The 71,625-nt window shown below is 35.7% G+C and overlaps 6 protein-coding genes and 1 long non-coding RNA gene across 9 annotated transcripts in view; 3 read left to right on the top strand and 4 right to left on the bottom strand.

The window, feature by feature from the left end:
• Positions 1-9,390, top strand: part of LOC116158746 — a 14,788-nt gene extending 5,398 nt beyond the window's left edge. Inside the window, exons 2-3 of the mRNA XM_031471577.1 lie at positions 1,495-2,075; positions 5,043-9,390. Of these exons, the coding sequence (XP_031327437.1) occupies positions 1,917-2,075; positions 5,043-5,324 (441 nt within the window). The 5' untranslated portion in view covers positions 1,495-1,916 and the 3' untranslated portion in view covers positions 5,325-9,390. The remainder of the gene's footprint in view (positions 1-1,494; positions 2,076-5,042) is intronic.
• A 5,643-nt stretch (positions 9,391-15,033) lies between these two features.
• LOC116158676 (zinc finger protein 3 homolog) lies at positions 15,034-26,467 on the top strand. 2 transcript variants are annotated; one of them, XM_031471500.1, is made up of 3 exons: positions 15,034-15,140; positions 24,861-25,824; positions 25,890-26,467. In XM_031471500.1, the coding sequence occupies exons 2-3, from the start codon at positions 24,868-24,870 to the stop codon at positions 26,295-26,297; spliced, it is 1,365 nt and encodes a 454-aa protein (XP_031327360.1). In that variant the 5' UTR covers positions 15,034-15,140; positions 24,861-24,867; the 3' UTR covers positions 26,298-26,467. The 2 variants fall into 2 exon arrangements, with proteins under 2 accessions (XP_031327360.1, XP_031327359.1); XM_031471499.1 differs by lacking the exon at positions 15,034-15,140 and adding an exon at positions 15,232-15,432.
• On the bottom strand, positions 19,776-20,852 carry LOC116158677. The gene is made up of 4 exons (XR_004142792.1): positions 20,323-20,852; positions 20,203-20,273; positions 20,071-20,160; positions 19,776-20,021 (listed from the first exon to the last, which is right to left on the bottom strand). It is a non-coding gene; the product is annotated as an uncharacterized LOC116158677 (long non-coding RNA).
• A 3,485-nt stretch (positions 26,468-29,952) lies between the features above and the next one.
• LOC116159524 (structural maintenance of chromosomes protein 5) lies at positions 29,953-41,752 on the bottom strand. The gene is made up of 11 exons (XM_031472516.1): positions 41,558-41,752; positions 41,364-41,505; positions 36,949-37,605; positions 36,699-36,900; positions 36,369-36,655; positions 32,426-32,804; positions 32,185-32,378; positions 31,273-31,455; positions 30,610-31,228; positions 30,198-30,484; positions 29,953-30,149 (listed from the first exon to the last, which is right to left on the bottom strand). The coding sequence occupies exons 1-11, from the start codon at positions 41,602-41,604 to the stop codon at positions 30,021-30,023; spliced, it is 3,126 nt and encodes a 1,041-aa protein (XP_031328376.1). The 5' UTR covers positions 41,605-41,752; the 3' UTR covers positions 29,953-30,020.
• Positions 41,753-42,826: 1,074 nt separating this feature from the next.
• Positions 42,827-54,902, bottom strand: LOC116158625 (leucine-rich repeat-containing protein 49). 2 transcript variants are annotated; one of them, XM_031471439.1, is made up of 8 exons: positions 54,439-54,902; positions 47,799-48,295; positions 47,202-47,480; positions 44,610-45,404; positions 44,304-44,563; positions 43,415-43,788; positions 43,138-43,368; positions 42,827-43,091 (listed from the first exon to the last, which is right to left on the bottom strand). In XM_031471439.1, exons 1-8 carry the CDS (start codon positions 54,466-54,468, stop codon positions 42,891-42,893), a joined length of 2,667 nt encoding a protein of 888 aa, XP_031327299.1. In that variant the 5' UTR covers positions 54,469-54,902; the 3' UTR covers positions 42,827-42,890. The 2 variants fall into 2 exon arrangements, 1 of the variants encoding a protein (XP_031327299.1); XR_004142778.1 differs by having other exon boundaries at positions 42,975-43,091; positions 43,138-43,363.
• A 111-nt stretch (positions 54,903-55,013) lies between these two features.
• Positions 55,014-55,738, bottom strand: LOC116158627 (39S ribosomal protein L54, mitochondrial). Its single transcript, XM_031471442.1, has 2 exons — positions 55,500-55,738; positions 55,014-55,449 (listed from the first exon to the last, which is right to left on the bottom strand). The coding sequence occupies exons 1-2, from the start codon at positions 55,582-55,584 to the stop codon at positions 55,139-55,141; spliced, it is 396 nt and encodes a 131-aa protein (XP_031327302.1). The 5' UTR covers positions 55,585-55,738; the 3' UTR covers positions 55,014-55,138.
• A 95-nt stretch (positions 55,739-55,833) lies between these two features.
• Positions 55,834-57,513, top strand: LOC116158626 (protein AATF). The gene is made up of 2 exons (XM_031471441.1): positions 55,834-56,246; positions 56,295-57,513. Exons 1-2 carry the CDS (start codon positions 55,961-55,963, stop codon positions 57,353-57,355), a joined length of 1,347 nt encoding a protein of 448 aa, XP_031327301.1. The 5' UTR covers positions 55,834-55,960; the 3' UTR covers positions 57,356-57,513.
• The last annotated feature ends 14,112 nt before the right edge of the window (positions 57,514-71,625 follow it).

Genomic DNA, 71,625 nt, shown 5'->3' with positions numbered 1-71,625 from the left:
TTTTTAAAAAAAATGAGCTTTTCCGTATTGATTCTGATTTAACACAGGCACTTTACGACTATCGGGATGGTAAGCACTTTAACCACTTCATTCTGATCTAATGTTTTTTTTATTTGTTTAAACCTAGTAACCAACAACCAGACAATTTCTTATTTTATTCTTATTGTAAACTAACCTATTTCAATACTTACGTATTATAACCTAGTGATAGTATGGTGCTTAGCATCTTTAGGCTCAAGTGCTATGGCTGATTCTGCATTTTGAACGATTACCAGGCTTTCGTAAACCAATTTTCATAAATGTCTATAGAAACCTATAACCGTCCAATAGAAAAAAAGGTATGGTTTCGTTGGTTAGCGACGCACAGTAAACCTTTGCTTCTATTGGCTAATTCTTAATTACCTAATGATAGCGAACAACTTAGGGTGGGTTTATACAATAGTTATCATTAGTTCACTATCATTAGATACTTAAGAAAAAGCCAATAGGAACAAAGATTTATTACACGTGGCCAACCAGCGAAACCACACCTTTGTTTTTATTGGATATAGGGAAAATACGGACCGTATGAATCGAATTCTCTCAAAATTGTGTTTGTATGTATTTTGTATTCCTTTCCTACCAAAATTAAGACTAAAGTGATTATTTTGAAATGAAAGTTCTGCATACACATTTACTTAGGAAATTGAGTTACCAGAATGGCGCGACTCTCATTAAAAATATGCGCTTCAAGAGTGCTGAAAAAACTGCTCGTTTAATTCCACTGAAATTGGACCAAACTAATTCCAACGTTCGTGCTGTGATTACTACGATAATAGATGACGTATATAGTTACCCGGAGATTTATTTGTAATTAACTAATTAATCCTTTCATAGTGCGCACAAAAAGATCCTTTGGTTACATACGTACCTACACTAAACAGAAAAAGATCGTATCGAGTTTGAAGTAAATTATAATTAAATATCACTCCCTCAACCCCGAGATATAAGACAAAAGAATTTATTGCTGATCATTTGGAACATTTTTCACAGCTTGCTTGAGGTGGAGTGAAGTACCCATTTTGTTTTCGCCGCCATAGCAACGTAAATGGTCCATCGATCAATATGTATTTGGGTCGCAGCTTTCTAGACTGCAGCAAAAGCGCATTAAAACCAATACAGTTTGTATTAAATTAAAACTTCCTCAATAGCTAATTAGTCAAAATTAAATTGCGTAATCGTAACACTTTGAAATATTAACTAGTAGCGCCAATTTTTCGTAGACATATTAAATAAGTTTGAACGAGATATAATCAATATTCGCTCAGCGTAGGTACGGCTCTTTAGAAACAATAGGAGGTACCTACTCGTAAAACGAAATCAATTTCGGAAATTGTCACGGTCCAAAAGTCAAAAATGTATCTCTAAAGTAATTCTTGTATAAAATTGGGCTGAATAAGAAACTAATTGTATAATTTGTGCCTCAGATCGGTAATTAGCTTTGAATTGTTCCAGGATGGCTTCAACTCCTTCTCCTCATTTTGAACTTCTCAGCTTCTCATTTGAATGCAAAAAGGAAACCAATTAATTCTTACGTCAATTTATCTACAATTACCAAGTCAAAACTACACGAGTTCAAGTTAAAAATTACAAGACTGAAAAATTTACATCCCTCGTTCTAAAAAGAAACAAAGTATTTTGTTACAGAAGCTTTACTACCTATACCCGACTCTGTTGCCACTATAGTAACAGACACAGGATGATTTTGAAATAGTGCCAAATTAAAGTCTATAGCTGCCGTGTGGATAACGATTTTCTTCTTACGAGATAATTATACGATCACCATCGAACTGGCGAAAACAATCGAAAAATACATTAAGCTTAGCCTTCTCAAGAAAATTTTAAAAGTGGCGCCGTTTAAATTGAGATTTACAAAAATGTCGAAGAGCTGTTCAACCACAGAGGAATCACTCGATATACCGGGAGAATGTGACACGGAAATAGGTAGCCCTACGAAAAATTTTACCGAAATGACCGATGCAACGGATGGAATACCTTCCAGCCCACCCCCGTCTTATGAGCACGTATTAGAAGAGGTTAGTAGACAATATAATAATAAATATTTTCAAAATTAGATCCCATTATGTGGGGGCATTTATGATCTGGAAGCGATCAGTAAATAACAATAAACTCGTAACAGTCTTAAAATAATTTATAACAGTAATTACAATTTATAACATCATCAGAACGCGTCGATGTAGGAACTGCCTGGAAACTCAATGCGGTTTGCTTATATAGCAAACAACAATATTGTTATAGAATCTTCTGAGGACGCTTCGGAATATCTATAACAATTACGTTATTTATCGTCGGAACGTTTCAAGTGCTAAAAACAAATTCTTCAGGAAGCAAAAGAATTTTACTTCAAATTGCTTTTATTGCGGTAAAAATGCAGAAAAAAGAAATAATAAAGTTGTTTAATTAACGCAGTTTGGCACTAGGAAACAAAAGAAAATATTTTAGCAACATTAAAGAGGAGAGAGAAGACAGATTTCAAAAACTTTTTATTAGCGTGGATCCAATACGTTAATTTATTTGCAAAAAAAGCTATTTACCTACTGTCAAAAACGGTATATCTTAAAAATGTTCCCCCCGTTTTTGCCGCTTTTCTTAAAATTTTTCTATTGGAATAATATTTTTTGTTTTTGATTATTAAAATGTAAGTCGTTACGAAAATTTTGCTACCCCGCGCACCTCTGTACGATGAAAAAAAATAGATTTTTCATCCCCGTGAAAAAGAGGTGGTTTTTTTCAGTAATCGTGAGATCTTGGAAACGGTTTAACTTTATGAGCCCAAAAATTATCTTCTTTTTTATCATAAAACAAGATATGTTTCCTCCAAATTTCTACAAAGCTCTGGATAGGACACATAGGAAATTATTTTGTAAATTACAGTTGTAACTGAGAATTATACTAATTTACAGTTGTAACTAGTAACTAGTTTATAATTTACAGTTGTAATTGGGAATTACACTAATTTACAGTTGTAACTGAGAATTATCCTTGACAGTTACAACGGTAAATTAGTTTAATTCCCAGTTACAACTGTAAATTAGTGTAATTCCCAATTACAACTGTAAATTATAAACTAATTCCAAGTTACATCTGTAAATTAGTATAGTTCCCAGTTACAACTGTAATTTACAAAATAATTTCCTATGTGTCCTATCCAGAGCTTCGTAAATTTTAAACCCCTACGACATTTTTTCGCAAAAATAGGAATAAAAAACGAAAAAAACAGTTTATCCGGTTTTTCTAGGAAAATTGGAGGTTATGTGAAAATAGTGCAGATACAAAAGTTGCTCATTTTTTTAATCTCTATGACTTTAACATTTTCGTCTAAAATTAATAGTTTTGCCACAATTCGCAAAACACCACTTTCCACCCCTTTCAACCCCCGGGATTTCACGCGCGGAAAAATTCAGCTGTTTTAATTATTTTTTCCCAATTTCTATTCATTTCACCTGCATGAAAAACCCGGTTTCGCCCGGTAACTAATTTTTTTTGAAAATAAATTATTTTAGAGCTATTTAGCCTGGACTAAAAGTATCAGTTACAGTTTCAGTTCATCTGAAAATACCTATTTCTATTTCAGTTTCTGACGTTTCAGTCCGAAATCAGTTTCAGTCCGGGTTGGTGAAGTCCAAGGGCTGCTGGATGGTTCAATTATTCCTTAACTCTAGCCATGTCGCAGTTGCTCCATTTTCTCTGACGTAAATTTGGTCTCTACTAGCCTTCCACTAATTGTCCACTTAAAACACAACCCCACACCTGACACCAATCAAACGTAAATTTAATTACGTGGTTTATTTGTTTAAAATTAATTAACAGCAAATTTGTCTTGAAACGACTAGCAGCTAAAATATTATTTATCACTCACATTTGCACAATTTATAACAGCGCGAATTCTTTATTACTTCGGCGATGAAATTGGAACTGCCCGGAAACGTAATTCGATTTGCTTATGCAATTTTAAAACTTGCAGTCGGCCATATTTTCCAAACTAAAGAAGATATTGAAAATCGCGCAAAACCGTTTCGGGGGTATCGAGGGGGAAACCAGAATGACGTAATGAGTGACAACCCCTTAACCCCCCAGCCACTCCCTCTTCAAAAATCTTAAATGGCAACCGCATACTTGTGACACATCGTTGGAAAGCTACTGAAAAATGCTTTCCAGTGGTACCAATAAAGTCAATATTCATTAAGACAATTTAACAATAATTTTATAATTAACAAAAAAAAAATAAAAATTAAGCCATGCCTATGTTCAAGATTTGGTCGCCAAATTCGAAGAAACGGGATCTGTTGTCAATAAAAAAAGACAGCAATCAAGATTTCTTAAGGAAGCAGCTCAGGTTGAAGTTCTTGGCCAATTTGCAATAAATCCTCAATGCCAGTTTAGTTTTTTTTGGTAATTTAAATTTTTGTTAAATTGTGTTAATGAATATTGACTTTATTGGTACCACTGGAAAGCAATTTTTTCAGTAGTTATCCAACGATGTGTTACAAGTATGGGGTTGCAATTTAGGATTTTTGAAGAGGGGTGGCTGGGGGCTTAAGGGGGCGGGGGTTATCACTCACAACGCCATTCTGGTTCCCCCTCGATCCCCCGAAACGGTTTTGCGCGATTTAACAATATCTTCTTTAGTTTGGAAAATATGGCCGATTGCAAGTTTTAAAATTGACACCCCGTATAGTAAACCCGAGTATTTTCGAGTGTTCGCGAATCTGTTCTACAACAGAGCGTATCATATTTACGGGAAAAATTACGTCACATACCTCTCCGTTCTTTATCGGCGATGACTAATCTTTCATGGCGCCTCGATGTCCAGCGAGATTTCTGAAATGTTCGCTACAGTATAGAGAAACGCTATTCGAAACTTGTTACAGTATAAGAGAATAGAACAGAAATTTGTAACTCAAATGACGACTTGCTCACTTAAAGAAAGGAGCACTAAAATGACCGAATATACAAATTGTAATGCTATATTTCCTTTTCAGACTAGGCTTCAGGCCCAAAAAGAAGACTCCACACCAACAGACCCAACCAAAGGTCCAGAAATATTTCACAAATCTAGCAAAGAACTCTATAAAGCGGTAGCAAAACAGTTTGGTATTACATGTAAAATGTCCGATCAGTGTCGGTGTTTAGACTGTCAAAGTCATTATTTCGAGTGCGAGTACGACCAAAACGAAGACGAAAAAACGGACGGAGGTTTGGGCGCTGGTACTCCAATGTTTATATCGGAAGTAATGCACGGCACTGCTTGTAGTATATTATAAGTGTTTTTAACTATCTTGTTATCTTAGCTAGGAACTTTATGACACATTGAATGTTAAAGTCGTAAAATATCGGAGAGTTATAGTGGCACTGCACTTTTACATCGGGGATGCTTTTTTTTTACAAAAATCTAACCCCTATTGTCAAACTTTCATTTAATCAGTGCGTTGTGATCACTAAATTTGTACATGACACAGGAGATACAGTGTTAAACCTGCATTTTTTCGAATGTGTAACCCTTGATCAATGGAACATTAAAGGCACAACGATCAGTGCCGATTAAGAAACTAAAGATTATAAAATTCAGTTGCTCAAAGAAAGTTTTCTATTAATTTAACATATTAAATTAATAAAAAAATTTCTTTGATCAACTGAATTTTATAATCTTTAGTAGGTATCCGCTCAAAGAAAATAAAAATGAAGTACTTCATCCAAATAATCAAGAAACTCGATTGGACAATTTTTGAATTTTGACGAATGAAACTTAATCAACTGAACTGAGGTGAAACTATCGTGGACAACCTGCAATTTATAAAATAATTAATTGACTTTACTCCCATACTTCGTGCAAAACAACAATTTGAAGGTGACAGATTCCCCATCTTATTTTCTAATATCGTATTGCGGCAACAAAAGATATTTTTTGACGTTTTCCCAAATTTAAAACCTTTATTCTATTACTCAAAAATATTACCTGTGTCACTCAGAGTCTTTTAATCAAAGAATGAATACAAAAAGTCATGTATGAACGTAAGCTTGGTTTTCTAAAATTTAAGGTTTATTAGTGGGTCAAATAGATTTTGAAAAAATGGACTTTTTTTAAAATTAGGTCTAATTTCATTTTGTGCGCTTAGGTATACATCCACATGGCCGATATGGTTACGCTGATTTCTAGAGTTCATACGCACAAATATTTTAAGTAATAATTGCTGAAAACACAAAAGTTATCGACACCATCCTATCGACACCAAACCAGATTTTCAACTTAAAAAAATGCAACTAAAATATTTTTGTATCGTCACGTCAACCAAAAATTGAGAATATATTGGAATAAGTGCAATTATTAAGTTTAGTAACAAAATCGTAGCAATTCTAAATAATTGTATCAATTCTGTTTGCTTTCAGATAATTTTCAAAAATTGACAATGGAGAATTTTATTCAATTTATTTTTAATAACAAAAAAAAATATCTACATGATTTCTACTCACCATTAACCCTTAGTGAAACGTTAAAATAATTTGCTTAACTGACATATCCATAGGAATATTAAACGTAAACGCACACCAAAAAGTTAAAACTGTTAAAAAATTGTATATTTTTGTAAGTATAGGAATTATCTATTGGTCAAAACACGCACATTGTAGGTTTACCTGTAGACCCATGACCTCATTTCGATAATCTAAAAGGTAAAAGTAATTTGTAGATTGACTACGTAACTAAATTTAAATGGGACCCAAAGCAAATTTTAATGGAAAATACAATTATATTTTTGTATAAGTTGAGCTATAATAGATAATAATTCTGCGAAGATGGACTATGTATGCAATAATAAAGGTGATTTTGATTTGGAACCTATTCATGGAACGTTTTTTGTTTTGGCCAAATTTATCCATCCTTCGTAGAAAACTGTGTATAGTCAGAAACGCACATGGTCGTAAGGGTGAGCGGGAGACTTAGGATTAACACAAAAGGGTACAAATTTAATCGTTAATATCAGTCGGACTGAGTCAGAAACGCACATAACTAAAATTTGAAAACGCACAGTGTTGATGGGGTAAATTTAGGGTAATTAGCACAAAATTGCGCACAAACTGTAATTAACGGATAGATATGTTATTGCCAAAAATTCAATTTTATTGAGCGGAATTATTTCATTTATTACGAATTTTGTACTCACAAGCTTGGAGGACGACACTTGTGTATAAAGATCGTATTTCCTTATTATCTTAATCACACTAGCAGCTCACTAAACCAGTTGACCCATTTCATTGTTTAGTAAAATTAAAGTGCTATTGATACGTTCCCTTTTTTCGAGTTACCTTCCACGCATCGGATTGTTCTGGCTGTACTATAACAAAGATGTGCCCAATATCTACGCCTATATTTACATTTATATCAGTAGCATCTCCCATACCTTTTTCGTTCTCTCTCACCAAATCCAATTGCGCACAGTTTCGTAATTTGATAATTAGAAGTGTTAGAGTTGTCTGTTTTAATCAATTAGAAGTTAATATTCGAGATACTAAAGAATGTTTCGATTCGATCCATTGGCAGTAATTAAATATGTATAGCTTAAACTTGTCACAAACGCAACAAAATTGCGCACAAATTTTCGAAACCTTTCAGTTGGTGTTTTTTTATTTCAAAAAAGCAAGGCTCTCTAATAAACCTTAAATTTGCAAAAGATGAAAAAGTACAAATAGAGATAGAGAAAGTAACTTGTAGAATAATGACAATAAGACTGTACCCGTTTGTTATATGTTGACACTAAACGTTCTTGTTTTTGTCATTTACTGAACATTATCTTCTTCAATAACAAGTCCTGCTACCTTTCGATTATGTTTTAGGACTTATTGGTACGAGCATCCACAAAGCATTGGAAAAAACGTGAGATTCAAAATAAAACCTAAGTCCCAGTGCCACAAATAACTCTCGCAACTGATGATCTTTCACCCATTCAGATCTAAAACGAATTTGCATCAGTGGCATGTTACAGAAATTCAACTACACCTAATATTTCTAAGTTAGTGTCTAATAATAAACATTTATATATTGTATATAGTTATGAATGGGGATGAGAAGGTCTAAAACATTTAGCATAACACAACGCCCTAAAGTATACTCGTAAAATTTCCAAATAGTATAAGTTTATTTTCTACTTACTCGGTAATAAAAACATACATCTAGCTAGATCATCATTGCCTTCATATAGCTTTACAATATTGTGGTGTATATTAAGTGTTCCAGCTAACATTCTGAGTGTCAATGTGTGTACAAAGCTTCAACTGTGGGTATAAACTTAGGCCAGTTTTTTAAATACTTATCTATTAGTTCATGTTATAGTATAGTTTTCTAACGAATAAGTTATTTTAGGGTACTTGTAATATATAAAACTCAAAGTATGCTTTCCTTCGGATCTCTAACCAAAATATTCTATATATACTATTTGTCATATTTTTATAATGCTTGTAAAATTAATGTTCAGACTATAGCTACTAATTGTGCAAAAATGGTTACAGCTACTTCATAATCTCTTGGAAAATGTTGAATAAGTTTATAACTGTGCAAGTTACCTATTTATATTAGTTTGATAGACGTACTAAGCAGGTTACAGTTACAGAACCAAATTGCACAAGTTAAAATGCCTTTTTGATATACTGGTGTAAATGAAGGTATAGCAGTGCCGTAAATGATATAGATAGTATAAGGGCAAATGGACGAAACCGTAACAAAAACAACTTTAGCTAATCGTAAGCACTAAGCCGTTAATCCACATTTGCAGTTATGCACATCAAAATTCAATCATTTTGCAATTAATGACCGTTGTCGTAACAATGTATTATATCTGATGTTTGATCATCCTAAATTTAGAAATTCAGTTAAATACGATAAGCGACGTAACTTTAGGCTTTGTTAAAGAATGAGCGATAATTGATAGGTACACTACCTCACACTCCAGCGTTTCAGTTATTGTTCGTTCCATGGAATTTATTTGAACGAATAAGATGATAATATCAGAAATAATAAATTGTCAATTATGATTTACATTTTCAGGATGTTGTTTTATTTGGTTAACAGCTCAGTGGCTGTAATACGTATAACTAAGTACTTAAAAATATAGTTAGATGCATATTTGTAACAAAAAAACGTATATTGTATAGACCCCTACATTTTTTGGACTGAAAATTGTAACACAAACTCACTTTGTTAATTTAACTTAAATATGGAATGTATAGATTGGTCATTGTGTACTTACATTACGTTATTTATTCTGTCTGTATTTCTAAATGACAATGAAATTTATTAAGAAATTTTTTTTGGTACGCATTATTTATAAACTACCTACTTTGTAAACTTTTAGAGGTACATTGTGTCAATTTTCTTTAAATTTGTAATTTTGTACTTTTAGTTAATAAATAGTTATTATTCACTATACTTATTTAAAAAAAATGATGCGGATAGTGGCAGCATGGTAGGTACAAGAAAAGCCATGATAATTGGTAACCAAATTCCCAAATCTTGAAAAATTGTTAGCTTTAGATAAAGTTAAATGAATTGTTTTATATGACTCTGGCAAAACTACTTTCCCTCGAGAAGTCTCCCTTATTCTTCATAACCAAAGACTTAGTTCCAGAACGTGTTAAATAGCATGGGTTATTCAGAATTTGATATGTAGGTACGTGTACGTTTCTGAATTTTTGATTGGCTCTTTCAATTGATCGAGCCTTTTCTTCTGCTTCATCTAGTTCAAAGGACTTGTTCTCTAAAAGATCTCTGTCATATATTAGATGAAAGTAAACCCACAATCCATTATTGTCTGTAATGTAATCTTGTTTATTTTGTTCATCAGAAACGGCCTTAAAATGGTATTCCTTAGCTATCCACTTGTTCTTTTTATTTTATTAAATTGTAAAATTGTATTAAATTAACCGTTGAACTTTCGGCTTTAATCAAATATAAAACTTTGTATTTAGTCCTGTATGCAGATAATTTTGGCCTACACAAGGTGGTGTAAAAGATTTTTTTTGAAGCTACAATCAAAATTGAATAAATTATCGTATGCAATAATGAAGTTTGGCACATAGCCATCTAGATGCGGGTATGTTTCAATTTTAAATGTCATTATTAAGATTAACGCAGCAATTGTTTTTACTTTCCTCACTAGAGAGGAAATTCACATTTTCCTCACCCTTTTTAGAGACGAAAGTAGTCGTTTTCTAAAGTAGTTTCAGAAAAAATAATATGTAAAACTTGAGAAGAAAGTGTTTTTCAACTCTGAAAAACTCCACTTTCTTCTCTAGTTGTAAAAATAACTATTATTGTTTTAAATGGCCCATGTGGGTCCAAACGAGGGTCCAAATAACATCTAATTGAAAAGTGCACACCAATTTTTTCCCGGCACAACTTTTGAAGCCAAAAAATCTCAAAATGTTTGAACTTTTTTCAGTTTTTCGCTTAAATCTAGAAAACGGTCCATATTTTATTAATAACACTTCTTTAGTAAAAAAAGAAAACAAAAACCTACGTCGAAAAGGACGAACAAACACTTCGCACGGGTGTTTATAATTTTCGTATTCGTGGTTACATGTTGGGATGGATGTGTATGATGTTTGTTATAGAAAAAATAATACCTTAAAATTTGCATTGAAACCTTTCCCGAATTGTATTTGCACCAAAAAATGATGTCATTTGGAATACATATCAGTTATAATGTTGAATATTCTGCAAGAAATGCTTCGATAGAGGGTTTTGCCCTGAAAGAAGTAATGAATTCAGTGGTCAGGTGGCGTTGTAAGTGCGGTAATTTGACCTTTCTACTGGCACAATATAATCCTGCTGGTTGTAGTCGAAACGTCAAAAGTGGAAGGAATTCTGTGGAGTATTGGACTCGATCATCAACTTTTTGAAGACACTCGGGTTTACATTAGATCCTAGAACTGCCGTTTTCTTGTTCCCAAAAAATACTTGCCCCTTTTTGAGCACCGTTGGAAGATTTTTAATGCAACGTTTTGTTTCGGAGAAATGATAACAAACTATACTTTTTTATATGGCCCGTGGAAAAAGTACACACTGTATTTAGTAGCACTTTTGATTACGAATACAACTATATACGTCATACAAATAAAAACAAAAGTTGGAAATTGTTGGTTTCAACAGGATGGTGCATCTACTCACAACATCTTAATCGTGCAAGTATACGTATCTAACATTTTTTCTATTTTCCAGGAATTGATCCGATAGGTATGCTCGTAAGTTGTGCGCGGGTGCTGTCTTGTAGAGTTCAAAAACTTTCGCAGTCATTCGTCCTGCAATCGGATGAACAGTTAGGGACGTACGTCTAACCCCCAAAGTTTAGTCGCAATCGGATAAACGGTTTAGGCAGCTGGCAGTGGCATCATAAGAGACAGGACGAATACAAATTTATTTACTTACCTACATAAAAACCTTGAAATATGACCGATCATTACCCAAAGTTTCGTATCAATCGGATGAACGGTTTAGGCAAGCATAAGGGACATTCGTACGTACAGACAGACGGAATTTCTTTTATTATATAGAAACCTTCCCGGGCATACTTCCAACTATTCCCCAAAGTTTCATCGCAATCGGATGAACGGTTTAGGCAAGTATAAGGGACATACAAACATACATTTTTATTTATATAGATTGTATCCGATTTCAGGGATTTCCGTGGAGCTTAAGGGATTTCTTTGATCGCTTGTAAACATTTTTCTATTGGACCGATTTTGTTCGTTCATCTTTTGATCGACGCAGGATTGTGTTTTCATTAATTTAATAAAGAAGTGTTATTCATAAAATAAAAAAACCGTTTTCGAGTTTTAAGAGAAAAACTGAAAACAGTCGGTGTTTTGGCTGCCCAAAGTTGTGCCGAGAAAAAATTGGTGTGCACTCTTCAAATACATGTCATTTGGACCCAAATGGACCATTTAAAACGATAACATCGTTTACACCACCTTTTGCAGGAATCGCCCCTTCTCATCTGCTCCGCATACTGGACTAATACTAAATATTAGCTCATTAAACATTCTCTGTACATTGTGAAGTCCATTGAGAATATCTCTCCAGTAATTAAAAAATTCAATAAACTGTTTGCTGTAGGTACTCAATTACCGGAGTATGCACTCGCTTGTGAGTAAATTTAACCATTGATCTCCCTAATGGTGCGAGAATATCTATCCGACAAATTGCCTGGAAAATGGAACATTTGTCCGATAGGTATTCTCGCACGATTAGGCCCTTGTGCACGGGTGCACCATCCTGCTGAAACCAACTGTTGATTTTTTTGTGTGTCGTATATCGTTGTATTCGTAATAAAAAATCTACTCATTATACAGTGTGTACTTTACTTTATAGAGCTCAAATAGTGACTATGAGAAAGATTTGTTTGTATCTGTTCAAATAACATAAAAAAAATTAAAACGAGAAACTATTCACTACCCCCCCCCCCCCTTATTTGTTCGTTTGTGTTGTTATCTGTTACAGATTGGCAGAAAGCGCCGTTCTTGAATTCGAAAATTCCGCTGCGACCCGTGAACGGTATTTTTTTTAATTTTCGATGACTCCTTGATATGTTTGGTTACATACTGGCTTTCAATACAATCGAATTGTAATAATAAGTAATAACCACCTTTCTTTGATTCATTTAACGATTATACCTCCATTGTTTTTAGTAAAAATTCATTGAAATTTAAATGTTGACATTGCAGATCTACGAGTATATATTACAGTGTCCTATTTGTAATATTTTTGAGATCATTTATTAAATCACCCTCGATTGTGACGTTAATTATTATTTGTCCTATTCCCATCAATTATTTTACTTTATTTTAATTAAGCGGCAGTACAAAGCGATATAGGGAAGTCGATGGTGTCCGTCTGTCTGTCTGTCCGTGAACAAGATAAGTGCCAAACGCTTGGGTCGATTCGGTTCAAATTTTGCACATTTGACCTATATATCACATGTAAGAAGCCTATTAAAAATGTCCAATGACCCCGTAGGGTCACACCGCGGTGCTCTGTCGCTTTTTAAAATCTACTTTAGGGGTTTATTTGGCTTGAGATGAGATAATTTTCAGACTCCAAGGCGACAGCTGCCTTCCTGAAGTTATTAAAGAATCAACACACGCATTGAAAGTCAACACGAAAAAAACCTCTACGTATGTCGTACTACAATAGACCCAGTTATTTCTCAGATTCTAACCATAACCACTATTTATCTGGAAAATTATTTAGAACCTTCTAACTTTTAAATGACGACCAAAACGTCAAATTGGTCGAAATCCCTAGAAAAGTAGGAGAAACTCCATCTAACTTGACAAACATTCAAAAATTTCAATAAAATACAGGGTGTCCTATTTATCTTGAAACAGTCGATTATTGCGGAAACTAGCGGGGATATCAAAATAGTATACTAAGTAACAATGGATTAAAAAGAGTTTTTGTTCCTGAGAGAATGGTTTAAAGCCCGAGGTCCAGTGTTACTTTTTTTACCAATACCGACCGATTTAAATCCATTTTTCCATGAATTAGTTATTTACATGAAAGTCAGGAAAATGACACATTACTGGCGAGGAAATATTGAAATAAGAGGCATCTTTGGGGCCGAGTACTTTAATTTCCAAGTCAGGTAATGTCATTTTACTGACGAGTTTTGTATTAAATTTTACCCGAAATCGTATTTTAATATAAAATTTCAATATTCATATACAACTTTTGATTAATATCAATCTGTCAGTGGTGACAGGAGTCATAGACATTTAGCAATGTCACAGATGCGGCCGGTAAAGTGACAGGTGCGGCCTGTAAAGTGACAAGCGACAAGTAACGTAGTCTGCTCTGCCTCTGTCATGGAAACTCAAATTTCCTGACAGAAAGTAGGCAGGAAAATGAAGGTTTCAGGACGAGTTTCGGTAAAATAATGACCCGGATTTTTGGAAAAAAATTTTGGAGCGACGCATCGGCATCGAACCTTTTTTTTAAATAGCGACCTAAACTTTTTATTAGGTTATTCGAAAGACCTTATTTTTCTGTGTACAACCTACTAAAATTGTGCCAGGTTTCATTTAAAAAAACCTGAGAAAAATGTCAAACTTAAAAAACTAAAAAATCTGTACCAGAGCGCCAACAAAAAAAGTTAATTGATAACTTTATGAGGGTGTGGTACCCTCAAGGGATAAATTGTCCAAAACGAATTTTCTTAGGGTTCAATATTCAGGAGTCTAGGTGTTATGGGACGGTTTCTGGGGACAAACATATATTAAGAAAATATCCACAGGTGCAAAACCGTTGTGTGAAAAATTAGGGGCAAAGCATCTATTATGTACGATGTGTCCGAAGTAGAACTACAAATCGGCACGAAACTATGGCATTGTTTTGAATTCAATATGAATATTTTGATTTTGACAAAGTAAGGGGTGGTTTAAGTACCCACCTAGATTCGATTCGAACTTAAAATAAAATCATTTCTACATAGGTAGGTATTCTTTGTATGTCATAATTCAGAAGACACTTTATTGTCGTAAAATGGGTAGTATTCTGGCTTAACTTAATGGCATGAAATAAATGACACTCTGTATAGTACATGCGTTTTACGCCATCACAATGGCACAAGCAATCTATAAGCTAATATATTCAAGTATGTTTCTCATTTGACCGGCAGCACTTCGGATTCTATGGTTTAAGCCTTCGAAATAATCATCCCTTGTCTTTTGTGCGTCTGGCCACCTGCGTTTTTTTACCGCTCTATTTTGTGGGTCGTCAACACGCCAGCCATTCTTTTTATTACTCAATTTCCTGTAAAATAGAAAGTAAGAAACCGGCGGTGCGTGCTTTTACTACACTCTTTATGCAATAAATTGAGCGGCCTCCATACGTTGCTCCTATTTACAAATAAGGGAAATGCTATTAGATATTGATTTTCTGAGTAAATACTATACCTACTTCGGCTTAAGCAAAAAGTTATGGTTGAACGAAAAGAGAGAGAGAAGACCAGTAGCGTTGGTTTTAAATGTACAGTTCTACAACCCCCATGAATTATAATATAAATGAACGCGCAGATAGGTATTTATTAAACAGGGTGAGCATACATCGTAATAAATGTGTATCTAAAAAAGCAGTTTGATTATTGTGAAACGAGTTATTCCTAAATAAGCATAATTGTCTAAAAATCAATAGTAGCGGTGCGCGGCTGAGAGCGATGTCAGATCGATACGATAAATGGCATTCTATGATTGGTGGATGAAAATCAATAGAGGTAGACCGATTTTATCGATTTTGTACGAGACCCTAAAATACAATTTTATTTTGACTGTGCAACGTATCGATAGTAGTGAACTGTGCGCTGATTTTTATCTTTGCGAAACTTATAGGTAAATATGAATTACGATACTTTCTTCCTAAACATTTGATGTTCATGCTAAGGGTAGAATAGGAAGTTATTTAAAACGCGCCCTCGTTCATAAAAGTCGAACAGCAGCACCAATTCTGTAATTGAACCATATTATTTCGTTGTCGGTAGCTACGCAGTTTTATTAGCACTTATTTATTACTTTGGAATCAACTATCGATTAAGTAATAATAATATACCCTCATCATTACTAAGACGTACTCATTAATATAATCGTTAGAATCGCCGATTGAGATTGATTTGCGCAATAGTCCAGATTATGATCGTTTCAGCGCAGTTCTTCTTTCATACATACCGAATACTCTTCTCTGTAAGTTGCGTTGCACTCCGGAGTCCGTCCCTGTTTATGTGCAACTCCAAAACGTCTTTTCGATGGTTGAAAAGTGAAAAAAACGTTCTCTAGTGCTAGGGCTAACTCTTATCGTTGAAAGGCTTTCGTTCCGCAACAAGTTAGCAACAGATATTTTTTAATGACCAGTAAAAACAAAAATCAGGAGTTACAAATGGGAATTATTGCTAATATTCGTTCTTTTGTTTCATATTTTTGTTTCGCCCATTGATTTTATGTGCAAATGTAACCCCCATTCCTTTTGAAATATTTGCAATATTTAAAAAAATTCCGCCCATTAGTGCATGGATGGAGGATTCTGGGTTTATTAAGGCAACCTAAACACATTTTCAACAAAATCGAAATTGTTATACAGGGTGGTTTATATTAAAGCTGCATTTTTTAACAGAACCCCCTGTATATTATTACATATTTCGATTTCTTGGGCAATTGCGATTTCATGTATTACGCATGATATATAAAATGAGTCGCAATTCGTCACTTTTTTCCAAAAAGTAGATGTCCAGGAAAAATTGAATGCTCCGTACGCCGAATGATCACAACCGAGGTTACAACTAAACTTTTTTCTGTGCGAACATAAATCACTCCGTCAATTTTCAAAATTTACTTTGAGCATATTTTTTGTAATTCAACAATATTTCGAATAATTCACAGTGTTTTTCGATTTTAAAAGCCTCTCAGTAATTAGTAGGCGTTAAAAATTATAAACACCATTTCAAATTATTGTAAAACCATTACACTAAACCAATCAAAATAAAAACTCTTTCATGTTTTTCATCATCATTTTAAAGGATAATTTTACATTTAAACCAGTATTTCCCAAACAGAGAGGCGCGCGCCTCCGGGGGAGGGGCACAAAACGCTGTTAAGGGGGACGCGAAATCTCTGATGTGTTTGAGGCAAATATTTACCTTTAAAATACTTTTATTAGGTATTTTAGGTGCTACAAGAGAAAAGTTCTCAAATGAAGTAAAAACGACTTCAAAGGCCGTTGATGTTATGGCTACAATATTCGACTTGATTGAACAACATAATATTTTATGGGTCGTAACACTCAGAAATTTTAAAATCACCATGGTTTTGTTAAAATTATTTTTTGATATCTTTGAAAATAAATGGACACCAACGCATTCCCGAAAATGACATTTTTCGTTTTTTTGGTAATGACCCCTATTTGTAAAGGAAAAATTAATTTTTTGCCTATTTTAGCGGATATGTATCTCTTACCATTTCCGAGTCCCAATAGTAAAAATGAAAAAAACTCACCCTGTAAATTTTTTAATAAATTCGTTTGTAGTAACAGCATTTTTTATTTTTAAATCGGGATAGGGGGGTGTGAACAATCATAGTTTTATGAAAGGGGGCGCGATGGAAATAAGTTCGAGAACCACTGATTTAAACCAATGAGGCGCGTGAGCTTAAATAAATCAATTTGAATAGTATGCCATGAAAAGCCATATTGAAAAATATTAAAACAAAATAAAATGAAATATAACATCTGTCAGTTTGGTTCATTGCAATTTACAATCTTATTGTTGATTGTTGATTAGTTGATTCAAAAATGGAATTTGCAACAATGATTTAATTAATATTATTTGCTACTGGATGTATGTCAGAAAAATTGTTTAGTAGCCAGTAGTTTATAAAAAAGATTGTCCAATAAACTAAGATACTCAAAAGAAGAGTTTTTAATGTGAGCTATGAAAAACAGGAAAGAGAGAAACCCGTAACACATGAAGAAAATGAATTCATTATTATGACAGCAATTTTACTGATCGATTTTGTATACAGGGTTCCGAAAATAGCTTGTTTGTCATATTTATACAGGGTGATTCGTGTACCCCGTTCGTTTGAAGTCTTTAAACTTGTAATTGAAACAGAAACTTGAAATTTGGTTCACAGCCATAGTCGCCCATTGCGAATTGAAATAAAATAATTTCCAAAAGGGGGTCGCTTCCGTAAATACAGAAAGGTGGTTTTATAGATAGTAACATATCAGTTTCTTTTTTTTGTAATACACCATTTTTATTCTGAATTCAACGCATTTAAGATTTGCGTACCTATCTGTCAAAGTTTTTGACATAATTATGCCAATGTTTCTCTAAAAATTTGGAGCCTACTACACCTACTGGAATTTGACTTGTAATTTGACTTGTGTAAATATCTTGTGATAAACTACACTAATAAAGTATTATTATTATTATTATTAAAATGTGCCAAATTCTTGACAGAATATAATTTTTAATATTTTTAATATTGCCTTGTTATTTGAAAAAAAAGTTGTATGACGTCACGGCACTAAAAACTTAGATATTAAAAAAGTTTTTGACAGTTTTACATCCTTTGTAATGCACGTGTACATTTGCAAATTTTTATCGAAATCATAGTAACCGTTTTGGCGAAAATTTTAGTTTTTCAACTTGGACATTCTTTTTCTCAGTTTTTTTGTAGTAAAATCTGGCACAATTTTTGTAGGTTGTACACAAAAAAATAAGGTCTTTGGAATAACTTCATAAAAATTTTAGTTTGCTGTTTGAAAAAAAAGCTCGATGCCGTTGCGGCACTCCAAAATTTTTTTTGATAAATCCGGCTCGTTATTTTCCGTTTCAATATGTCTAATATCCGAAATTTGAACAAAATCCGTCGAGCCGTTACCTCGGAAAATTGCCAACGTACGCACGTACATACAGAAGGAAAAAAGTTTATTCTTTAAAAGTTGCTAAAAATCATTTAAAACGTCGACATTTGACTGAAGCTAAAAATAAGAATATTTTTTTCAAGAATCCCAATAACTCAAAAACTACCGGATATAGGCAAACATGAAAAAATCTGTATAAAAATGTCAAGGTTCTGAAGTGGTTTCTCAGATAAATCTTGGTCGTGATAATACAAAGAATTTAATCTGGATGATTGGCGTCAGTGTAATGTGTGTCATTTTTACGCAACGGTTTTCAATATTCTCTAATGAGGTCATCCTGAGAAAAGTTTTTTGAATTGCGGGTATTTTGGAAAACAACAGGGATTGGTAGAACTAAAAGCTTTAACCAATAGAAATTAATTAATAACTATCATCATTAACAATCCGCTATTTTTGGACGGGTTTAACTATCAAAAGATCGAGTGGGAATTAATTCTCGAGGGCTAGCAGACATTCGCGGTTTGAGGGCGACCAAATAGATCCTAAAAGAGATTCTCGATTTTGGCGTTGAGCGAACAGTTTCGGTTCCGAATAATAACAAAATATTCGCGGGTTGGTTTACAAAAATGGACAATTGATCTCCATAAAAAGCGATTTACCTATACCAGTGAAATTTGAAATAATTCGTTGTTTTCCGAAAAACGAAAGTTAACGGGAATAAGGTTTAAGTAAATAAAAAGTCACGCGCATAAATTAAGAAAGACCGCTTTCATTAAATGAATAGTAAACCCGCCAATTCAAGTGTACGCTATAAAGGACTGTGTAGCACCATCGTGACGAAATTATCAATATTTTCTTATTCGACTCCTGTAACTAACAACCTAAACTATACATATATAGAGTCTTTGCGCAGCGAAGTTACTAATAGGCCTAATAGGCATTGATTTCTACGTTTAAATAGTGCCTGAATAATGCCAAAGCGAGTTTGTGCTTTCTGGGAACGATAATGGAATAAGCAAGAAAAAACAGATCACGAATACCTAATTAGTTTTCATATATCTGCCCTAATAAAAACCACTTAATTAATTGGACCACACTAACTTATCTACTACTTTGCTGTAGTAAGTAACGGCCCCTCTTGTATTTGGCGGTATACAATATTTTTGTTGTATTCAATTTCCTTTTAATTTTCGTTAGGTCAGTTAGGTGGAAAAACCACGTCTTAATTACAGATTAATTATTCAGGTGTTCTAGGGAGAATGAGCATTGTGTTGCTTGCGGATTCTGCATTTAATTTGTTTCAAAATACCTAGATACAGTCATTTTCAGATAAAGCTATGTCAATCTATAGAACCACAGTACAATATTAACAAATTAAATAATGAGCTCAACATAATTGAATCCGTCATCCGATTTATAAACATCTTCCTTATACTGGGCTCTAGTACTTAGAAGTGTTCGTTAAATAACTCGTATTGGCGCATATTCTTCCAGCTGCCTTTTTAACAGAATCTAGATCAAACTGTAGCAAAATGAAGAGGTAGACAGTTACAGCAGAGCACATCTATAATGAATTACTTCTAAACAATCGAATAAATTGTGTGACACCTTACCGAGTGTAGTAAAGTTGGGTCCAACTTAAACAGTCTGCACACAGTCACTTCTAGGTTACTGTTCATCAAATGTAACACTTTGGAGATTATCTAAAAAATATGTTTAATTGGCGACTTCCGAAGACTTAATACCTGGCTTCTAAATTCTGAGTTTTTAGGATCTACTACTATGCCGTGCAGTAATATATAACGGTGTAATTTGCCTAAAATATACTTATTAATTCGTTGGTTACTTGCACAATTCACTAGCACCTGAAAACACATTTCCGTTGTGCGTTTTACAATGAAAACGAGTTTTAAAGCAAAAAAAGTCCCAAATGGGAGAGTAACAAAGATGAGTACAACAAAACTACCATTGTAATGTGCAACAAATATCACGTACAAAAGAACATATGTTTGACCTACAAGCACTGATAAGGTGTAAAACATCGAAAAGAGTTGAAGTAAAGTAAAACACTTGTAGATCATCGACATGATGGCTAACAGCTTTTTGTGCAATTCTAGCACAGTTTCAATGCAGTTGACTGTTTCACTGTCTTGGTTATAATTCACCATTTTGGATTTCACTAACCCATTAAGCACATGAAATCGGTCGCGAAACACAGTAATCCACGTCAAATATTGGACCATTATAGAGCAGTCAGTAAATTCGTACACGAAAAACCTTAAAAATTGAAATCTGTACGTATCAAACAATGCAGTTAACGATACAGCCATGCCTATATACCATACCGCCCAAACGGTTATTCCCAATCTTAAATTTTTTATTAGAGAATAGTTCCTTTCACAAAGTTCGTTCTGTCGCCCACATTTATATATGGCTTCGTCAACCTCGTTGACTTTGCGAAAGGCGTTCGTAAAGGAATTGACGTATACGTGATTTTGTCCAAGTCCAATGACTGTGATCGAGAAAACTAGAAAAGCAGAGAGCTGGCCGAGGAAAACCAAAATCCCCGACAATGGAATAATGGAAAAAGGAAATGTATGTTGATTCGAAATGCTGAGTGAGAGTTTAATAAAAATAAGAATGTAAATTACTGACTGAACTATTTTCCAATAGCTTCTCTTGCAATTGCCCGACTTCGTGAGGTTGACGCCAATCGTGCCCGAAAAGGTCGACAAATAGTACATTGGTCCGAAGACGTGTACAAATTTCTCTGATCTCTTCATCTTGAGTTTTATTCGACGGTGCAAAGTGAACTGGTGCCTTTTAAGTTTTATATGGAATTGACTCATTACAAAATGAAAATGTAAATTATGCATGTAGTTACACTTCATAAAATCGATTTAATTTCTAGACACACCTGAATTAATTATCTTGCACATTCGTTATCCATTTAATATTGTAGGTATAGGCCCCGGAGTGCGTTGAATTTGGTACTGGAGAACATGTAAGGTTTTTTTTCGGATAGTGCAGAAATGCTTCAATGCAAATCAGCACACGATCTTAAAAATCAAAACTATGCATTTGATCTTTTTCTCAAGGACACTGTTTTATACATAAGTAGGTACCTTTATTTATGTCGTGATTCTCAAAAACTCAAAAATATCCGGTTCAGTCACGATGTAATATATCCCATAATGTTATTTTGTACAAGGAAATGCGTGCGCCAAAAACAATTAAGAAAACCTCTGCACGACCTCCGGCGGCAAAACAAACAACTATTGTAATAAGAAATCTATGGATGGTCTCTAGTGGCATAGAGTATATTATTTACTCTATGCTAGTGGCAAACATAAAGAACTAGGATATTAACAAATTTATTGTAGAATCCTGTGGTAAAAGAAGACGACACAATGCGGTTGCAGTGGAAACTAAAAATTTCGCACGAGTTACAAATACATATTTACTCCAATAAACGAGGCAACCAAAAATCAAGCAATTCTAAAATGACAGTTCCAGAGCATTTAAAAATATAGAAATATATAAATATAGTATATTAAGAAACTAAGTGTATAATCAAGTCTGTAAAACACGAGTTTAAAGGCACGACACGTAGCCAAGTGTCTTTAAACGTTGCAGGTGGCGCCCGTGCTTTACAGAACTGAGTAAGATTCAAAATGCAAAATGCAAAACTTTGTTAACGCACCAATAAATTATTATTATTATTATTATTATTAAGATTCTACTTCATTTGAGCGCACGTCATCGGTGTATTATGACATCATCACTAAGTATGTTTACATAGCAACATGCAATCCATGGAAGGGAGTCGCATGTAAGCAGCCATACAGACAGTGCTGCATTGTAAGTAGTATACCCATTACATTAACTACTTCTATTGACCAAAATCAAAAAAATGTTTCAGTATAGTTATTTGTAACAGATTGTCTATGTCGCGATCTTTTACGAATAAGATGGAAAGTACTCGTTAGTACTGGCAGCGTCAGACAAAGTACTTTCTCTGACTGTGTCATGAAATGAGTCATGTTCTACAAACGTTTGAAGGAAAATATTTTGAAATCAAAATCATTTCAATTGTTTTTTCGTAATATCAACGGCCGCAGTATGTAGAAGTCAAGAAACGGTTGCAATGTTGACTTACCCCGTACTCACGAGCAGAGCGACCATTACTTTCATATCAAAACGACGGACGTTTAGCGGCAAGATGTTGTTCTAAAAATACAAACGTAAACTGCTTGTACCATTCGAGGTGCGTTTTAACTTACTATTGAATCATGGAGGTGGAGTTTCGAATCGCTGCTTGTGTGAAACCATCAACATCACTAACGGGTTTCTTACATCGCCCTGTTTTTTAGGATTTTTTAGAGGTTTTCCAAATGCATTTGTGAACTGTTCGAAGGCTAATATTTAATGCATCCGCAACTCTCTGTGAAAAGAAACTTGTTACGTATACGAATTCTTATTTTAGTAAAGTAACAACTCACCTTCCTCACTTCTGCGATTGGTAAAAGTGGACCATCATTATCTCTTTCTCTTTCAAAAGAACCAATAGGATTAGAAATAAGTTGCTTACTTTTTCTTGGTAAACCCGATGGCATTTTCTATACAATTTTTAGCGGAAAATATCGCAGTACGACTTACGGAAGTTAAGCTCCTATAAATGTTCGTTATGAAACTAACGGATTTTTATCGGCCAATGTAGCAAAACGCGATAAAATAAAGAAAACTGTAGCAAACAGTTGTACAAATTTGACGTGGCGCAATGTAAACGTTAATGACCACTATTTCGATTGACAGAGGTAACCTGACGACAAACAAAACACGCGTTTCTTATAGTAGGTATTTTTATTATACCTCAGGGGCGGACTGGCACGGGGGGGCGGGTGGCGATTGCCACCTGGCCTGTAGATTATAATGGCCCGTTGGAAATTTATAAGTATGTGCTGTATTTAGTTTCTTGCACTATTAATAAATTATTAACACGTTTCTCTAATTGGGGTTGATGTTAGGTTGTTAAAAAATTCTGTTTTAATTGAAGTGTTTTACAATGAATTTATCATTTTTTGTCGTAGGATGAAAGTGCTGAAATACAATGATAGGCGACGCACCCTCGTGTCACGTGTGGATTGTATATTTTGTTACATTTAATTATCAGCTGCAATTTAAAAAAAAACTGTATGGTAATTTATTTTCGAGAAAGGAGTACTTTAAATTGTTTTTGTGGTGCACCTCAGAGCTAACCCCCCCCCCCCCAGGCCACCATCATTACTACACTAATACTTTAATGGCCCGTAACCTATGCAATTCCACCTGGCCCGCAGTTACCCAGTCCGCCCCTGCCTGTAATATAATTTAAAAATAAGGGAAATAAAATAAAATCATATTGTACCTACCTGAATACAGTCGAGCAAACTAACCAATCAAGTTTGTTCAGAAGGCTTGGTTTGGTGTCGCTGTATTTTAAAGATACAGTCAGTGTCAATAGTGTTTGGCAGTAAATTTAAACGTATTATATTTTGCATTTTTCAATTTTATTGATTTTTTTCATGTAGATACGTTCAACATTGGAAAAAAACACATGTTTTTCTCTTTACTTGCCTTACCAGTACAATTGGTGACAACAAGCAGATTTTTATAAACATTTATAAATTTGACTGTACGCGCCCGCGATACTAATCGTAGCATTAGTTTAACGGCGACGAATTTTTAAAATTAGTTCGCATTTTCCATCGGTTGAAAAAGATACTAAACCGTCTATTCAATGACTTATTGCAGAAGCAGAAGAAAAGTTGATACCTGCAAAATCCTAATCCGATAAAACCTATTATAACAAATTTGTTGGTGTGGATGGCAAATAAATTAAAACGCTTTAGGCAGGTATATGAATTCAGTCTTTTAAGAGCTGAAAACGAACGCTTTGCTTAACAATGTGTAAGTGAGTAACATAGAAACACTCAGTGAAATGTCAGCATTCGGAAACTGCCACTTTTGTAGGAATTTGATCATGTTAATCGATATGTGGGTAATAATTACAGTTGATTTAGTCAGAATAAAAATAAATATTTGAGTAAAAGGTGTTTATTTAATTTAAAATATTTAATTTTTATTTTGTTCTCCGACTTTTGCCAGCAGTAAAGTGACTGACTAGCTCTCATTGGTATATTTTATTGGAGTGCATGCATTGATTATACGGCGCACGACTTCCTAATAGGATCTGAAACATATGTGCCCATTTTTTTACCCATTAATATCTAAGGGAATATTTTTATTTGATTCCTTTTAGCAAGGTATAGGGAGGAAAAACAATATACTTATAGGTACTTACTTATATTTGATTTAATTGTTATTTACTTAATCGTTACATACCTAATTTGTTGCGTTCCAGTTCAACAATGACAGACTCGTCCGAAAATTATCAGCTGAAATGGCATTCCTACAGTTCTCATCTTCATTCATGTGTGGCTTCGTCTCTTACAACCGAAACGTTTGCGGATGTCTCGCTTTGTACAATGGACGGTCATTTCATCATGGCTCATCGTTTTGTTCTCTCGGCATGTAGCCAATACCTTCACCAAGTCCTCAAGCATCAGCAAAAAATGACTACAACGTTACCATTAGTTATAATATTACCGCCAGAAATAAGTTACAGAACCATCAAAACTTTGATAAACTACATGTACAGCGGTGAAACGACTGTTTCGAAGGATATTTTGGAAAATGTGTTGAAAGGCGGCGATATTTTGAAAGTAAAAGGTTTATGGAGACCAAAGGAAGATCGTCCAAACGAAAAAAAGTTAGCAAAAGTACAAGAGCAGCTTAATGGTACAAAGAGTGTGTCTGGAAATGTTACGCCAACAAGCACTGCCAGTGAAACGGTTACCGACATAACAAAGCAGACGGAATCCTCAACAGAACAGTCCCCTGCAATTAAGAAATCCGACCTGCCTAACAAAAATGCCGTAACTGAGAACACAGAAACCAGTGCATCCCCAAAGGATCTCAACCGCACAGAAAATCGTGATGAAAAAATTACTACACTAGCAATTAGTGGCTTGGGACAGTCCTCAAACTTACAATATTTAGTTATTAAAGATGAACCAATCGAATGGAGCGAATTAGAGGAGGAAGAAATGGAAATCCTAGAAAATGCGGACATGTTTAATACGGAAGTTGACATCAAGCCCGAAGTAATAATGAATGATAATGAAGAAAAAGAAGAGGAGCTGTACTCTCCATTGACATGTGAGCTGTGTTCCGAAACATTCACATTACCTGCCGAATGGGTTCGTCACATTCAAACACATACCGACATGCTACCGGCCAAACGACAAAGAAGAGGCAGATCGACAGTAAGTGCCCTTAATCATCAGCCAGTAGAAATTATAAAATTATTTAAAGCAACTTTCATTTTTAGGATGAAGATTCCGAGACATTCCCACCATTGCACTGCGACATGTGTCAAAAGTTTTATGCAACTCCAGCTGAATGGGTTCGGCACATACAGAATGCTCACACCGAGTTCGAATTGCGTGTATCGAATAAGACACTGCCCACGAAACCGATCAGAGTTAGCCGGCAAGAGGGCTCCACGCATAAAATATGCACGATGTGTAATAAAAAGTTTCCTTCACACGCATCGATGCTCATACACAAACGCACCCACACAGGCGAGAAGCCGTACATGTGCGAGCATTGCCAAAAGGGATTTAATGTGAAAAGCAACTTGTTGCGGCACTTGCGCACTCTTCACGATAAAATCGTCAGCTCAACAGAAGTCGATTATAAGGACGACGGAAAAAGTTCCAGTAACAGTGATTTTTAAACTCCTATTTTGATAACTCTCACTGTCTTATCAAACAATGAAATTATTATGTGGGTACCTATCTACTTAAAATCACGTATCCAAATTGTTATTATCTAAACTAAATGCTTCCAAATTGTTTACATCTATGTTTGTAAATTATTCTGAGTGAAAAAATTAAATACTTTAAACAAATTTTCTTGTCCCGTGTATATAGGTTGTCTCTCACTTCCTACAGTGTACCTGACTTCTACAGTACGAATTTTTGAAGGAATAAGGAATGCGCCACCTCATCATTATTTATAGTCGCGCGCGGATAACTAATATTTCATGGCGCCTCGATGTATACTGGGATTTCTGGAATATTCGCTACACTACCCCCTTCTTAAAACTGTTGCGTCTCGCCTCCGAGCCTTGTGACATCCTTGGCAACGCAGTGAGCCAAAGCGTATTCCGCTTGTACTTCAACCAAGTCTTTAGAATCCTCACAGACAACTCCAAAGCGTGCCCTTTGCGTTCCGCAGAGTAATGTGCCATAAATTCCGCGAAAGTGGACGGTGCATAGTGGTCTCATTTGCATCACATTTTCCGCTTTTGGACTTCGTTGTCCCCCGTATGGAGCGAACCGATTTATATGCACTACCACTGGTTTTCCTCGTGTTTGTTTCCGTATTCGATACATTTTAAGTCGTTGGATTTTCACTCTATCGCTTGCCAACTGCATAGGTATTACGGCGAACTGTATCATGGATTGCATCCAATTTCTGACGCACTTTTCCCACGTATAGGTACTCATTTCCCAGAATTTGTTTTTGGCCGGGTCTTGCACCAAACTTCAAATCATATGGCAACCGGAGTTCCCGGCCCAACAACACAGTAACTGGCCTTTCTCTTGTAGTTGCCTGCAATACTCCGATATTTACCTTACAAATTAGGAAAACTGCAGGAAAAACTAATTCGGAGTAGCTGGCAGAATGCCCGAAACTGATCTAAGGAAATTCCTATCTCTGTCACAGACGAAAAATTCTAACCTCAGCCCAGGTTCGAATACTCGATCTCCGGCTATGTAGGTAACGCTCTACCACTGAGCCACATAGCAAGAATAAACTTTGAAAAAGGTACCTAGTTCACCGAGTAAAAATAGAAATAGACTGGGAAAAAAGAACTTAACAAGAAAAAAACCAACCAACAAATTAATATTAAATTGTGTAACAAAATTAATTGTTGGTAATGTCTAACATAAAATTATAACAATATTAACAAAGTATGTAGCATGTATTCGCAGTCCCATATTTGCACCAACACAAAACCCCAATATTCAGTAATTAAATGTCAAGAGTTAACTAATAAGAATCGATTAACAACAGAGTATCAGCAAGGTGGCTCTTTTCTAAGACACATAAAAACAGTTGTCCACATAATATATCTCTGGTGTGTGTGTCAGGTGACTTATTTTCACTTTTACCTGCAACGCACACGTCAAAATTTCACCTTCGGACGATACACAGATCCAATCTAGATTTCATTTGATACAGTCCCATGCATAGCCTCCATACAGTTACCTACCAACAATGACAACGTATTTCTTTACCAAAGTAATATTTAATTGATTTAAATAAGCGGTGGCATATGTGTAAAGTTTGTAGATAACGAAACGAGTGCTCATATTTGGTCGGCTCTTACCAAAGATGAAAAATCGGGGATAGATGGCAGACTTAAAGCTTTGCGTGCCGATCTCGAGTCATTTGACTCAGCATACGTAACAGTCCGTTGCGTGTAAATTTCAAATACGCATTTTTCCGGCAGTCAGCCGGTGAATCGAAGTCTATTTTGTCAGTAAAATTAAGAAGAAGTAATACAGGAATAGTTTTCCGATTGCTATCGAAAGTTGCATTTAGTTACAAGTTATAGAAGAACAACAATGTCAATCGTCATAGAACCAGTGATGGAAATTTAAAAAAAAAAGAAGAAAGTTTGTATACACGGTTCTGCATTTATGTTAAAATAATTATGTGAAAGTGTTTTGTCGTTTATCTCATCTGTACAGGCGGTTTCAGACTAAGTTTTGATTATTACAGTAACGAGTACCATTGAGACTTATTTTTTCTGTATTCTCCCGTTGGAAAGGGGTAAAATGTTTCAATAAGGCGCTGTTAGCCTTTAGATTTTGTGTCTTGTTTATTTTTGTGTCATGGTGTTACCTTTTTTATAAACAAAGGTGTAATGAAACCACGCCATTGCACACAGCAATAATTTTTGGCGCCCAACGTGGGGCACATCACTATACACTGTGTTCATTTTTCGAGTGCCACTATGGGGATCTCACTTATCTTAAGAGATAGAAAGTTGGTTAAATGGGGGCAAAGTTGCAAATTTCCGTGCTGAATAAGAATCTGAAAAGAAATTTGAAATATATTCAATACTTTTGAAGATATCACAAAAAAACGAAAATTTCTGATTTTCGTTTTTAATTCTTTTATGATAAACTAGTCGTAGTAGACATTTTTAATTAGCACATTATTCGGACACTTTTTAATGGAGATTTCAAATATGGCGTCCTGTTTTTAATTACGTTCAAGATGACGGAGAAACACGTGGCAACTTTAGTTTTTCTTATGGGCGCCATATTGAATTTTGACATTTTGGGATTACGTCTTTTTTTCTCTGTACAACGATATATCACACATAGTGGTTCAGTATCACATTTTTCCTAAAAATACAATTTTTCATTTTTTGAGAAGAGTGCTTTGGAAAAACAAAACGTTCATTTGTTGTCAACAAAAGTTAGACAGTTTGATCCATGTGTCTGGTTGCAGCGTTGTCAGAGAAGTAGAAATTCGATTTTCATCTCAACCACTTGCAAAATTGCCTGCTCATATTAATTGGGTCTATCACCATATTGCTGTCTACATCTTTTAAAAGAACCATATTCGCCCAAGTTTTTATGCAGCAAAGAAAAATATCTCAAACTAGGTTGTTGCCCCTCTGGATAACGCTGCAAGTATGTTGCAGCAGTCATGTGGGCATTTCGATGAGAAGTGTAGTAAATTTCGATCATATCTCTTTGATCTGCACTTGAAAAAGGCATTTTCGCATTACAACTAGCATAAACCTAAACGACACTACATGAAATAAGTCAACCTTTTGTTCACAACACAAGAACGTTTTGTTTTTCCAAAGCACTCTTCTCAAAAAATTTAAAATTGTATTTTAGAAAAAATGTGATACTGCACCACCATGTGTGATATATCGTTTAAAAGAGAAAAAAAGACGTAATCTCAAAATGAGAAAATTCAAAATGGCGCCCATAAGAAAAACTAAAGTTGCCACGTGTTTCTCCGTCATCTGGAGAGTTATTAAAAACAGGATGCCATATTTGAAATCTCCATTAAAAAGTGTCTGAATAATGTGTTAATTAGAAATGTCTACTACGATTAGTTTATCATAAAAAAAATAAAAACGAAAATCAGAAATTTTTGTTTTTTTGAGATATCTTCAAAACTATTGAAGATATTTGAAATGTCTTTTCAGATTCTTATTCAGCACGAAAATTTTCAACTTGGCCCCCATTTAACCAACTTTTTATCTCTTAAGATAAGTGAGATCCCCATAGTGGCACTCGAAAAATGAACACCGTGTATAAGCAAGGGAATTATGGAAATTGTGAGGGTGTGGGTAATTTCATTTATTCGATATACATTAACGTTTGGTAACCTAATCATTGCAAAAGTATAAAAAAACGAATCACTTATGTAAAGCAGCTTTCTTTACATGATCAAAAGCTTGGTTCCACTCCTTTTGAGACGTGACAAAAGGACCATTGTGAACGATATGGACGGTCATGCCTTTAACAAACTTTAAATTTGGCACCAACTAAAACAAGGTTAATGTACAACACAAAACCTATAATAGGATACCAACCTTTGGAGTAATAAAGAAATACTGTGAGGTGTCAGATTGGGTAGTAGCATCAACAAGAAGCTCAAAGATTCGTCGCTCGTTATTAGAGTCCATACCCTGATTAATTTCGTCAACACAACGAAAAGGAACAGGAGTGAGTTCTTGTAGGGATAGCATGAATGCACCAGTTGCGACCGCTCGTTCTCCACCGCTTTGCACAATATTGTTTAGTTCTTGAAGTGGCTCGGAATCTCTATATTTCACTTTGATGCTTAAACCGTATTCCGAGAAATCTTTCTCATTTGGACCTGAAATAGAGGTAAAGTTAAAACTCTACAAGGGCGTACCTCTAGTGATAGACATTGTAAATCTTTGTATCTTGTGTGTACTTACATTCTCTTCACTGGGCAGTAACAGAATGAAATATACAAACCTTTGTATATAGAAATATCTCCAGCACATCCCATTCGCCTGAACGCAGTGCTAAATTTGTCATTTATCTCTTGCACTAACTGTTCCAGCGGCTCCAACCACTCCTTTTCCAATTTGTCCATATTCAAATTTGTATTGTCCAACTGGGCGTGGCCGTCCCTGATGTCGTTTTCAAATTTGATTATAAGTTCTTGCCTCTTGTGGTAATCGCCCAACTCGTTATCGTCGGCTGTACTAAGACAATCGATTTTCGCGAGCGTGCCCTCCTTTTCCGATTCCAGATCCACTAATTCCTGCGGCAAACGATCGTAAACGTCCCTGAATACATCGAATCCCTCATCGTTAGGGGTATGTCCATTAGAAAGTTGTTTCGCTTTACTTAACGCTGCCTTTCCTTCCGCCATGACGTTTGAGTATGTCGTCTTAATGACGTTTAAAGTTTCTTCGGTTTTAGCAAGTAGTGTTTCTAAATCTTTCGACTTATTCTTTAAAAAAATTATTTGTTTACGATTTGTTTCTAGGTTAATTTTATCCAGATCTGCGTCTAATATTACTTTGGAATAGGATTTAAAAGCTTCCTTGATTTCCTTTTGCACGCCAACCAACCGATTAAGAACGTGCTACAAACCAAACTGTACGGAAACTCGGAACAGAACGAGCTTACCTTTATTTGAGCATGAAATTCTCGTTCGATTTCTTCTTTCGTTGCCGGATTCTGTTCCATCTGATGCAGTTTGTTCTTTAATATCCTTAGTCGAGACTCACAAGCATCTATATCTTGTTTTACCTTCTTTAAACCTTGGATATTTTGTCGAATTAACGTCAGACTTTGATTATTTTGGTTAATCTAGTAAATAGTACCACTCAAGTTAGATGTTCAGGTACCAATTTTTGGGGCATATAAAAATTGTCACCAGGAAAACAAGGGAAGTTTCAACTAAATGTGACTTTCATATTGTATACATACCTGTTAGCTTGGGCCAACGGTCATAAGTAAAGCGAAATTCTTTTTCCAGAATATTTGTTTTGGGGAACAGATAGAAAAACAAAATGGTCGACTGTAGTATCATGAACTCGTGGGTATTTTTGCGCGTTATTTATCAATGTGTCTTTGTTTTTTTTAGTTGCCTCTAATCATCAGTCGCAACCTGGAGGTTTCAGAGCAGTTTACAACCATTTTAATAGGGATATAAGGTTACATTTCTTAGTAAGTGTGATAAACTCGTACCTTTGATTTCGCTTATTTTGTGAGATTCCAATACAAAAAAAATTTAGACATCGCCATTTTGAAATGAAAATAATCAGGACAATAAATAAAATAAAGTAAAAAAAGACGAGCATATGACATCTTTATGGAACAATAACTACCTATCGGGTGTGCGCGAACATTATGTCGCTTTGAAAATCATACTATATTTTTATTAATTAAAATCGGAGATGCTAATGTAAATTATTTTTAAGACAGCCATTTTGTAAAATCTAAAATGGAAGCCGTAGTACTTCACGCGCTATAATCTTTAATCTTTCGAAAGCTACAGGGAGTGTGGTCGATTTAGGAGACTTTAGACAGTATTACCTGATTATTCAAACTGCTGACTTGGTCGTCATATTTACGACAAAACTGTTGTACTTCAGTCAATTGGCCACGAATATTTTCAATACGCTCCGCGTCCATAGAAATTGAGAAACTATTGTCGGATTTTATTTCATTTTGCCTGGTACTTTTTTCTCTTGTATATTTTGAATAACTCGTCGAGAACCGATAGGTATCTAAAAATTGAAACTAAGTAACTTGTAAACTTGCACGCTCATCTTACCGCTGAAGAAGTTTGTAATTTGCGGCGGTACACTTTCGAAACGTTGATTTGTCAGACTATTCCCCACAGGAATGTTATGTATTTGATAGGTTTTGCATAAATACTTCATAATCGGTTCTGGTCCGGTGACGAGAGATTTGATATAGGCAAACATTCCAAACGGTTTTAGTTGTTCAATCGGAATTGTCGGCTGGTACTGGTTTATGCTGGATCGTTCCATTCCAGAATGTACCACGTTAACATTTAATTTCTGTTCGTCCCGCAATTTCACTATGAGCGTATTCATATCTTCTTTCAACACGCATGTAAATGCAACTCTGTCTCTGATCGGAATTGTATTTTCGACGAATATCGCGTGGTTGGGATTTAAAACATTCAACTAAAACAAGGTGTTTTCCATATGAATGAGCTATTCTCTATTAATAGGATAATTAAATTTTTTAAAATCAGTGTTTATAAGTGTTGTTTCCCGCGCACTAAGAAATTAATTATCTGGTCACAACACAATTACCTAAACATTTAATACGTGAAATCTAAATAACCAGTCAATAGTAAGATTTAAAGACACACAACTAGGTGAAAAATTCCAAGCAAACAGTAGTACTTTGATATTTCCACACTATTTCACTTGATAACTAGATTTGACTCAGATAATGAGTACTTGAACGTTGTGTTACGGTAAAGCGTCCAACGTCAATTTGATTATTTAATTCGATGACGAGGGGTAAACTGCAGAAAAAATGTGTGTATTTCCCAGGTTTGTTACTAATTCCTGTAATTCATCACCAATTCCTCATTAATTACTCTAATTACTCACTAATTTCCCTTTCAAAAATATTTAATTTTATCCTTTTTACATACATATACATAAATACATTATATATGTAAGAAAAATATTAATTTGGATTATCCGTGCTCCGGATTCGTGAAGTACGGATAATCGAGGTATTTATAGCGAGCAAAATATTTTTGCCCAAAAGGTGTCAAAATTATTATTTATGCACCAATTTGCTTGGAAAAAGACCAAGCTCTATTGCTCGATGCGCAAGAAGTAATCCATGTACACTTTTGATCACCAACATATTTTTGGTTAAAAACTGTCAAAATAAACGTATCAATTTCAAAGGTAGTCTATCCGTTTGCGCATGAGTGGGTTGTGCTGGCAATACCCACGTAATAGTAGTGGTTTTGGTTTACTTGTTTTTATTATAAAACCGAGTACAAACTAAACACATAATACTGTTGTGTAAACAACGTCATGTAGACGTTATTTCGGTATAATCACCAAAAATAATTACGGGACACCCTGTATATGAGAATATTTTAATTGATTAAACAAATGTGGAGGATTGCATACGAATAAACACAAAGTGAATTAATTTTATTTGAATTTGCTGTCTCAGTGTCAATTTTTTCTTTTAGAATTGTTTTCAGTTGCGTAATTTTTTTTGTGTAAAGTTTATTGGGTCAAATGGCAGAAGGGGGTCCGGACGAACAGACAGACGGACAAACAAAACGCAACAATACCACGTTTTTTTAATTCTACACAATATACTAAAAAATGCGTTTTATTTTCGCAGGGGGGGGGGGGGGGGGGGATCAGTGTTCATTGTGAACGTGTGTTTGTTCTATGATTTAAAAGATCAAAACCAACCCATACTTGCCGATATATACCGGGTGATTCATTAGAAGTGATGACAGTTTGAATTTCCCGCAAATCAAAAGAATTATGAAGTTGGTACTAACTGATGATCATTTATTTAATTGCAGTGGTGTGTCATCATGCTTTCAGTAAACCGTTTACTTATTTATAATCTACAAATACTGCTTCTGCTTTACCACAAATTATAAACTAACACTAGACACAGTCACGTTTCTTACATATTTTAGTGCATCAACTCTAAAAATTGTTCAAAATGGAAAAAGTAATAAACTGCAAATAGCACACAACAATTAACGGCGACACTGGTTTCTTAAATGACAGTCATGACAGAACAATAATACTAACGAAATTCAAACCGTCAATTTAATAATGCAAAAAACACTAAAACCTTACGCGCGAAATTCAAGCGATCATCACTTCTAATGAATCACCCGGTACTTCGCGATTACAAAATTATGACACTTTGATCTTATTTATGAAGGGTGACACAACGAAAACGAAACACACTGAATAACTCGTAAGGAAAGTTTTTGGAAAAAACGCAAAAACCCCCCTAAGCAGGGTTGCCACCTCTTCAATAATTTTAAATTGAACATTGAGTCGAGTGACACATCATTAGAAAGGGCTCTTAATTTCCTACACGCCGATGGTTTACTCGGGATTTCGTAATTGTGCGAACTAAATTTTTAGGAAAAATATTCGCCCTAAACATGATGTGAGGTTTTTTTTGTGACAAAATCACACAGGTCACATTTTAAATACTAGCAGGATCCATGTCTTGACAAATGTTAGATCTTAAGATGTGTTTTAAGAGTGGATTTATGTTTGGTGACGAAATCGCACTGGACACACTTTAAATCCTTGTTGATCTTATATGTTAATAAATCTGTTTTATAGTTAAGAATTATAATTTGTTGCATAGTCACACTGGACACATTTTAAATTCTTGGTAGTCTTGTGTTAAAATGCTATTGGGCATGTATGATGTTGCAGTGCGTTTGTATTATGATCACAAATGTCTTTTTGTACTCGAATAAATTGTAAAACAGCTGTTTTTTTTGGGTTATTTACATTCGTACCAAAATTTGATGGTTTCTGCGCAATCATCTTTTAGTTTTGGAACGATCTCTAGTACGTACGCAAATTTTAGGCAGTACACACGCGAGACTTGATAGTACACTCGCAGGACTTAGCAGTGCCATAAATCACATTGGGACGCTCCTTCTTTACACTACTAGGTCTGGGTTGTATTGGTGTTTAGTATTACTGTGGGAAGGTCAACATTATAAAATATAAAGCACGCATGTTTTAGTTGTACAGATTCTGTGCAGTAGGTTTCTGCTGTGATTGTGTTTGGAGCTCCAATGTTTGAGATAAGAGGGCCAGTGAAGTAAAAAAGTACACATTGTATTGAGTAGCACTTTTTAATACGAATACGATATGTCACAAAAAAATTCCTGCAAGAATACTTCAGAATCGTCGAGTTCCATCTGGTCTGAGTCAGTGGAATAGTCAATGCCCTCGTCAATGCCTGTGTAGCTAGACACATGGGTAGCTTCTGTTTAGACTTTCTCATACATAGTCAAAATTCGCTGGGAATGTTAACCTAAAAAATATATAAATAATATATAAAATAAATATATAAAAAATATACTGCGATCCCTATGGAAGAAATTTATTATTTATTATGAATGTTTGATCTTTAGAAATTTTTAACTTTTCATTTGTTTAAATAAAATTTTTATTCATTAAAAAAAAATATTAACAGTGACAACATTGTACACAGCTTTAATTTGATGCCTTCTTTCAACCTTTTTCTATTTTTGAGATTATAAAATGTATTTACTTACTTTTCTTACTGTATAATGAACACGCACATCAATAAATCACCACACTGGCACTAATCCCTTGTGATATTTATCATACTGAGAGTATGATTTGTTCCTTAATTAATTATACAAATGCATTTGACGAACCAAAATAAAAGCCGGCGCGGCGTAATGGGGATCTGCGATAGCAGTTTTATTCGACGCGACGTTGCGCAATCTATTAATTTGCTTCCTGCTTCTTTTAATTCCCCACCAATTCCTCTACTTCCCTAAAGATTGTACACTAAAATTCCCCTGCGAAATACCCCTCGTTCGATGACTACACTTTCATGTGGGCCAACTGAACATAAAATTTCATTGAATCCTAAAATTCAAAAAATACAAACGAAACAAGAATAAATTTTGGTGTATCAGTGTGGTGTTTAAGTTTATTGTTTAACTGTGCACTAACCTCTAGCAACATTGGCTCATAAACCGGACCCTTGAATAACTCTTTATTTTTTCGCAACCACTGAACTGCGGAATACGCATGCTTATCCATACGTCGTAACCATTCCAAGCGCTGCTGTTTCACATTTTCCAAGTTTTCCAGCTCGTTTTCAAGGCAGCGCATTTCGTACGATTTATTGCGTTTGGAATTTTCGCACTCGCCTTTTTTTTCGGTGTCCCTGTTAATCACGGACATAATTCTCCGAGCTTCCTCATTAAGAGATCTAATGTTGTTTTCTCTTTCGACACCTAAAACACTAAATCATTCGGTACATCAAACCAACTGACCTACCGTTCTGTTGCTGCAGTTGTGATTTTTTTTCGTTAAGTTCGGTAATCTCGTTTTGAATTTTTAAAATTTCCTCATTTCTGGTGTCTATTTCTCGTAATTTAGCATCCAAATCGCCTTGAATTTCTACAAGACTCGATTTTACTTTTGTAGAACCGTCCAATTTGCTTTGTACTTCAGTTTCGTGACTCCTTATCACATTGTTCTGAAATTAATTTACACAAACGGTATATTAATCACATGTAACACTTACCACATTTCTAATCCTTTGCTCAATATTTCGAACCACTTTCTCCGCATTACCGATAGTACTTCGTATGGGTTGAAGTGCGGTCCTATGTTGATTTAACGCCTCAGTCGCTCTTGCTTTATCTTGTTTGATATCGTCAAGTTTTATGCGAAGATTTTCATATTTAACCCACGCAACCTTTCGCTCAATATCTTCGATATATTTCGCATATTTCTTCTTTTTGGTTAAATTTTGAACTTTTCCCTCTATTCGACTATTGGCATCCTGTAACTCTTGCAATTTCTTCGCCCAATTTTCCAAGGAAACTTGAATCTCTTTGTGTCTTTCGCGAAAATTAATCAAATTTTGCTGCTTTTCCATCAAATCATTTCTACAAATGGCGACTTGGGTTTGCTGGAGCAGTTGTTGTTTGTTCAATTTTGCAAAATCTTGCACCCTGTCCTGAGGTAAAAATTGGCATAAGTTATCCACTTGTATGTTAAACTGCTGTATGGTCTGTTCAATTTCTTTAAACGGTACTTTTTTCCCATTTAGTTCCCATGTTGTTTTATCGGAAGTATCAAAATGTCTACTGATACATACAGATTCATCCTCATTATGACTATATAAAATAATTCGTATGGTAGCTCGTTCGCAATCGTGCCGCACATACTCCGAAATCTGGAATAAGAAACAAGTAAAGAAAATAAACAAAAGGTTTTGGAAAAAATCAAATAGTGAACGTGTTTAAGTTTTTACAATAGGAGTTCAGTCATCAGCGGCTGCCGCATTCAGAGAAAACAGATGCCAAAGCGTCAAACGCGAAGCGTCAAGCGCGCCGCGTATGACGCATGCGTCAGACGCAGTACAGGAAACGTACCTTTATGCAGAAAAATAAAAGGTAAAAAGCGCTATGGGTTTTGTAGTTTTAAAATATACCTACCAATTTATTGTAAGCGTTAATATAATAAAATAATTAACAGTTAGAGAAATCCCGCCACAAGTACTCAATTTTTTGGTATTTCTCATAGCTCAAACCTCGGCTCAAACTTTTAATGGCGACACGAGAAAGAGAGACCGCGATTAGAGCTCTAAGAAACTTTTGAGTGACCCAAGTCGACTACCCCTTGAAGAAGCGCGTCTTGCAAAAGGTGGTTAATTTTGCCCCCAGAAACAAAACCAAAACTCCGTCACGCAGGAGTTGTGTGCCTTTACAAAATCTTTCTGACGCGACCAATTTGAAAACAAATGGACCAAAACATATCCCCAAGTTAGTATAACACGCTAGGGGATGGCGCCCAGATGTCGGTGACCCTCCGCATGTAGCCCCGTCCCTAAAATTGTTAATTACACGGCCTCGGTAGGGACATGTACACTCCTCCTTTTTCTACAAGCGTTCGTCTACAGGCCCGCATGTGCTGCCAGCCAGCCAGCCAGTCGACCAAAGTGAGATGGAAGGCTACCTTTTTACAAATATTAATAAATTTGCAAAAATGCGCTAAAATCTTTACAGAGAACCGGAAACTCCAGTGTATTTTAGTATGATTGCAACAGATTTTGGATAGTAAGATTTCTAGTGCATATTTCTGAATTTCTCTCTATCACCCATGGCTATTCGTAGCTTTCCAATGAACCGAGGTGTTTGATTATAGGTTCTAGAGCAAATTCGAAGACGTCGGCGGATTTTCAAAGATCATATCCATGGAAATCCTTGGATCTCCATGGATATCCTCGGACATCTGATACGTCTTTGGTGGCGATCCGCTGATATCCAAAGAAGTCCATGGATTCGCACACCAAATGGATGTATGGTGTACAAAATTTTTTCTGCGATTTCCCCCTCGGGCAACTCCTACTAATAATAGTATTAAGGACCGATATCAAACTAGTCATAGATCAGTGCTTCCGGGAAACAGTGAATTTTCGTCTGGATTTTCGTAGATAATTCAAAAAAATGATCAAAGTCCTCGTGTGAGATCGAAGGGACTTCAGCGCATTTTTGTGTGGCAGATCAGTGTTTTATTAGCCAATATTGACTCCACCATCAATAAGATCTTGCCGAAAGCTACCACGTTCACTTTGTCGGTACCATTTTCTCACTTACCGTGCACTCGCAATTCGCGTTTGAAGTTTTGACTCCACCATCAGTAAGATCTCGTCGGGGGTTACCACATTCCCTTTGTCGATACACAGTTCCGACGTCCCGTTCATTCGTAATTCACATTTTGGTAGATTTCGCTAAAATCCCGGCATAAAATCGTATTCAACTTTTGGGTACTTCACATAGCTCGACCTTCTATTAGTGACACGAGAAAGAGAGACCGCGATTCGCGCTGTAAGAAACTTTTGGGCGCCCAAAGTCGACTACCCCTCGAAGCGCGCCGCGCAAAAGGTGGTTTATTTCGCCCCTAGGAAAAAAAACAAAATTCCGCCACGCAGGAGTTGTGCGCGTTGACAAGATCTTCCCGACGACACCAATTTGAAAACAATCGGAGAAAAACTGTAGAAGAAGATAGATAAAAACTGAAAAATCTCCAGGTTAGTATAATACGCTCGGGGATGGCGTCCAGATGTCGTCGACTCCAAATCTTGTAGCCCCATCCCTAACGTTCTTAATTACACGGCCCCGATAGTTACATGTACACTCCTTGTCTTTTTACAAGCGTTTTTCTACGGGCGCGCATTTACTGCCAGCCAGCCAGCCAGCCAAAGTGAGATTAAAAGCTACTTTTTACAAAAAAAATTTTTGCAAAAATGCGCTAAAAAGTGAAATTCCCCATTTTTAAAAGTTCAAATATTTTAATAACAAAGAGAAGAAAAGGTTCAAATAAAAGTTGCAAGATTCGATGGGATAAATTCAATAAAAAAATTCAACTTTTTTAATGGACGCCATATTGGTTTTTTACTCGATAGAGAAACAAACGAGGAATAAAATTACAAAACCAGTGATACTAAACCCTTAGTCGAGCCCTTAGTATTTCATTTAGGAATCAACCTTACATTTTTGCCTCGAAGTTTACAATGTATTTCTTATGGCACCATGGCCATGTCGATGGTGACTATGCGAGACAAACGAACGAATTTGGTTTCAATCATAATCAGCCATGGAATTATTTCCATAAAAAATACATTGTAAACTTTGAGTCAAAAATGTAAGGTTGATTCCCAAATCAAATGCTAAGGGTTTAGTATCACTGGTTTTGTAATTTTTTTCTCTATCGAGTGACGTAAAAATCCAAAATGGCGTCCATTTAAAATAAGGAAGTTGATGCCAATATCTCGGAAACCGCCATTTTAAATTTGACAACAACAAACAACAAATTGACACGCCATATAAAAGAGATATTGAGGTGCCACTCTTATCTTAAAGGCACTGTATATCAACAAAATAAGGAAACCCTCATTTTAATTTTGGCATCTTTTTCTTTGGAAGGAAATTCACCAACCAGTTCTCCTAGGAAAGTCATGATAACTCGAGTGGTAACTCTATGACTTTCCTAGAAGAACTGGTTAGCGAATTTCTTTCCAAAGAAAAGCTCGAAGAAAAGGTAGCCAAAATTATCGAGGAAACGTACATATGATACAGTTGTATTGAAATCCGAGTTGAAATCATACGATTTCGACGTTTTTTAACTTCTACAAACACATCGGAAACACTTACTATACTGTATTCATTTTAAGATGGTAGCGGTAGAAAGCATAGGGAAGCTTTGACCTTCACTGTGATTGGTTAAAACATGAGTCAGTATTACAATGAAACATAAAACGACTGGTGAATTTTGTGAGGTGGTAGTTTATGTTGCCAACTAAACTGCCGAAATGTCATTAGCTGTTATTGTCAAAGGTTTATTTCTGTTCGCAGTGTGGAATATTTCTAGTTTACAATAATTTGGTGCCGTTTTATATTTTTCCTGTGTGTGTGTTTATCTTCACACACAGCGCCATCTACTACCTTCTTATAATGAATGCAGTATAGTTTATCAAAAATGAATAAATAGAAACTGTTCCATATTACATGTTTCTCCACAACGAAATGTGACATAATCAAACCACATCAAACAACACATTTCCCTCGACATTTCCTACATATTTTTTCGATATGTTAAATGCTACACAACACTATACATTTAAATCTACTGATTAACATTTAAATAATTGCATGATGGTTATCATAGTTCGAGTAGTGAAACACACCCACTTGATGCTCCTAGATTTAGGCATGGCTGTGCCTATCTCCAAGTTTGAGTGCTATACTGAGTAACGCACTGATGTCATAACAAATAAAAATGGTTAACTAACAATAATAAAGATAAATAATTGTAAGATACTGAAATAGGTAAAAGTTTGCAGCCTGCCATCAAAAATGTGTTAAAAGAATGTTTTTAATACATTTGTCAACATTTTGCTTTAAAAAGTGCATACCATCTTAAAATACCTACTTTAGTACCACGACCGACAGTTTTCGGGTTTCCTCCTAATCCCAAGATAATTGCAGCAACAATCGTCGATTTCCCACTGCCATTTGGGCCTATTATCATATTAAGATTTGGTCCAGGATTAAGCTCGGCATAGCTATACGTTCTGCAATGAAATAACAATATGAGAGTAGAACATTTCCCCACCAAAGACTTACACAAAATCCTTCACAATAATTTGTCGAATCGAACCAGGTTTGTTCATTGTTTATCGTATAATAACTGTTCACTCGTCCTTGCTCGTTAAATGTTCTCTGAATCTATTGTCATATATTTTACAAAAGCGGATTTTTCACTGATTTTGGTTCAACATAACCTTCTTTGTTTATAAAATTTAGCGCCATTTATCGTATGATAAGCGGTAGGGAAACTGGAAGTGTTTAGTATCTCGCTTTCGGCATTGTATATTTATATACAAAGCTTTCGGTAAGAAAAAAACAGCCATTCGTTTTGTGTTCAATCCATTGTAACCAAAAACCGTTTAAACCAAAATTGTTTAAAAAAACCATTTTAAGTATATTAGTTAGATCATTTCGTAAGATCTCATGGAACATTTTAATACCAAGACACAGTAAACTTTGTGAAATAATAGAGGCAGAGGCAAAAATCTACAGCATTATTAAGGGGTGATAGCCAAGAAGACAAGAAGAAGAAAGAAAATTAGAGGGGTTAAAGACCAGCCTAAAGTTACTTTCGCTTTTTTTTCAAGGACATTCGCTTTTAGGATAGTACCAACATAAATGGTAAAACAAAAAAACAACTAAAACCGGACGCAAGATTTTCATCCCCTGCCAGTGATTTTTGGAAAACAACTCTAAAACTCGAAAAATTCGCCTCGCAAGTTGGCAAATAGCACGATACGTGTAGGGTGTAAATCAAAATTACATTTTATTCAAATTGAGGGAGGGTTTTCTGCGGAGGACTATTCAAGCGTGATAGCACAAGGGCCCTTTTTTAACCCTCAGGTGCCCCACAGTTCGAAAAGATCACCTTTCTTTGGCCAATTGCGCGGTTAACAAATTATAGAAGTTACAGTTTAAAATTAATTTATTAAAATTAAGGGCGTTTTGCACGCGGAGGATTATTGGCCCAAGGGCTCACCTATAAACCCCTATATGTCGTTTTTCGAAAATGCCCCACAGTTCAAAAAATTCGGCTTTTTTTTGTCACTGGCGCGGCATAGGAATTATGAGTGAAAATTTAAAATTAATTAGGTACCTATATGGAATTTATAAAATTACCTTCTTCAAGCTCAAAAGTTAAATTATTTATACCAAAAATTTATTCTCAACAGGTAAATGAAATAGAACTAAACAGACCTATTTTAAAATTCTCTTGGCTATACTTTGTTATCATACTTATTACCTATTTGAAACGAAGAGGTTGCAATAGAAAAAACATTTTAGCAAAAATTGTTATTCGTCCCAATAAATAATAAGAAATTTAACTTAATTTGTACTTATAATAATACTAATTTGGTGGCAGTGTGAATTACAATCTCTTCAGTTCTTGCAATTTGGTTTTCATGTACATATCAATTTGTGTATAGTCTAATAATATATTTCGTACAGTTTCGTGTAGTATCACTGACCATTCTTCATCCAACCTTCTCAATTTGGCGACTGCATTGCAAGTTTCTTCTAACATCGAACCGATATACCCTTTAGCTTTTTGCCTTAGTAATAGATCATCCTGTTTGAAAACGTTTAAATTATCTGATTTAAACAGAAGCAAGTACCTGCGACAGCACACGTTTCCATTGAAGCGCTTCTTTTATCACAACGCTTCTTAACGCAGGGTCGGCTGATAGTAACCACTTTTTTGCATTTTGTTCGGGAATCTTTTGACTAACATCCAATTGCAGTCGAACCAAGAGAGGTTGCAACAAAGTATTCGGAAGGGTCCATAAGACAATATCGCTTAAACTTTGGTACTCTTCGTTGGCGGCGCGAATGTCCTCTTCGCTAATCTTTGCAAAAATTACACAAGCGCATTCGTTTAAAAGGTGAACTTACTTCCTTCCCATTAATGAACCGCAAGCCCCAGTGGGCAAGCCGGTACACAGCGTACGATTGCCAGTTCTTCTGCACAATTGAATTGCCATCAGTTTCGATAACAAGCGACGAAAGTCCCTGAATTTCGGCTAACGCGTTTAACTGTCCAATGTATTGAATATTAGTATCTTTGAACACAAAGCTATCAGTATTAGGAAATCGATGCTTGAGCTTATTTAAGACGCCCACAATTGAATTAAAGTTTATGTAATTAAAATTGACGACAGTGACATCTTTCACCTTCGACATACTCCAGGATTTATCGATGAATCTTAAAGCGCCTTGGCCGTAAATGTTCAACTGGCGACCACATATTTCAATCAAATAATCTCCACCTGTAATTTAAATTAATTTAATGATGTATTACATACAGTGCTATTTCTTTATTATTGTCCCTCTTGTTCTAGGCCCTCAACAGGTTTACGCTAGAGTGACCCGCATAATGCTTAGTTTATGTGTATTGTTTTTCCCTATGTCTACTTTTAAATGACAAAATCTCTTTTGAAGAGCGCCTAATTTTATGCAACCAAAATAACTTCTTAAAACAAATAAAGTCTGGCTGTCACATTAATTAATTTGAATATTGTTGCTTTGGCTTCCGTGCGAGTGCGATGTATTCAACTGAAGTAAAAGTTGATATTGTCAATTGGTATAGTGCCAGCACCAGTTTAAGGAGCGTAAGAGATTTATTTTCTGTTAAGCCAAAGCAACAATATTCAAATGTTTATTTATTTTGAAAAGTTATTTAGGATGCCTAAAATTAGGCGCCCTTCACAAGGAAAATAGGAAAAACCAATAGGTACATGCAAATCCCTATGTCTACTTCTCACTGTATATCTAATAAGGTTACCTTGTTCTCTGTCTTTTTCAAGCTGTGTGTCTGAAGAAGGGTCTTTTTTGGGTTTTGCGGTAAGAGGCCTGCATCGAAGTTTTGACTGGCAAGGTTTTACGACTGCCGCGCTTTTTACTGATCTAGGTTTCGTTGTGCTATTAATACTTTTGTCGCTTTCAGATGTACTTGGTAGCGTGACGTTTGATCTCAATGTACTTGTGGACATCACGCTAGCGTTATCGACTGCAACAGTTTCTTCATTGGAGTTACCATCAGCACTAAAAGAGGTTGTGTAACTGAATTGTGAGTGTGTATGATACTTACTTAACATCGGGAGGGGTTGTTTCTTCGTGCTTAACTATGTCGGTTGGCGCAATGTTACTATCCTCATCGTCTGAGCTTTCACCTGAACTTGAACTCGTACTACTCAATAATGAACTGACTGGACTGTCGACGTTTGGCCCAATACTCGACAGACTTCCTGACGATTTCACAGTTTCTTTAGAGACCACCTCGCTCTGTTGATCCATTTTGTTAATAATGGGAACCAAAATGGGTGGAAGCCGAAAGAATTCATTGTTGGACGTGTTTGATGAAGACGTATTTTGAGAATCTTGCGAAGACGTGCGCGCTAACGAATTTCTCTTATCAAACAAGAAGGGCGTCTTGGTCGCGGTACCAATCACGCGTGGTTTATTTCGCATATCGTTACTTTTAAATTCCGGTTTCGTTAAAGACGTTAATATAAAATCACAGTCGGGCTTAAGATTTCTAGTAATATTAACAGCTGCTGAGGTTTTCGTAGATAGACATTTAGTTTGTGACCTAAGAAGTTCCCAATTCGTCCGCGCGTTTGATATCACCTCTTCTCTTCGCACGTTTAAGCATACGTCGCTCGTTAAATCCATGAAGGCCGTGCTTGAGAACTCTTTGTTGCGCCTCCACGCCATTGCGGCTTTTCGGACTTGATCAGTTATTTGCATGCCATTTAAAATGGTTAGCTGCGGCAGGTAAGAAACCAAAAATGATACACAGTCTCCACCCAATGATATCGGATTGTTATCTACAGCTATTTCCCTTATTGAGATTGCTTTAGCTAAACTGCACATATCTTCCACACTGTAAATAAGAAACGGGAGGCTTTCTTTAAACATTATACAATGGTAGAGGTATGTATAGTAGGCATTTGACAAGAACAGTGGTGCCAAAATAATTAGACAAAGAGCAGATCCTACATGTTTCAGTTAAATATAGATAATAATCTATCTGAATTCATTTTTTCGCGTAGACACTAATGTCAGATAGATAACATCTCTAAAATTGAGTACCTGGAACTCATTTCTGGGACGTGACTAAGGTTCGTAATGCTGGTGACACTGCCTCTCTGTAATTCGTTCCAAACACGACCTAGCACACTAATGCGGCAAGTTGCACAAACAAATAAAACAAATAAATAAATATTAATGATTGACATGGATTTTAAGCATGCTGCAGAGAATATTCCAGAAATACCAATTGACATTGAGGGGTCATGAAAGATTAATCATTGGCGGGAGCGAAGGTGGATATGACACAATCCTTCCGGACGTGTCTACTCCGAAGCGTTCTAAGAACATTTTAGAACAATATTATCGAACTGTAAAAGCAAATTGTAGCCGATTTCAGTTGGTTCCAATCTGAGACAATTTTTTTTTCGGGGCAAAAAAAGGCAGTGTATTTACCTTCCTTTTTTACCAAAAATCGACTAACTGTAACTTTTGAACTAGTAGCCCAATCTTGGAACTGTTTGAAATTATGGATTCTACAGGTCACATTCTATAAGAAATTTTTTTTTCCCGGTCGATCTGAGACAATTTTTTTTCGGAGCAAAAAAAACGGCAGTTTATAACCTTCCTTTTTTTACCAAAAATCGACTACACCAAAATTTCTCGGGAAAACACTTTTTCGTATTAATTTTGGTGCGTAGAATCCAAAACAATTCGTACTTTTTCGATTAGACTTCTCAATCAAAAGTTATAGACTAGAAACCAATTTCGAAAGAAAATTCAAAAGGCTGTAACTTTGGAACTAGTAGCCCAATCTTGGAACTGTTTGAAATTATGGATTCTACAGGCCACATTCTATAAGAAAATGTTTTATTCCCGGTCGATCTAAGACAATTTATTTTTTTGGGCAAAAAAAAGGCAGCGTATAACCTTCCTTTTTTGCCAAAAATCGACTACACCAAAATTTCTCGGGAAAACACTTTGTCGTATTAATTGTGGTGTGTAGAATCCAAAACAATTCGTACCTTTTCGATTAGATTTCTCAATCAAAAGTTATAGACTAGAAACCAATTTCGAAAGAAAATTCAAAACGCTGTAACTTTGAAACTAGTAGCCCAATCTTGGAACTGTTTGAAATTATGGATTCTACAGGCCACATTTTTTCCCGGTCGATCTGAGAGTTTCCATCATCGATGCGTTCTTGGTAAGTTATAAATTGTGAGTGATCAATTGTAATTACTCTTATAAACTAATCAATTTTAAGTTTGCTGCTTATTGTTAATTAATTGTAAATAAATAAAGGAGTTAATAAAATTTGCATTACAATACCTTAAACATTTGTCAGTTCAAAAGGCCATGAGACCCGTATATATAGCATATATTATTAGTGTATATAACATGAAAGACTGACCCTTAATGAAAATGAAAGTACCTAAACTATAATTTAATTAATTAAATCGTCATTTGCAAATGTATTAAAAATGTGTAATTTGGAATCGGATTTGCCCAAAAACGGTAAAAGTGCCACGAAACAAATACTTGAATTAAAAATTAAAAATTATTTATTTTTAATTATAATTTAATTATCTTTAATTAATAATATATAATTAAGACTACCTACTATTCTAATAATAATTGAAAATGTACTTACGCGTGCAGTTCATTATTACTTAGAAACAACTTCTGTAAGCTCGCCGTTTCGCCGAATCCCAATAACTTTTTCAGTTTATTTCTTCTCAGATTGAACTCCTGAAGAGAAATCAAACCTTTCAGGTCCGAAGCGCCGATGTTTTTAATTTGGTTGCCTGCTAAGTTTAAAACTTTCAACTGACTTAAAGGCGATAATCCATTTACGTGCGTAATCTGATTTCCATGAAGATCGAGGACCTCAATTTTCATCAAGTTTTCCAAACCCTCTATTTGTTTTATCCTGGGAAAAGTAAAACGCTCGAAATATTAAAGCTTCTAATTAATTTGAATAAGTTTGAAGTAAAAGAGCGGGCTTGCTTAGAACTTATTTATAGCATGTTGCATGTCAGGGTACCTTTAATTTGCTCTGACAAACCACATTGAATATGAAATGAAGTTAACATTTATTTACTATGTTATGTGTCTGTGCATAAAATAGGTAAAATCGGTACTCTTCATTTTATGCTTTTAAAAAGGTCAATAGCAGAGTAAATTCGGGTTCTCATAACTTGGTTTTCGAGAAATAAAAGCATAATTACAACTTACAATGCACCCATACCTATTCTTTCCCATAAGTAAAACTCGCAAACTTTCCAGTCCATCCAGGCAGTGTATTTTTTCTAACTGGTTATCGTAAACATCTAAAAATACTAAAAAATTGAACCTCTGATGTCTAAACCCATCCAAGCTATTCAATAAATTGTGCTGAAGTGATAATAGTCTTAAATTGACTTCATCGTCTAACACAGGAAGTACGGTAAGACCACGTCTATCCAAACTAATCCTATCTGGATTTTTTTCCTTCTCTTGCGATGTACGAAATATGTGTATCGTTCCATCTGGTAGTGGATGTAGTGTGATGGGTGTGTACATACATTCATTATTCTTGGAAAGACTCGGCACTAATGTACTGTTTGATCTCTTATAAAGCTTCCTCGAACATTCTGGTACCGGAAGTGCGGGTTCGATAGTCAAAAAATTCTTCTCGGAAGGCTTATCGTAATCTGTTGATGCAGCATTTAGGCTGCCTCGAATTCGAAACACTTTTTTCCGTTCCTGTAAACAATTAACATACAAATTTAGCAATCTACTGCAATTTAGTTTTAATTCTGGAAGATGATAATTGATAAGGTTGATACACAGGATCGAAGATGGAAAGCGAGGTGTGCGTTTTCTCATTGCTGAAGGGCCAAAGCCGATCGAGATTCAGCGTAGAATGGCTGCTATGTATGACAGCGGTTTCAGGCACTATACTCAAAAAGTGGTGAGGACGGTTCTAGGAAGCATGCATGACCAGGACAATCCAATGTGAAGATTACGGAAGAGGCCGTGGACGACGCTGTAAATGACAATAGACACGTCACAGAGGACGAAACTGCCAGCATTGATTACATGTCGCCGTGCGATTTCCACTTGAAAGGTCGCCGTTGCCCGGTATGCTATTCCATACAGGGTGTTTTTTTGGGAGCTTTAGTTAAACGTTTCTGGAAAAGTAAAATAGGTATGTTTTTGAAAATTTGTAATTAGAAGTTACTCTGAAGGTCGAATCGATGTAAAATATTTTCAAAATGCCCGCACTTCCGGAAACACCGGAAGTAGATAGTAATTTCGTTATTTTAAATAGCAACCCCTATTTTTTATTGCATTTTTGAAGTCTACGTGAAATTTCAGTTTTTTTGATACCCATATGTCATATCTGCCATTCATGGTTTTTAAGTTATTTTGACTTTAAGAAAAAAAATGTCGGATCCAGATGGTACTTTGATAATTGATTACTTGAAAACGGTTGTAGTCATGAGAACCCATTTTTATCAGTGCCTAGAGAATGAATAGGGCTTTTTTTAGTGTACTTAAAAAAAAAGTTAAGTTGCGTACGACCGCCCCTATGGAGATGCAAATTTATGAAACTTCAAAGACTAAAAACTCAGTTTTTTTTAATGGAATGACCATTTTCTTTGACAATACATGTTCCTATATAGCTATCTTTAGCAGTTTCTGACTTATTGAATTGACACTATTTTTTTCGGATTTTCTTTTTAGTAGTCGGCCATGATTTTATAACAATCGAATTTTAAACAAATCTAGTGACACCAATCCGTCACCTACTGTTATAGGTTAACATAAGTCGATAAGTTTTTCAAAAATCGAAAAATGACTCGCAGTGGTTTCGCCTATTTTGGAATTTAATTGTTATTTATGGTGAAATGGACAGGATCGCGGCAAGTGCTTGCCGTACATTCATTCGAACACTGGAACGAAATTGTACGAATTTTAGAAATGTCTTGTACCCCCAAATGCACTACAAACCGTTGAAGCACAAGTGATACAAAGCTCTACAAGAGAATATTTAAGAAAATGAATTGAATTGCAAATGCAAGATTAACAAAATAAATTCAATGTAAAATATAAAAAACTTCGTTGAAACATTTTTGGTATGCAATTGTTGCTAGAACAGATATCGCATTACCTCTCTTAATTTCCAGACTTATGCGTTGTTTAAGAAATTCAGTTGAACGACTCTGTCTGTCTAGATTTTTCAAAAAATTTCCGTCCTATATCCTTAACAAAAAACTTATTTATTAATGAATCATTTAGACTAGAATCAATGATATTAACGAATCCATTCCTTGATTTGTTTAAAATTCGATTGTTATAAAATCATGGCCAACTACTAAAAAGAAAAAATGGCATCAATTCCGAGATCAATTAAATGAAATAGGAATAAATCTGAAACTGTTAAAGATAGCTTAATAGGAACATGTAATTTCAAAATATGCCAATTTCGATTCTCTATCTCATGCAATAGTAAGAACATGGTCATTCCATTAAAAAAAACTGAGTTTGTAGACTTTGAAGTTTCTTAAATTTGGATTTCCATAGGGGAGGTCGTACGCTACTTAACTTTTTTTTAAGTGCACTAAAAGAAAGCCCTATTTGTTCTCTATGCACTGATAAAAATAGGTTGCCATGACTACAACCGTTTTCAAGTAATCAATTATCAAGGTACCATCTGCATCCGCCATTTTTTTTCTTTAAGTCAAAATAACTTAAAAACCATAAATGGCAGATATCGACATACGGGTATCAAACGAATTGAAATTTCACGTAGAATCCAAAAATCCAATAAAAAATATAGGTTACCATTTAAAATAACGAAGTTACTATCTACTTCCGGTGTTTCCGGAAGTGCGGCCATTTTGAAAATATTTTACATCGATTCGGCCTTCAGAGTAACTCCTAAGTACAAATTTTCAAAAACCTACCTATTTTACTTTCCCAGAAACGTTTAACTAAAGCTCCCAAAAAACACCCTGTATATAATCCTGTAGGTCTATACTTTATGAATCAATTAAAATTAAAACTATTGTTATTTCATACTTCTTATAGTCGTTCCTGCGGCGATTTCGTACCGCCTATTAGTCAATATCGTGTATCTATTTTTTCCCGTTCCCGTGGTAATTTCTGGAAGTGCTTTCGGATCTAATATACATAAAAATCTATAAATTGTATTCTAATGATATTTGGCATCGTAATTGACCATAAGAGCCTGTAGATACTGTAAAGCCAAGGTAAGACGGACCATAGAAACCCCGTTATTACTTTTAAACAATTAATACAAAAAAGTCAGAATTCAACCTATAAACACGAAAAGGCATTTGTATTGAGAATACCCACGCGAGTGGGTTTTGAAGCATTTTTTACTTTGTGTTTATTACTAATAATTCATTTAATTTACTCCCGGTAGTACTCGTATTTGAATGGGTAACCACTCGAAAACTTTCCTAATTAATAAACAGTCAAGTCTTGTGCAGATAAAGCGCATTTTTTTAAACCGAAATAGCTTATAATAAATAGGATTGGGTGCTATCGATGTTGACCTACTTTCTTGGTAGATGTTTAATGGGGAAGAGGCTGACAATCCATTCTGCAGATATTTGCACTAGTCTATTTATTTTACCTTTGAGAGCGCTTTCCTCCGACAAACCGTTTTCGAAGTAGGTATTCGCTCTTAAAGTTTTGACATCACCAATGGATATATTTCTTCCAAACTTCTCCCTTTTTGTGAGTACCCCCTTCCGACAATCCATTCTGGAGATATAAGGGAATTTATCCGAACACGATATGGGGTCAAGAACGACAATGGTTTCTGTTCGTTGAGACCTTTCAGTAGAGGACCATGAAGGATAGAACCAGTTCCACTCCAGCCTACAGCTCCAAACAGTCTGGATAGCCATTTTTGAAAATTGAACAAATCTTAGAAGTTTCCAAATGTCAAGGAAAATAGAAATTGTTAGAATACGATTAAAAACAATCAGTAATGTGGTGGCACAAATTAATTATGATATCCATTTATTTTTTTTGAGATATTTGAGAAAAACCGTTTTTGTCGGCCATCTTAGGAAGATGGCGGCAAGTTTTGAATTGTGCATTTTGTGAATTTCAGCCGATTTCAGCGATGCTCAACGCAACTCAAATGCGATGCGACGCTTTCACTCTGAATATTCCTTAAATAAATCACTAAATATCATATCGTAAAAAAATACAACAGTGAACCAATATCACATTTTCTTGAGAAAATGGACTTAATTAAAAGAAGAAAAATGGCGAGGGAGTTGATTCCCACTGTAATAAAGATTCGTCACGGTGCAACGGGTGGGAAGGGTTTACTTTAAAAATTATGCTTTATAGCCCAGTCAATTTAGACCAAACATGGGCAATCAGAGGAACTAAAATTACTAGTTCCAATTTTTTCAGAAATGTGTAGGGAGAGGTTCCCTGAACAAGAAAAAATAAAGTCCCTTCAAATTCCGGTGCCGCTAGGGGAAGGAGGGGGCTTTAAACGACCCATTTTTCAGTTTTTCGCTTTTAACTCGAAAATGGTGCGTTACAGTGAAAAAGTTCTTCAGTACAAAATGAAAGCTTATTAAATTTGCTACAAGTTTGGTTATATACATTTTTTCGAAAACTGAACCGTTTAATGGTATTAATGTCCTCGTACCCATCGAATACAACTGCACAATTGGAAGAATAGTGATTTATTATATATATGAAGCATACTACTCACAGATGAAAGAGAAAGTGGTCCCAACATTCCACTTGATTCTGTGAAAGAGAAAGCCACCGTCCACTACAGTGTAAATCGTTTTGAGGTGCACCTGCATCCATGCACACAGGGAAAGCGTCATAGAGAGCAGATTTCCTGAAGCATCCTTCGTGGAATAGTCATGGGGTATGGAGATAATTCGTACTTCAGCAGGTTCGGACTATAGGGATGTTAATGATGTACAGGTTTTATTGTGACGATTTTCCCCTAAAATGACCGGGGGAGGATTTAGAAGCCAAAAATATAGGAAAAACGTGAGTGAAAAACAATTTTGTTTAGAAATTACCACCCTTCCGGAGTCGTTAGCACGAAAACGGTTCAGGTTTTCGTACAGATGTATATAACCAAACTTGTAGCAATTTTAATAAGCTTTCATTTTGTACTGAAGAACTTTTTCATTGTAACGCACCATTTTCGAGTTAAAAGCAAAAAAAAATGAAAAATGGGTCGTTTAAAGCCCCCTCCTTCCCCTAGCGGCACCGGAATTTGGAGGGACTTTATTTTTTCTTGTTCAGGGAACCTCTCCCTACACATTTCTGAAAAAATTGGAACTAGTATTTTTAGTTCCGATTTTCCTATTTTGACTGGACTATTATTGACATGTTTTAGGTATTGAAAGAAATCCCCCTCTCGGTTTTTTTTTCTGAAAATTAGACAAAATGGACACCGGGATGTCGATATCATAGGAATCTCGGAAACCATAGAAATTGTTCAAATTGGGGAAGTTGTGCAATTAAAGAGAAGAAAACCACAAAATTCAGAAGATATGCCAGAAAAACTGAAATTTCCTGATTTTGTTTTTATTTTTGTTTGATGTTATGAACAAATACAAAAAAATAAAAAACACTTTATCTTATTGCCACTTTTTGAGCGCTACAAGGCAGCAATGATAGATTTTTAATACGTTACGTTTTATTTTTAACTTTATTTTTTTATATGGCGTGTAATAGTTATTTACATAATAAGTAATGAAAGTGGTCGTTTACATGACGCGGAGGTTTATTGAAAAGTACGAGGACGCGGCCGAGTATCTCTTTAATGTCTCCAAATCAGGTGGACTCACTTTCATGACGTATTATGTATAAAATTTTACTTGAAACCGCAACATTTAGGTAACATTTCCAAATTAAATTAGTCATATGTGTGAAATTTTGATACCTAATCACGCATGATAAAATCACTTTAATTGTTTCCGTAGAGATTTCAAAATAATTAAAACAATCAGTGTCATTTTTAATGCAGTTATACTTTTCAACTATACAGTCTTTATAACTAGGTACAAAAGCAGGTGTCAGTGAAGAAGAGTAGACGTTGTTATAATGTAGCCGAAGCTGCGACCGCCGTAGTGCAATATTCGCTTCCCACAAAGTCAAGAAAGAGGTACGAAAAGGCGTACAAACCTTTTAATGACAGGCGCAAAACTAAAGGAATAATTACTTTCACACATATTCCATTAATTGTTATAGTAATTAAATTACATTTCAGGTAAAAATATATACTGTAATGAGTAGCATTTTTTATTACAAATAGAACGATGTACAGCACACACAAAAAACATATATTGGAAACTGTTGGTTTCAACAGGATGGTGTATCCATGCACAACACCCTAATTGTGTGAGAATACCTATCAGGCAAATTTCCTGGAAAATTTCTCTCAGGTGATTCCACACCCATTGTTGAAATTGTCTATTATAGGTAATAAACTAAAGCCTAAAGACAATAGTAAGCAGGTACCTAACTGGAAAATGTTTTGAATATGTTCCGGTAGCAATGATCAATAAGGTCTTCACGAGTGAACAAAATGTTGATAGTTTTTCCATACAAGGCTATGCCATAAGCACAATATGCAGGAAATGACAATTTTACATCTGTAGAGTGCAAGAGTAAATCCCAGATAGTTAAAAGTCAATTCACTCATGCAGTTGGTACTGAAGACATCGTGCAATCGTTTAAGCTATAAAATATACGAACCGTCCTACAACAAGAGGCTTGCTAAAGAGTGTCAAGCGTGCTATCAACTAGGCAGACAAAGTGTAGAACGGGGTGTAGAATGTGACTTGAAATAGAACTACCCTTTCTATTGAAATATTTACCAAAGAGGCACCACTACTGCTTATTGGCATTTACATCTGTTTCAAATACTTTTTTAAATCAAACTTCATAATTGAATGATAAATTAAATTGAATATCATTTAGACATTTGGGTTATGTAAACCATTTTTGACTGTGGTTCTTCACCAACTTCACAATCACTGTGGCTCATGAACCGATATCGTAAAGCAGTTTAAAAAAAAATCATGTAGAGTTGGTTGCCTACCATAGCCATCCATTCCATGCATTTGATCCGTTTTTTTGTCAGTAGACAGCCCATATGTATACATTTAAGAAAATTTCCCCGTGTGTAGATACTAGTGCGAATTCAGAGAGTTTTGGGTTATTAGATAACCGCGTCAATGTTCATTAACATGAAATTGAGACCCACTCCGAGAATTTGCAATATATCAACAAACATGGGATCCTATATGCTTCTCCAACATTCATCATAGAGTGAGGGCCCAGAAATATCAATTGGCAACTAAGTTCCATATCCCTGTTCAATGTTGTGTTACATAACTATAGGTACCTACTTGAAATTATGAAATACAGGTTCATTCAAAATTCTTATAAGCTCAGTAAAACAAACATAATTTAATTATGACCAAAACATTAAATTTACATCTGAAATTAGAACCCTAGGCTAAGCAACATCATAATTTTATTCTCTTAGTATAACTACAAGTACCTACCAAAAATTTACTTTAACATATTTATTCGTGCAAGCTGTGTGTTCCTCTTAATTGCCATTTTACGCACCCGTCTCCAATATTCTTTTGAATTAGGATCAAGTTCTTCTAAAGGTGGTGGAGGTCCAGTGCGAACATCCCATAGCCAAGTAGGATACTCGCTATCCGGTAACAATTTTACATCCTCTCCAGTTTTAAAAATATTAGTCCCGCATGCATAGTTAACTAATCTTTCAGGATCAGTCTCCACTGGCAATACTCGCTTTTCTGTCATGGGCCCTCCTTTACCCCCTTTCTTCTTCTTTAAGGCACCACCCAAAACTAAATTAAGATAAGAATAAACTGCAATGATTCAAAATCGTCGTTATTACCTGTAGCTTTTGCATACGTCATTCTGGAGAAGGAGTTGATTAAATTAAATCTATTACCTTTTATAAGTTCTTTAAATATGTGCATTTTCAGAAAATTAAAAATCTAACCTATAAAATTGTATCAGATGGCCGTGGTTCAATGTCCGTTCGTAAACTCCATAGACACGCATACAGGGTACTACTTTTGTTTAATAATGAATAAATAAAAGTACATAAATGGTGGTTTATTTATGACAAAAGTACGACCGATATTGTACAATACACATTTTATTGGTTGTACACACCAATAAATCAGTATAATCAATGCTTAAATCTTTGCTTCCGTAAACTGTGGTCACTGTAACGTTCCACTACATACAGGGATCGTAAATACATGCTGTCTTGTCGAAATTCTAACCTTACAAATTTACTACATTTATTACGAGTTCTAACCACTTTTCCCAGCTTCCAATTTGTTTATAATGGCTGAAAGTTTATCAGATAAAATCGCAACCCTTTTAAGTGCGGCGCCTACAAGTTTTGATCCCGAAGATGATGTTAATGAGGAAACTACTGCAAGGGTAGAAAGTCAATATGCATCAGATGATGACAACAATTTATCCCAGAATCTGAGTCAATTTCGTAAACAAAACGTTGAGTTGCTCGAAGAGGTTGATAAACGGTACGAAGGGAAACGAGCGAGTAGAAAGAAACTTACACAGTACGATGAGTGGGAATCTAAAAGCGAGGATGGTAAATCCTCTGAGGGTAAGTTTTGGGTAATTTACGTATAGTATTTTGCAACTGAACTTTTAGAAACTGAGGACAGTGGTGACGAAGAATCCGCTGGTGAAGAAAGTGATGCTACGGAAGAGTATGATGATGAAGTGTACGGCGAAGATAGTGGCACTGCAAACATTTTTAAGAATGCAGAGACGGTTTCGACAAATAAAAGTACTTGCGTTAGACAACAGCTCAATACTTGGGAAAGTTTTCTAGAAATGCGCATTCAATTGCAAAAGTGCTTAATAGTGGCGAACAAACTGCCACAGGGCGCCAACTTTGAGCAACTGAAAAATGATGCAGATTTCGATGTTGAGTCGAGAAAAGCCGTTGGTACAGTTAAAAATTTATTAGACAAACTTCTAGAATTGCAAATGTTGCTGTTAAAAAATTATCCAGAGACAAAGAAACTGTTCTTGAAACCAGAGGTTAAAAACAAAAGTGAAAGTGATGAAGAAATTCCCAGTGATACAGATGAAGAAGAGTTATCTGAAGTGCCTTGTAGAAAGAGAATGAAGACAGACGAGTATAGTGCCGAATTAACCAACAGGAGTGATTTGTACTATAATTATCGCAACTCTGTCTTGCAAAAGTGGCATGACAAGACACAAATTGGTGTAAACAAATCGGGTAATGTGGTTCATTCGGTTACCGAACAGATCAAACATATTTTAACCAGTAAGGAAAAGTTGATTAAAGCAACACAGTTAAAGAGAACCGACTATGACATATTAGGTGAACATTCTGATAAAATTGCAGAAAGTTCAGTAGATGTGTACAATACAAATATATTTGATGATACCGATTTTTATCATCATCTATTAAGGGAACTGATTGAATTTAAATCGTCCGATTTGACTGACCCTGTGAAATTAGGCAGGCAATGGATGCAACTGCAAAGTTTAAGAAGCAAAATGAAGAAAAAGGTTGACACTAAGGCAACAAAGGGTAGAAAAATTCGATATGTTGTACATTCAAAGTTGGTGAACTTTATGGCGCCCGTTGAAGATCTCACTTGGCAGGAAAGTGCAAAAAATGAACTTTACGGTTCGCTGTTTGGAAAAAATCAATCAGGCAGCAAGATTTCAAGTTGATAATAGTATTAATACTCAATTTTTTTGTGACGCATTTAGAAAGAGGTGGTATTTTATAGTGCTATCAATCAACTTTTTGATTCTAAGGCTAATTGTTGAGATCAATTGTGGTATTTTGAATTATGTTTGTAAATATAATTTATTTGAAAATACTGAAACTGGTTGTTAAATTATTATTAGATGAGAAAAGGTTGGATGAAATTTCACTTTGGTCGGATGGCTGGCAGGCTGGCAGCAAATACGGCCCTTAGAAGAATGTTTGTAGAAAGAGGGGGAGTTTTCATGTACCTACCAGGGCCGTATAATTAACACCTTTAGGGATGAGGCTACATGATGTGGGGTCGGCGATATCTGGGTGCCATCGCCGAGAGTGATGTACTAACCTGGAGATTTTTCAGTTTATTTCCTATTTTCTTCTACAGATTTGGTCAAATTGTTTTGAAATTGACAAATGTAACAAGCTTGTGCAAAGCGCGCGTCTTCGAGGGGTAGTCTACTTCAGACGTCAAATGTATCTTGCGCTGCGAATTTTGTCACGCGGTTTAAGGTTTATTAAAGCTCGAATCGCGGTCTTTTTTTCTTGTAAATCCACTGAAATGCAGAAATGCTAATTGTAGGTGAACGGGACGTCGGAAGTGGGTATCAAGTATCAACCATAGGAACGTGGTTGCGCCCGACTCCACGACCCCGAAAAAATCTTACTGATAGTGCAGTAAAAATTTCAAACGCCTATTGCGGGTGAACGGGAAGTAGGAAGCGGGTGTCGACAAAGGGAATATGGTAGCCCTCGACGAAATATTACTGATGATACCATCAGTGAAAACCTCAAACGCGAATTACGGGTATACGGGAAGAAGTCGGGAGCGGATACCAACAAAGAGAATGTGCTATCCCCCGACAAGATCTTACTGAGGGTGGAGTCAACATATCAAACGCGAATTGCGGGTGAACGGGACGTCGGAAAGTGGGTACCGACAAAGGGAATGTACCTAGTTACCAGGTTATCACTCACGTTCGCCACGCTGCCGCCGCCGTTGGGACCGTAATTATTTGGGATAATTTTCCTCACCAGTTCTGCCCATAGCTACCGGCTATTTAAAATGACGCCCGCTGAGAAACTGGAGGTTCTATAAATGAAATTATCGTTAGCAGTTTGCCGGCGGAAAGAGTAAAGCGTAATAAGACGGTGCGTAGACTTTTTCGCCTCCGCTGTGCAGATATTATTACAAAAATAATTTCATCATTCATCAAAAATCACTCTAGTATTATTGTTGCCACTTTACTCGCATCAATAGCTGAAGATGCTAACGCAGAAGTTGCCGTTAAAGAGAGATTTTTATGTTTATATCGAAAAATTTGATTATTTATTAGCCTCGGTAGAAAAGAGAGAAAAGAGTTTATAGGTCATCTTCCTTTGACTTCTGCGAATTATCAAATCGCATACGATACCTTAATTGAGAGATAGAGCAATCCCCGAAAATATGCCCAGGTTCACTGGACTGAAATGGAGTCGACTATCACTGTCCCGCCAGCCCCAAATGACCCTCAAGCCCTCAAGAGAAAAAGAAATTGTTCTGATTTCTTATTAACGATGATGCTTCTAAAATGATTAGATCAGGAAACAAAATGGCGCTTTGAACTGAATCATCGTTCCTCTCTTGTGCTTGTGCTTACGTACTTATGACTTGTTAAATTCCTGTCAGAGCACTGCTTTATAGCGCTATGATAATGGCCCATATGAATAAAAGGGAGCATATGCTTATACTTGCAAAATTCATAGGAAATACTCTAAGTGTCCCTTCACACTGTGGCTAGCAGCGCTGCCCTGCGTTCCATTCCGCTGCTCGCCAGCGCGGCTAAGTAGCGCTGTTAAGTCGCCCAGTGTGAAGGGACCCTTACGAGTATTTATTTTGAATTTTGCAAGTATAAGCATAAGCTCCCTTTTATTCATATGGGCCATTGTGGAGGAAGAAGAAACAAAAACCCTGATCCTCAAAGCGATTCCTTGTCTAAAATCAAAGATACATCTCAACGCACTCGCACTCGCTCTAATCATGGCAACTCCTTATAGGTTCGGGTTCGGGTTCGGGTCTTTCTTGCAAAACCGTCGTTTGAAAGCGGTGCCTTTTGTAAGTCTCGCCACTTATGTTTTAATTGCCTCAGTTGCACATGATTTGAGGTCATGTCGTAGTACCCAATGCTGCCGTTATTGTTCTTCGAAAATGCATAACAGTTTCCTCCATTTTGACGCCATTCCTCCAATCGCAATAGCTCCAAGTGGCCCAGTCAACTTAACCGTCGCGTCTTCCATGACCATGCCCAATTTCACCGAATTGGTACTGTACCAATGGAGTCTCTAAGACTAGGTTTCGCTGACCACACTACATACTTCTAGCCACCCCAATTATTGATATCATCGATTGCAAGTAGGGAATGCAATACCGGGATCGCGGGATCCCGAAATACCGGGATCCCGCAGCATTTTTGCGGGATTATTCCCGCACATAAATGGAGCGGGATCCCGCGGAATTCGCGGGGCTGAGGAATTTGTCGACCAAGGGGACGACTGTTTACTTTGTTAATGAAACGCATAACGGAGAAGTTATTTTTTAAATAATTGTTAAACTTTTTTCGTTAAAATGCACTATATGATTTTTGAGGCACTTTAGAAGTTCACCTTTTTGTGCTTTACAGGTGAGGTTTTTTTGAGCTCTAAGTTAGGCTGAAGGTACTTTTTTGTTAAATATTGTGATAATTAGCGATTTATTTTAATACAGAAGTTAACCGCACAGAATTGCTTATTTGGCAATTTATTTAAAGTTTTGCGGGATCCCGCGATCCCGGTATTGCATTCCCTAATTCTAATCATCAATTTCGTACGGCTTCTGTCGCACCAGCGGATAACACCTGCGTCGTTTATTGGCGATCTATTGACTAACAGCATTGGATTGGATATTCAATGGTGTATCTTAAACCCCTGTTTTCGAGTAAGTTTGGCCGTCCTTAGGGTGTCCTTCTCAAATTGTTCTTCATTGGATAAAGGCCTCGCCTCATCGCTGGAAGACCTTTGTATCTCGTAGGGTAGCCGTTATTCAAGAACACCTTTCGACAGACAGTTTGGAGCATTGATACCGCATCAAACCCCGTTGATGTTGCTTTAAGGGAGCATATTTACCTACCTCTGAACTTACTGCTCAGTCTACTTGGTTAACAGGACCAAACTTTAATTCTGTACCGTGCCGAAGACTATCAATGGCTTTCGGTGGGTTTGTTCTCTCGCAATAATTTTCCTATACCTAGATGTAGAGGAAAAGGGGACTGCATTTCTAGTTATACCCGGAGAATCTTCTTCGTTTAGGTACGGTCCTTCAAAATGTTGTATGTTACATTCGTCATCATTTTCACGTTAGTTTCTAAAACACGCACTTTATATTGCCCCAACAGTTTTGGATTTTAACTGCTAAACGTATAGGTACTCTTAATTCACGACTTTCCAAATGTATACGATCCTGGGAGGGATCGCCTTCTTCCTTTCAACCCCCGATGGTAACTTCCCGCCTTCAAGGGTGTCTCAAGTGAAACCATTTCTACCGTCTATAGTCGATTTTGCAGGCCCTTCAATGACACGATGTCGCGTCATCGAGGTAGAGAGCCAGTAAAGCTTATCCTTTGAATATCTTATCTGAGTAGGTATCTTTGTTGCGCTACCAAAGCCGTTGGAATTGTGTATAGTGATCTTACATCATTTGAACATCACTAAAATTTTATCCAACCCTTAACCAAAAATCCCCAACCCCTGTAAAGCACAAATACCGGGCAGGTTGTGAAAGATTGTAGTAAGAACAGTCTGAATGTAGGAAATAGGCTACAGGTAAGAAAAACAACACACGTTTATTGATTGTAGGTATGTGTTAACATCAGTGGTTCAATTTTTTTAAGAAAGATAACGAAAATAAAAATTTATTGTATTTAATACTTAACAACTTCTTTTAACATTTCATTAGTCATTCCCAATCAATAACCTGATGAATTATTTCACAATAGTTGCTGACATTGGATTGGAACAGAAATGGACTTTTTTAAACTACTTATTATGTGTATCGCCATCTTGTTCAATATGTGGAGTATATTCTTGTGATTTCCTCCACAACACCGTACATTTATTGTTTCCTTCAGGTCTTCTAGTACTACTTCTCTGTCGATATGAAGCATCTGTAACTCTACCCTGAAAAAATAGAAAGCTGTATACAGACGGTTTCAACGTTCACCATTGGCATCTCAGTTATTAGTTCGATGGTTTCTAATAAACTGAGATACTAAAGAGGTGGGCATTGAAATATAGACACATGGTAGGTATGCGGTTCAGTACTATTTTATTTTATTTTTTACGCTGTTTTTTTCTATGTAATTATGTGGTACTGTACTACTATAGTCGTACGTTCCTATTTTCCTATGGATTAATTTTATATACATTTCTGTGTACCGTTAGTTAGCATACATTATTCCTCCTTAACAGGTTATGACCTGCATCTGTAGGTATATGGAACTCAGTCCTACTGAATGCTATACTTTCAACCCCCCTCCCCCTCATCCTCCTTTAGGCTCGAGTACGTGGGGTTTGTTTTGCTTTGTTTTGCTTTGTTTCGTTTACTGGACCGTTTATGCTCGCATGGTTGAAAACTATTATAACGTAATTGTAAAATGCAAATTGGAAGAGAAGTATGAAATCAATTGAACACATTTTCTTGAAGGTTTTCATTAGCTCTTTTTCTTTCCTTGTAATCAATGAAAACCCTAGAGCTACTCTCGGTTGTGAGAGGGCAACCTTTATTTGAATGTTTGAACGTTTTAATTAATTTTCATTTTCCCTAATTTCTTGGTTCCTTGTTGAATCGATCCGACACACACAACGTACCTACGTCCTATCAATAGACAGGTTTGTTACTTAACGATCATGTGCCGTGGGTAGGGAATGCAATCCTGCAGCAAAATCTCAATCCCGGTATTTGCGGGATTGTTAGATGTTAATCCCGCGGGATCCCCCAAAACTTTAAATAAATTGCCAAATAAGCAATTCTGTGCGGTTAACTTCTGTATTAAAATAAATCGCTAATTATCACAATATTTAACAAAAAAGTACCTTCAGCCTTTAACTTAGAGCTCAAAAAACCTCACCTGTAAATCACAAAAAGGTGAACTTCTAAAGTGCCTCAAAAATCATAGTACATTTTAACGAAAAAAGTTTAACAATTATTTAAAAAATAACTTCTCCATTATGCGTTTCATTAACAAAGTAAACAGAGTCGTCCCCTTGGTCGACAAATTCCTCAGCCCCGCAAATCCCGCGGGATCCCGGTATTTCGGGATACAGCGATCCCTGTATTGCATTCCCTGGACTCTCATATCCACCGGGAAAAAACATTTTCATATAGAATGTGGCCTGTAGAATCCATAATTTCAAACAGTTCCAAGATTGGGCTACTAGTTCAAAAGTTACAGCTCTTTGAATTTTTTTTCGAAATTGGTTTCTAGTCTATAACTTTTGATTGAGAAGTCTGATCGAAAAAGTACGAATTGTTTTGGATTCTACGCACCAAAATTAATACGAAAAAGTGGTTTCCCGAGAAATTTTGGTGTAGTCGATTTTTGGTAAAAAAGGAAGGTTATACACTGCCTTTTTTTTGCTCCGAAAAAAAAATTGTCTCAGATCGACCCGAAAAAAAATTTTCTTATAGAATGTGGCCTGTAGAATCCATAATTTCAAACAGTTCTAAGATTGGGCACTAGTTCAAAAGTTACAGCCTTTTGAATTTTCTTTCGAAATTGGTTTCTAGTCTATAACTTTTGATTGAGGAGTCTAATCGCAAAAGTACGAATTGTTTTGGATTCTACGCACCAAAATTAATACGAAAAAGTGGTTTCCCGAGAAATTTTGGTGTAGTCGATTTTTGGTAAAAAAGGAAGGTTATACACTGCCTTTTTTTTGCTCCGAAAAAAAAATTGTCTCAGATCGACCCGGAAAAGAATTTTCTTATAGAATGTGGCCTGTAGAATCCACAATTTCAAACAGTTTCAAGATTGTACCACTAGTTCAAAAGTTTCAGCCCTTTGAATTTTTTTTCCATATTGGTTTCTAGTCCATAACCTTTTATTGAGAAGTCTGATCGAAAATGTAAGAATTGTTTTGGATTCTACGCACCAAAATTAATACGAAAAAGTGTTTTCCCGAAAAATTTTGGTGTAGTCGATTTTTGATAAAAAAGGAAGGTTAGACACTGCTTTTTTTTTGGCCCAAAAAAAAAATTGTCTCAGATAGGGAATGCAATCTCGCAGCAAAATCTCAATCCCGGTATTTGCGGGATTGTCAGATGTTATTGCGGGATCCCGCAAAACTTTAAATAAATTGCCAAATAAGTAATTCTGTGCGGTTAACTTCTGTATTAAAATTATCACAATATTGAACAAAAAAGTACCTTCAGCCTAACTTAGAACTAAAAAAAACCTCACCTGTAAAGCACAAAAAGGTGAACTTCTAAAGTGCCTCAAAAATCATAGTACATTTTAACGAAAAAAGTTTAACAATTATTTAAAAAATAACTTCTCCGTTATGCGTTTCATTAACAAAGTAAACAGAGTCGTCCCCTTGGTCGACAAATTCCTCGGTCCCGCAAATCCCGCGGGATCCCCCTCCATTTATGTGCGGGATTAATCCCGCAAAAATGCTGGTGGATCCCGGTATTTCGGGATCCCGCGATCCCGGTATTGCATTCCCTAGCCGTGGGGTATAGCATACAATTTTTAAATAAAAACTTAAATCAAAAGACAGTAGTAGCATAGTGCTAAATATGGACTACCTATATAGGGTGTATGTCTTCTCTGGCAGCCACACCTAGCTACTCCACCGAGTAACCGGCTGGAACATTACCTACTTGATAATATGATAGGTAGGGTATTCTCACCATAACACGGCAATCATTCGTTCGTGTATAATTTTTGGGCCTGTAAGCTTCTTAGTCAAATATTTGTTTTCCATCACTCATTTTGCAATATTCAAACGTAAAACCGCAACCGCTACAAAAAATTGTACGCCAGTAGCTAGTTTACTTGGGATATATATAATTGCTGAAGCTGTTTCATGGTTAAAAATTATTGCGTTTTTATCGCTAGGTAGGTACTAATCAATCCCAAAAAAGACATTCTCAACAACGATATACAAACTAATAATTACATAAAAATCCCCTCGTATAAATAATATCTATATTGTAATCCCGTTTGAAATAAGAGAACTGTATACGACGTACAGAATATTTTTAAAAAGAAATTGCTTCGACTGAGAAATTAAGCCACTGAAGGGTCTATGAGTGTCCTTATATAAATTAAATATATTTTATTTTTGTTCGAGAAGGCTAAAGTAAAGCTCGCAACGTTTGACTTGCAGAAATAAGCTTAAAGCACGCCATCAATGAACGATTTTTTGTTTCAATAGAAAGTAAGGCTCGGTACTCCAAAATTATAACAAAAGGTGTGTAATGTTGCAGTAAAGTTTTTTGCAGTCACTCAGGAAATGTTAATCTATTGCAACCTTACCTTGTTTCTATACCTACGTCTCAATTTTAATTTTAAAATGTGGGATCGCACCGTCCAACTTTCATATGAATTTCGTTACTTATCTGTATTTTATTCTTAGGTTAGTACCTTCATTCAGTTTGGATCAAATGTTTTGAGCTCTAAAATCCGCTCAGTCATGAGGTCAGAAGTCGGCTTGATTGTGGTTCCACATCGTCTGCGTGATACGTTCGAAGAGGGATTGGTCTCTTAGTGACCCGCCTTGCAATATCGAATTTTGATTCAACATAGGGAACTTTACAACTATACCGCTTCATAGCAAACGTGAACGAACGTATGTCTAGAGATAAGAGCGATAACCGTGTGCGTTTCGAGTAAAACGCAGGCTGGTTTAGTAGATAAAGAGCAAGCTCGATCGTATTGCCGTTTCTAAAAACCGCCGATACGGGGAGATAGGGACGTTGTCAGTCGTCTGGTTGTTTATATGTAAAAAAGGAAAACTCGCAGCTTCCAAGCGAGTTATATTTCGGTTTTTATTCAACGCATCGACAGAGCCACCATTCTTAGCTCGGCTTCGATAGCAAGTACATACAACTTTGGTGCGAGATTTTTCATTCGAGTATTTGGAAACACGTGCCATTAGTTCGCGAAATTTTATCGGGTTTGCGCAAAGTATAACCAGCTTAAATTCGAATGAAAAGACAAACTTTGGATCGCGTAGTTGAGAAAGCATTTAGTTTAATTCGAATTTTCATAAGGTGCAAGTTATCGACCACTTTATTTTTACGCGAAAGGGAGAGTATACCACCTGTGCCAAGTTACGTAAATTGCTTGGAGAGACAAAACTATTTTGAGGTCTGATTTATGGAAGGGCCGTTCGCTTTTTGGTGATTTACATTTACACGAATAAAAAGCTTCGGGTTGTCGCAGGCCCTTACACACCAAAACGCGATCAAATCAAGTAATACCAAAACTCATCGCTATAAATAAGGGTCCTTTTTTCTAATATCTGCTTGTAACAGCTAGTTAAGAAAGTGCAAGTTCACCGAAGTTAGTGAGACGCTTGGCGCAATAAATAAAGCTCAGTTATTAGTGGCATGTGGTAAAAATTATAGACAATTGATTAGTGCAATTATCTGCAGCGAAACCCAGTTAAAAAACGGGCACATTTGACATTCCGTTCCGAGACAAGTATTGACTTTTTATTTTCTTGCCTAAACATCAAATAAAAAATTTTTTCTACAACTGTCAAAAAAACCTGTCATTTTCTGACGGATTTCGAAACGCGAAGTACTAGATTTTTAATCGGTTAATTAATAAGTAAGGTTGCTCTTGACAACGTGCGCGAAATCGTCAACAGTGAAAAATAAGTATTTCGCGCACGGGACAAAGTTGAACTTAAACAGCAATTTAATTAACAATCGGTTCAGTTGTAGAAAAAATATTGTATATAACGCTAGCGCGAAGTTATTTCGCGCATTTGACTGATATTTTAACTCGGCTTCGCCTCGTCAAAATACCTTCAGTCTCAATGCGCGAAATTGAACTTCGCGCTCTTGTTATATAAATAACTATTTTATTATACCTGAATCACAATCGCCGTTTAAAACACTCAAATGCGTGCGAAAAAAGGCCTTTAAAACACACGTGCTTTAAAGTTGCTAGGTAATGATACTTCAAGTATGATTTTTGAAACTGTCATCTGGGGTTGAAATAAAAAATTCTCTTAGGTCGCTTTCTGTAAATGCAGAACATTGCTTTGGCTTGTACCTACCTATCCTTTGGTTGAAGCTTCCACAAACGCGCTCAATTTAGGGTATGCTTCCAAATCTGTTCCACTTTTTAGTCGCAGCAATGTTTGAAGTTTTGAATGAATGCACCAAAAGATAGAAGATTTAAATTCCTTTGACATTTCCTTCATATTTATTCACTAAGACGATGATTTTTATAAGCAAACGTCAAGTGATATTTTCATGGCAATCGTGAAATTACGAACACCAAGCCCACTTAATTAGATATGTATTCGAGTATAACGTCAATATGATTTCATTGTATTTCCTATTTTTAAATTATACTGCAGGTATAATAAAAAATACTATAAGATACACGTGTATAAATGGTCTTTAAAGCACTTGCAACGTTAAAGGCACTCCGCTTTGCGTCGTGCCCTTAAACTCGTTGCGCGTGCTTTAAAGACTTGATTATACACTTGTATCTTAATATACTAGTCCTTTAAAACAAAAGGCAATATCGTACGAGGGTGGGTCACAAATTTCAGCTGTACCATCCAGGAAATCCGTCCATTCTCCTAATTTTTTTGAGAATGCCTACATATTGTGATATTTTTCTGGTTATAGAAAATTATTTTCCAATATTATTCGTGATGCAACGTAAAGAAATGAGTTTGATGTTCGTAGGGCGAGGAACGTTTACGTCATTTTACGCAGTGTATTTTCAATGAGCTTTTTTGTTCTGCATGTGGCCCCGGAAGGTTTCAGCGTCTCAATGTCTATGGTATTGCTTAAATTACATCCTTTTTAGAAGCAATATAAGATTACATTTCTGAAAACGTATGAGATAAATGGGGAACGTGAAAATGTTAATCGGCAACATTTCAACGCATTAGTTCAGCCTTTTTTCGTCGATAGGACTCATTCCAATTGTTACACTAAAAAACATAGCGAACCACATGTGATTAAAAAAAAGTGTTTCTTATTTTCTGCATGATTTTGTGAAAATTGTTCCGGCCTGTTACAGACATAATTGTAGAAGTTATAATTTTACCTCTAACTTTGGGGTGTAGTTTCATTCCTTTAAGTCTCTGAATCTGAAATATCTGCCTTGACAGAAGTGTTTCTTATTTTTTTTTATGATTCTATAAAATTGTTTCCAACCTGATACTAACTTATTTGCTCTAGGAAACGAGGAGAGAGCTTTGTGTTCTTTCATTTTGTTTAATTTTTTGTCTTACTGCCGAAAACACACGTAAGTTTGTAGTATCCGGTTTGTAACCGTTCCTGTAGGAATATTTAAATTGTTTTTACAGGCCGCCCAAAGCTCTCTAGCCAGGAAGGAAGAGAGAGAATAAATCTTATTAAGTTTTAGGTCCGTTAATTACTGATTAATTCATTTTAGTTTTCTAATCGCATACAAAAATTCAGGATTGCCGATTATGCCGCTTGACTTTCCATTCCAAGAAACAAAAGGGCATAACTAGACTGCCGAATTTGGAGATTTCATTCCGACTATTCTGATAAGTACAATTGATCGTAATTACTTGAATGGGCTACAGATAACAACCGCCGATTAAGTCGAGATCCGTGAGGTGCGCTCTTAAAAAACTGATATTGGTCCTATATTTTTCGGATGTCGGCGATAGGCGTAATTAATACAAAAAACAGTGTTAATTTGTTTAAACGTATTGAAGTGTACGAGAGGCGAATTCCAGTTTGTCCTTACTCAAATGGACGTTTATATAAACATAATCATCTTTTTTACTTTTGGCGTTTAACCCAAAGTAAGTTTATCTTTTTACTTTTGCATCTTCACAAGCTACGTTTCTTAAATACCGAAATTTTGAGCTTTTGCACCGTACCGTATTTAAACAATTAGCTTTTGTTTTTGGTGTTTTAAACGTATTTCAACCTTTTACCTTTTGCATTTACATTTCTTTGCATCTGTACTGTTTCACCGCCCCGTATTCATTGAAATTGGCTTTTAGCGATTTTTTTACAGCTCCGGTAATTGCAAAGTAAGCTATTTGTTACTTTCCGTTTCACTAATTATAAGGGGGGAAAGCAATCTTGTAACCTGAGAAATACACCACTTCGAGGAGCGACTATTTGAATTCAAAGTTTAGCTTAACATATCTATAATATCCTTAAAGGAAACGATAAGGGACGGGAATTTCCTGAGATCAGTTTCGAACATTCAGCCGGCTACGGGCTACTCCGAATTAGGTCTTCCCGCAATTTTCCTAACTCGGAAGGGAAATACCGGAGTAGTATAGAACAAGTTGAGACCTTCTGCAGGGACACCTCTAAAAAGCATTATGCGGGTCACTCTGTAATTGAGCGGAAGCCTGTTGAGGGCCAGAACAAGAGGGAGTGGACTATAAATAAATTAATAAATAAATAATAAGGACTTGTAGTATGTTATATTATTGCATTTGGACTTATAAAGAGGAGTTGGTTGTATTTTCAGCTTTTGAAAGCTCTTATATTTCAATTCAGTAGGTAATAGGATTCCCTTGTTGGATTCCCATTTTGTCTAGTTTTAAGGCGTGCGTAAATATTTTGTGCGAAGAGCCTTTCAGGCAGGTATCATGTTAAAAGCATTATAGAAAAGCGGACCAATTTAGCATTGATACGTGATCATAGGAGTTTTGGTATTTGTATGGACCAGATCAATATTTTCAATCCAGGGAAAAAAAGAGAGTGGAAGTGGAGCGATTTTAATATCTCAATAAGTGATTTAACGTTGGTATTTATTTACACATAGTTGAACCGAAGCGGGGTCAAATTTTGCAATTTCAGATTTTGAGAGGAAGTAAAAGGTCAAGCTTCCGCAAGATAAGGGATATAAATTTTTTTATTACTGAGTTAGCCTTGGGTAAAATAAAAATTAATTACTACAGTGAAAGTTGAAATGGTAGTGTAAACATCATTAGTTATTGGGGGTGTATTTTTAATCCCTGTAAATGTACTAAGGATGCACAAGACAAACCCTTCGTAAGTGGAATGTAAACACTTACCTAGATCATATACCTATACATACACATAGCTTCCCATTTACTTTAAGTAGCATCAACATACCTAACAAAGGCAGCGATATATTTTGCACCGTAAGTCGAACACCGCACATGCGCAGTAGCAGCTGAATGTAAACAGGTTTTCAGCATTAGGTTCGTATTATCGAGTTATTACTGAGCAAGCTATCTATTCAAGATTAAACATTATTATAAACTCGTATTGGCATTCAATGACATTAATCAGCCAAAATATTGAGCAGCCAATTTTGTAAGCAGCCAGCCGACGAGCGAAAATCGTCGAATGATCACTAGTCGTGGATTAAAGAAGTAACTTTTCGAATTTATATTTTTGTAAGCATACGAAAATTTACACATGTACCGCTTCATAGTGAACTTGAACTAAAATATGTCTGGCGATAACGTTGCCTTACATTCTGCCCCAAATCTACCCGATCTCACACGAGATTGAACAGGTTTGTTCAATATTGTTGAAACAGTAATCAAAGGATTTGTTTCACATTTTTTTAAGGATCTTCGAAGATATCCAGAACGTTGTCTAAATTATACAAAAATGTCGCTGTCGTATTTGATGAACTTTTGGGAAAATTAAGAAATATAATCCAGGGAAACTTGTGAAAAACGCAAAAAAAAACATCTGGCTGCTTCGACTAGTGCGCGGGGATTGACGACAGCCGCATGCATTCACCTTGTCTTGCTCTGGCGGTGGGGTTGACTACCGCAGACAGGCTTCCTAGTGAATCACTGGCCTAATAAATTAATTACAACTAAACTAAAAAATGCGCGCCTCCTCAAGGTGGCTGGATAACCCTAACAAAATTAAAAAACTATCAGTTCCAATACCACCACTTATATGATCTAAGTGTAAAAATTATTAGTTATTGCGTGTGTATTAAATCCGTTGCGATATGTACCTTGACATGTCAGCAAACCCCTTCACCGCATTGAAACCCGCGAGGTTAGATTAATTAATTTTTAAAAAATAAATAAAATAGGTAATAAATTTTTAATTTGACATATTTTATTTTTATGTACAAAATTAAAAATAGTGCGTGTGTATGAGATCTGTAACGGCAGCGATGAGTACAAAACTAATGTGATATGACGGCTTATATAAATAAAAAATAAGATACAAACATAAAATATGAATCGAGATTATTTCACAATTTTCAGAGAGATATTTAATTCGGATAACGGCGTTTGTATGGTTGGAGTTGAAAGTCGGCTACTTCCCAAGCGTAATAGTTGCAGTCTAGGCCTCACCTGATCGCGGCCGCGCCTTGAAGGTCTTATGTTGAACATGCCGTATACTATTGGATTCATACACGAATTTGTACAAGCAAAAAGGAACAGACCCTTTTGTATCATAGGATTGACTTTCTCCGCCTTTTCCCGATCACTCCAGTACCTGCAACAAATTTGAAATAAATAACTATTGACAATCTTTCTATTGTTATGTGCTATTTTATACCATTGCCTGCTGAGGGCCCAGAATAAGAGAAGGATAATAAATAAATAAATAAATGAATCTCTATTATCATTAAATAAAATTACGCTTTTGTGTAATTGTGCATCACCTAAAGTATAAAATCGGAGAAAATTAGTGACATCAAATAATAATACCCAGGATTAGAATTTAGAAAGAAGTTATACATTGTAATCGGCGGTCTCTTCAGAATTAAAAAAGTAACTTTTCGAATTTTGGTAAGCATAGGAACATTTACACATGGACCGCTTTATAGTGAACTTGAACAAAGATATGTCTGGCGATAACATCTACATCCAGAAACGAGTAGCGTCATGTAACATAGCGCGCTCACTATTCGCCATAAAGATGAAAATTCCCATGCGCGGCGATTTTCTAACGCGACGCACAAGGTTGAACACGTAAAAGACAATAATCTTTTTGGGGTTTAAAAATGCGTTTTATTTGCTT

Source organism: Photinus pyralis, unplaced genomic scaffold, assembly GCF_008802855.1.
Source record: "Photinus pyralis isolate 1611_PpyrPB1 unplaced genomic scaffold, Ppyr1.3 Ppyr1.4_LG1, whole genome shotgun sequence".
Lineage (NCBI taxonomy): Eukaryota > Metazoa > Arthropoda > Insecta > Coleoptera > Lampyridae > Photinus > Photinus pyralis.
This window is presented reverse-complemented; position numbering and strand designations above follow the sequence as displayed.

Bases quoted from the DNA above. Each gene is read 5' to 3' on its own strand.
- LOC116158676 (XM_031471499.1), top strand. From the start codon at position 15,281: ATGGCATTCTATGATTGGTGGATGAAAATCAATAGAGGTAGACCGATT. The intron at 15,433-24,860 runs GTAAATATGAAT...GTTGCGTTCCAG, and splicing joins TATCTTTGCGAAACTTATAG to TTCAACAATGACAGACTCGT. The intron at 25,825-25,889 runs GTAAGTGCCCTT...TTTCATTTTTAG, and splicing joins AAAGAAGAGGCAGATCGACA to GATGAAGATTCCGAGACATT.
- LOC116159524 (XM_031472516.1), bottom strand. From the start codon at position 41,604: ATGAACAAACCTGGTTCGATTCGACAAATTATTGTGAAGGATTTTGT. The intron at 37,606-41,363 runs GTAGGTATTTTA...TTCTTATTCCAG, and splicing joins CTGTCGGTCGTGGTACTAAA to ATTTCGGAGTATGTGCGGCA. The intron at 31,456-32,184 runs GTAATACTGTCT...ACTATTTACTAG, and splicing joins TCAGCAGTTTGAATAATCAG to ATTAACCAAAATAATCAAAG.
- LOC116158625 (XM_031471439.1), bottom strand. From the start codon at position 54,468: ATGCCAATAAGCAGTAGTGGTGCCTCTTTG. The intron at 43,789-44,303 runs GTAACCTTATTA...TTTAAATTACAG, and splicing joins TGAAAAAGACAGAGAACAAG to GTGGAGATTATTTGATTGAA. The intron at 43,369-43,414 runs GTAAGTTCACCT...ATTTTTGCAAAG, and splicing joins GGTTCATTAATGGGAAGGAA to ATTAGCGAAGAGGACATTCG.
- LOC116158627 (XM_031471442.1), bottom strand. From the start codon at position 55,584: ATGCACATATTTAAAGAACTTATAAAAGGTAATAGATTTAATTTAATC. The intron at 55,450-55,499 runs GTAATAACGACG...ATCTTAATTTAG, and splicing joins GACGTATGCAAAAGCTACAG to TTTTGGGTGGTGCCTTAAAG.
- LOC116158626 (XM_031471441.1), top strand. From the start codon at position 55,961: ATGGCTGAAAGTTTATCAGATAAAATCGCAACCCTTTTAAGTGCGGCG. The intron at 56,247-56,294 runs GTAAGTTTTGGG...CTGAACTTTTAG, and splicing joins GGATGGTAAATCCTCTGAGG to AAACTGAGGACAGTGGTGAC.